At 37.3% G+C, this 60,948-nt stretch overlaps 4 protein-coding genes across 7 annotated transcripts in view; all 4 read left to right on the top strand.

The window, feature by feature from the left end:
- The first annotated feature begins 272 nt into the window (after positions 1 to 272).
- Positions 273 to 22,541, top strand: pdcd4a (programmed cell death 4a). Its single transcript, XM_082165672.1, has 12 exons — positions 273 to 507; positions 673 to 746; positions 4,405 to 4,704; positions 5,055 to 5,152; positions 9,897 to 10,010; positions 12,544 to 12,765; positions 12,939 to 13,036; positions 13,864 to 13,978; positions 17,227 to 17,334; positions 19,701 to 19,811; positions 21,031 to 21,170; positions 21,310 to 22,541. The coding sequence occupies exons 2-12, from the start codon at positions 701 to 703 to the stop codon at positions 21,359 to 21,361; spliced, it is 1,404 nt and encodes a 467-aa protein (XP_082021798.1). The 5' UTR covers positions 273 to 507; positions 673 to 700; the 3' UTR covers positions 21,362 to 22,541.
- A 5,573-nt stretch (positions 22,542 to 28,114) lies between these two features.
- On the top strand, positions 28,115 to 39,202 carry gpank1 (G patch domain and ankyrin repeats 1). Of its 3 annotated transcripts, none has more exons than XM_082165681.1 (5): positions 28,115 to 28,213; positions 28,656 to 28,910; positions 34,561 to 34,835; positions 36,074 to 36,189; positions 38,712 to 39,202. In XM_082165681.1, the coding sequence occupies exons 2-5, from the start codon at positions 28,718 to 28,720 to the stop codon at positions 39,160 to 39,162; spliced, it is 1,035 nt and encodes a 344-aa protein (XP_082021807.1). In that variant the 5' UTR covers positions 28,115 to 28,213; positions 28,656 to 28,717; the 3' UTR covers positions 39,163 to 39,202. The 3 variants fall into 3 exon arrangements, with proteins under 3 accessions (XP_082021807.1, XP_082021808.1, XP_082021806.1); XM_082165682.1 differs by having other exon boundaries at positions 28,158 to 28,219; XM_082165680.1 differs by having other exon boundaries at positions 28,166 to 28,307.
- Positions 39,203 to 39,352: 150 nt separating this feature from the next.
- LOC309495815 (ecto-ADP-ribosyltransferase 5) lies at positions 39,353 to 44,701 on the top strand. The gene is made up of 5 exons (XM_082165689.1): positions 39,353 to 39,704; positions 41,892 to 41,956; positions 42,155 to 42,233; positions 42,352 to 43,076; positions 44,098 to 44,701. The coding sequence occupies exons 3-5, from the start codon at positions 42,186 to 42,188 to the stop codon at positions 44,219 to 44,221; spliced, it is 897 nt and encodes a 298-aa protein (XP_082021815.1). The 5' UTR covers positions 39,353 to 39,704; positions 41,892 to 41,956; positions 42,155 to 42,185; the 3' UTR covers positions 44,222 to 44,701.
- An 11,934-nt stretch (positions 44,702 to 56,635) lies between these two features.
- Positions 56,636 to 60,948, top strand: part of kcnip4b (potassium voltage-gated channel interacting protein 4b) — a 17,920-nt gene continuing 13,607 nt past the window's right edge. For both annotated transcript variants that reach the window (XM_082164974.1, XM_082164973.1), the window contains exon 1: positions 56,636 to 56,843. In XM_082164974.1, coding sequence (XP_082021100.1) covers positions 56,756 to 56,843 — 88 coding nt within the window. In that variant the 5' untranslated portion in view covers positions 56,636 to 56,755. The remainder of the gene's footprint in view (positions 56,844 to 60,948) is intronic.

The following is a 60,948-nucleotide window of genomic DNA, read 5'->3' as shown; positions in this document are numbered from 1 at the left end:
ATGAGATTGGACAAAACGGTTTAATTCCAGCCCCTCCATTCACTCCCCATTACAAATCCAACACTACGGCGAAATTGCTTCTCTCATGAATATAAATTTAGTGATGCTGACGTTGCTTAGTAGGCTTCCTGGAGTGTTGGACCAGTCGGACCAGTCACGTAACATATTTAATATTCATGAGTCACAAGTCACGTTCATTCGTCCACTTTAGAACAGTCGTAGACGAAAGACACGTTGCGTAATTAATATGCATGAGGCTCACGCTACTCATGTGACGTGCTCTGAGCTGTCTGAAGTTGAAAACACTGTCCATGTTATTGCTTCCTCTCTGCAACAACGTGCACTTCTAATGCAAAGATATATATTTTTGTAGACATTTTTGACTTGAATTTATTATTATTAAACAAGATATTTTTGCCGAATCTTCTAATTTTCTTCAAGGACTGTTTACTCTACCAGCTAACGTTACTGCTAGATTTTAAGTGATAAGCGAGCCTTCAGTTTAAGGTGAGGTTAAGCTTAATGCATTTACGACTGAAATGTAAATTACACCGGTCAGATCATTCGCTATGGTCAGACACTATATATCTTTTTGTTATTGTTATTTATGTCATCACGAGATTTTGCACGTTTGATACTGATGTGGTTACTACTTGTTTCCGTGATCTGCAGGCTTAGGAGGACGGTAAACAAGCGTATAATGGCGACTGAGATTGAAGCCTGGACTACTGCCACCCAAAACGATGGTACGAACATTTAAACCTCTGATTGCCTTAACAACTGCTCATTTATGTATTCAGCCTGCATCTGGCTAATCAATGCATATGGTAGTTGGTCTTTTACGGTGTCGTTTTTGCAGACGACATGGGCTTTAGTTGCACTCATGTTCCACCATGTGCTCTGGCAGAAAGGCTTGTATCGCATGAGTGGTACAAACTTCTAGAAAAATAATCGGTGCATTATTGCATTAATACCAAGATTTCACTGTTTGTTATTGTGAACACATATAAGCAAGATGACTATTTCATGCAAAACTTTTTGTGGATAAGCATTTTATTTTTTAATAATTTCTCTGAAATAAAGTTGTCAAATACAAGCAACATTATTTCCCCATATTTTACACAAATTAACTATCGTTCATAATATGAACTCTACAACTTGGTACCAAAACAGTTAACCGCAAAGCGAGCTAGCAAGATTGTAATGTTTATTGCTGCAAATTTGGCTTATGAACAAACCAATATGGAATGACCAATTGTGTCATTAAATATGTTTCTTTTCTAATTACATCTATTTATATTTGATCTTGTAGCCTATGCGATACAATCATTAAGCTTCTTTGTTAGGGGAAATGTGCTACAATATAAACAAACATACGCCCCCTTGCTGAGATACCCGGATGTTTTTCTTTTTCTTGCCACATGAGTTTGAATATGAATATTTCATGATTTGTTTTCGCGATTTTCATAAAAACAGCGTCCAGATCAATGCTTTAAAAGTACTGTTATTATAAGTACGTGCCGTGGTCTTTGTTTTTGATTGCGCATAGATTGGCTTCCATGCATTTCTCTTATCTGATAACATTAGCATATATGAAGCATATATAACCGACCACATGTGTGTTTATATTTGTATTGTTATATTGTGCGTAAACTAAATTTAAATTAAATTAAAATGTAAAAAGTTTTGGAAATCTTTGACACGCACATACACACACAAACTACAGAATCATACAGATGTGCTGATTCTGATTATTATATATAGTATAAATCTATAATAAATATTCTAATATGACACAATATGATACATTTGTAATATACATATATTTTGTCCCTATGACACTGTTATTATTTAGCTGTTTTTTCCTTTCATATTTTCAGCAGACAGTAAAACGTGAAACGTTACCTCTCAAACATTTATGAAAGTATATCACGTGTCACCATGTGCAGTTCTGGAGGAAAACAAGCTGATTATAGCTTAGACAATAAATGCACATAAACCAATGATAAATTAGTAATATATTTTTTTGTATACCTACCCATCTAACTTTTATAAATTTTAATTTGATTAAAAAATGTCTGATACATCAGAGCATCTCTATTGGAAAGACACATGTATTATAAAACAAAACAAATTTATGTTGATTGTGTGTCTTTGTTCAGCTCGCAACAAACAAATGAGATATTTTTGACCCCATACTATGAATACCAGCCAATTTTTGGATCCCTATAATTGTTTAACAATCATACTGCATAATATGTAATGCACAGACTAGAAAGGCAAATGTGAATTACTGACTGTATTTGTTGTTGTAAAGTGGGTCTAATGTACACCCCCAGAAGATGTCAGAGGTGAATAAGCCGTAGTTGTCAAAATAGATAAGACATTTTCCTTTTATCATGTCACATTTTCCTTATTGACAGTTAAACTGCTGGTTAAACACACCCACCACACCTGTTCTCCTGCTTGCTTAATACTTAATACCAAAATGAATCAACATTGTTAATATTGAGCAATTATTTTTATTTTTTTTATTTTTTTTGACCTCTAGATTTAGACCTCTGGTGGCCTAGTCAAAAACTTTTACAGAACATAGCTACAACATTTTGAAGTAACACTTTTGATTTGGCCCTGCTGTACCCATTTTGTGTTGCTGTTCCTGGCACTTTTAACAGGTTTAAACACTGTAACTGCAGTGTGGTTTCTCGTCTGATCAGAGCTAGTATTTTAGGACGGTAGTATTTATTACCATGAAGGCCACTCCTACTCCTCCTTCTAACCCCCCCCATGCAGACTGTACACTGCCATATGTAGTCAGGCTTGGCAAGAGCACCAGAGAGGCATCAGAAAAAGCAAAGTCAGCTTTTCTGCCTCCTTGTGCTGCTGCTGCCCTCTTTATCTCTTCATTTGCTTGTCCTTTTATGTAGTCCAGTGAAAGCAGAAAAAACACTTTTACACTCTAATGTTGTTTCAAACCTGTATGCATTTTTATTTTGAGTCTATCCCTTTAAAACAGAGTAGCATATGGTTTGTCAAGACATCTGTTTTTGGATGAACCTCAGCTCATATTTATTGCAGCTCTGAGATTAGCTTTGAGACTTTGACTTGAAAGTGGACTCACTTTTTACATTGTGTTCTGGAATAATTTTTTACATTATGAGAAGTACTGCATTTCATGCATGTTTTCACTACAAGTATTGGGATATAATATCACGTTATTAAATTGCACCTTTATAACACATGCTCTATTTGTTGCATGCCACCTTATCTCAGTGTAAACAACATGTCAGTTTATATGCACCCAAAGTCATGATTGATTGTAATAACCAAAACAATGAACGGGACAAAACAAAGTTCAATAGCATTTACAATAGTTTTTGCTATAGTACCGATATAGGTACAGCGAACCTTGAAAGTATGACCAGGTGAAGATTCTTCATATTCCTTTTTGGTGTAAAAAAAAGGCAATTTATTTTTGAGTGAATTATTCCTTGAATGTCAGGTACCTTCTCCTTCCATATTGGTGACACAAGAAGCAGTGCATTGTTTAAAATCTGCTGCTCAGTAAATGACAATAATGTGTATAGTTTTTCCCCCCACATTATTTTAAACGCCAAGATTGTGCAAGAATTTTGGCTGACAGTTCCAGAGCCTGAAATTCAGCAAATGAATTAAGATGTTTGCATGCTTTTAGGGCTGATAACTAGAACGTTTTTTTTTTAAGGTTTATCGGAGGTGAATATGAGACATGACCAGGTGTGCAGGAAAGATAAACATTTCTGCATGATAAAATTAAAGCTAAAGAAATTAAAGCGGATTGAGGATTAAAATGCTTAGGGTGGTACATATATAATGTCACTTGAAAATGTCAATATTCTTACTTTTTTTTATTGATTTTTTTATGTTTAGTTCTCTTATCCCCGGTTTCACATACAAGGCTTAAGCCTAGTCCCAGACTAAGATGCACGTTTGAGCTGTTTTAACTGAAACCAACTTGCACTGACATATCTTAAAAGGTCAAGGGCCATTGTTCTGTCTCAAAATGCATACCAGTAATGTTTTTGCTAAGGCATATTTATAAAAGCTACTTAAATGCCCTAATTGAACTAAGGCCTAATTCCTGGCTTTATCTAAGCCCTGACTGTAAAAACCAGGCCTTAAAGTGGTATGCCTGATTGATGTTTAAAACAGTTTTTGATGCATTTAAATGACAAATTGTGAATTTTCTTTTGGGCTTGTATTTTTCAGGAGCCTTAATTGTATATTTACATTTAAAGTAGTTTATAAAAAATGAAAACCAACAATATTCATAGTACACAATGCCAAGTTTTGAAGTATAAGCTAGATTAGTGCACAAGCTAGGAGTATCTTAATAGTTGTCGATTCTGTCTGTGTCTGGTACAGGTGTGTTCTCACTTGAGAAAGAGCAGGATGGGGTGGATGGGATTTATGGCAGTGAGGATCTGAATGAGTTGGAGGTGAATGGGAACTGGACCCCTCAGGAAAAGGCCCTGCATGAGGCCAGACTGAAAGCTAAGGCTAAACGGCGCCTGCGTAAATCATCCTCCCGGGATTCCACTCGGGAATCACTTTCTGAATCGGTTTCTGGAGAGCTTTCTACCGATCCACACAGCCCCAAGGGTAAAAATGCTGTAAATGATCGAAAGTCACGGACTGGTAAAGGTCGAGGACTGCCCAAAAAAGGTGAGATTGTGAAATATGAATTGTTCTCTAATTATTTGTTTTTCCAATATATCAGTTAATTAAAGATAGATGGATACCAAATGTAGATGTTAATATAAACCACAAACCACCATTTAGTAACTTTGGTTATTTGTGTGGTATGACCAAAATCTTACATCACTGTTACAGTATTTATCATCATGATTTATTTAATGGATCCAAACCAAAAAATATGGTAACAGGTATAAAAGTCGCCTCTTATGTTCTAGTTTATATTGGATAAATGTCTTATATTTCAAATTCCTTCCTCCCTACCTTTTGCGTTTTTGGCTATCTTATAGCTGTTTTATTCTTATTGCCCCTATGAATAGGTGGAGCTGGTGGTAAAGGTGTGTGGGGAGCAGCAGGTATGGTATATGAGGTGGAGGAACCTGACGCAAAGGACCCCAACTATGATGAATCTGCACAGGTAAGAGTACATCTACTATTTACCTTTGCAGCCTATACATGAAGAATACTAGTACACTTTCGTGCCAGTCAACACATGCACCTGCACCCAGATATCCCTGTTTATTTGTCAGCAAATGTTTGCCAAATGCAAGTAGTTTTTCCAAATTTATAATACCATATAACAGTAGGCAAAAAGTACTTGGATTATCTACTACTTCCAACAAGGTTCTGAAGTGTGTATCCACTGGACACTTTACTATCTATACTTTGCTTTTTTTTTGAAGGGGTCCTATTATGCTTTTTCAACTTAAGTTAGTGTGTAATATTGCTGTTTGAGCATACAAAAGATCTGCAAGGTTACAAAGCTCAAAATTAACTTCCAAAGGGAGATATTTTATTTAACAGAATCCACTTTCCAAGAATTACAATGAACCGTTTTGACTAGGGATGCACCGATACCGAGCTCAATGTACTCGTACTCGTAAAAATGCTCCGATACCAACAACCGATACCAGGCCGCGTGTAAACAGTGTTTGTGTCCAGAAAAAGAAACACTGACAACAGAGGGGATAAAAAAAGAAGCCTGTCTATGAAATAAATGTATCTTACTAGTGGAATATTAAACAAAATATAGCAGAGGTGGAAGTAACGAATTACAACTACTCACGTTACTGTAATTAAGTCGTTTTTTTGGGTACTTGTACTTTTTTGAGTATATTTTTAAATCTGTAATTTTACTTGTACTCAAGTACATATTAAGCTAAGTAATCTACTTCGCTACTTGTAAAATCACATTTCGTTACTGAGTACAATTTGAATTGATATTCAAATCTTTGAATGGCATTTCGGTAGCCAATAAAAATATTCGATCGTAAACGGACCAATAAAACCCCTGATATTTGGATTGAATGAAAGCCGCCGCAGTCGCAGCAGGTTTTGAAGAGCTGATCATGAAGGAGGCGAGGAGCTCAGAGTGATTAATGGCTGGACTGAAAGTTTGGAACAACAAACTACATAGTAGTACTGTCAAAATATCTATATTTTGATACATATCAATACTGAAATATCTGTCAATACTCATTTTGGCCTAATATACACCAATACGATACCAGCTGCGTGTTCTCATTCTCTCATCTCAACGACAGCGAGTTTGACACACCCGCCTCCCCTCAGCGCGGGATTGCAGGTAGGCCTATTACGCATAATTTTATTAATACCTGCAAGTTTCTATGGCATATTTTAATGGCAAATGTCACGAACAATATTATAACGCGAGGGCACATTCATGTAATCGCAGAAAACTGGACGCGAGCTCTCAAATGTAGGCTACGAATGAACTGGACTCGGATATTGAGTGTGCGCTCTCGGACTGTGTGTCATATCATGTGTAATCGCGAATCTCTCCAAGTGGTTCTCACTGCAGACTCAAATGACGTCCAGCTCCAATCTCTCCATGCTCTTGAATTAAACGCTGTCAAAAGTTATGAAAAATCTAGTCTTTTTGCAAATTAAATTCAGTTTGAATTGAAATCAAGCTTCCTCGTGCTGTGTGTGAGCTATTGCAACAGTTCACGTTACCCTATTGTAAAGACAAATACACTGAGTGAGTAAATATTAGATTATTGTAATGGTTATTGATCAATGTTTAAATATGTAAACAAAAGCCTGAATTAAAATCTCTCCTTATAAAGTGGACGTGTCTCTTCAGAAGACTTGAATTAAAGTTTTCCATTCAAATAGATTACTGTTACAATGAGTGTTGTGCTTTTCAATGCTTGAAAATAATGATTGCCTTGACAAAATGGATGGACAAAAATGTAGATATTAAAATATTTAGTATGTAGTAGTTTTCCCGATGGTATTAAAAATTATAGGCTAGGCCTACTGAATATTGACATATTTCAAGGTGTCATATTGAAGTTAGAAATTCCAGTATCCACTAATTAATGTCCTTCGACAATAAGGTAAAAATGTGTTAAAAGTAGCTATTTTCTACATAAATCTATGATTTGGTTGTATATTTTTATTGGTAATGCATTAACTATCGCCAGCTAAAAAGTAATTAGTAACTAGTACTCCGAGTAGTTTTTGAGAAGAGTAATTTGTACTTTTACTTAATTACTTTTTTGACACCAGTACTTTTACTTGTAATTGAGTATTATTTCAGCAATGTAACGGTACTTGTACTTGAGTACAAATTTTCAGTACTCTTTCCACCTCTGAAATATAGTAATACATTGCTTTGGTGCGCAAGCTAAAAAACGCGCAGTGGATTGAGCGCGCAGCGGGATAGACGCACGAGCTGGTCGAGCGCATCCCTTAAACCAGACGTCATTGGAAAGTTTGTAGTTCAGTCAGATGTAAATCGCAAAGAAAGTCAAACAAGACATTATGTAGCTTATCAACGTTAACTGATGAGAGAGAGAGAGAGAGAGACTTCTATTGAATGCTCTTGATTGCTGATCGTTCACTCAGCACGTGTTATTTGGATACGCAAACATCCAAAGCGCGCGTCTCAGACAGCGCCCGTCTTGGCTAGTATCCCAGTAAACAAAGTCGGTTATATCTCGAGTAAACGTAGACGCGTTCGGTCTTAAAGGGGCAGAAGTTTAATACTTTTTTAATCAAACAATGAACAAATAAATTACTCACTGCTCTTGACTAAATAGGCTACCCTTTTCAACTTTACAAAAATATACATCTATATTAAATGTATACAGTTAAGAATATGCAATTGTTTTTTTCTTACCCAATCCTCAGCACTAAACCCTTTCTGGAGCTGCTCGAAACATGTTCTGTAGTATTAAATGAAAGATAAAATATGATAGAGCAATAGAATGAACAGTGAAAGTAACAGAAGCTCATACAATGCATTTTAGCAGGCTTAATTAAGCATGAAAATAACTGAATGTATATATATATTTATGTATAAATATATATTTGATTAACAAAGTAAGCCAACTAATATGATTCTTTTGGCTTATCTCTAATATATTTAAAAATTAGAAATGCAGTGAAAATACAGGCATCGGTTTTCGGTATCGGTATCGGCGAGTACAAAAATGGGAGTATCGGTATCGGACTGGAAAAAGTGGTATCGGTCCATCCCTAGTTTTGACTACAACGCGTTTTTTCTGGATCTTGTGAAATCATAATGTTACTCATTTAAATAATCTCCTCCCATGGAATGTGCCAAAAAAGGTGCCTGGTTGAGCTGCATTAGAGAAGACAGTGTTGTCGCTATGTCAAAGAGACACTGTTTTTTCCACCCGTTTCCAAAACTCATTTGTTTGACCTTCCTAAAGCTGACGAACTTAGAGTGGTTAAAATTAATTTTAAACACTGTTCCTGAACATTATAACCCCAACGTTTATCTGTGTGCTGCACATTTTATGGAGAACAGCTTCCAGAAACTAAGAGAGTACAATGCAGGTCACGCACAAAAGCTTCTCCTGAAATGGAGCAGTTCTCACTTTGTTGGGACAATCTGTTGTTTTTGGATAACAACTTGCAAGTATGTCTTATTATTTCTAGTTGCGTTTTCTACCAACAGTTCCAATTATAAGTGTTATGTTGTTGCTACAATGTAAACAAAGGGCAAAGCTCTTTAGCTCCGCTCGCCTGCTAGCCAAAATTAGTGTTTATTTATTGTTTACTGTAGCATTTGTAAGCTCTCGCTTTTGTAAGGTTGTTCACCGCCCCTTAGGAATATTAACCATGGTTTTGTGATCGATTACTCTTTGTATTGCCATAGTTTTCTGACAAGTATCATGATTAAACAATGTAGACGAAATACTCCAAGGCACTCACATGGTAAAGTAAATGGCCTTTAATAAACTGGGCTAAATCATTAAAACCAGTTGAATGTAGATCTACGCGTTTCAGCAACACAGCCTTCTTCAGGACTGTCCTGAAGAAGCTGTGTTGCCGAAAAGTGTATATCTTTTTTAGATCTACTCCTTAATATTTACATTTGAGTCGAGCAGTTCAGTAAGGGGCGTGGCATTTCCTGAACACGCGCTTAGCGGTGCCAATCACAACACTGGGCCAGCCAACCAATCACAACACATTTCATATTTAAGAAGGAGGGGCTTCATTGAAACATATGCGTGTTCAGGCCAGACTGGGGAAAGAGGTGCTGTAATAATGTAAAATATGTGAAAAATACTGAAGCATGAAAGCATATTCTAGTACACCTCAAAAACAAAATCAAGACTTTGTAAAAGGGTGTAGTAGGACCCCTTTAATGGTCATGAAGTACATTTCAAACCAAATGTAGCACTTGCTATACAGTATGCGATTTCAGACACAGCTCATGTATATAGAGCCCAAATCAAATATGGTGATGTCAATAATATCATTCCTGCGTCATGACATGACCACCAATGAGGTTTGATGTTTTGAATGGCATGAGGGCAAGTAAATAATGACAGCATTTAAATTTTTGTTCTATCCAACCAATCCTTTAAGAATCAGAGTCAGTGTTTCTCTTGTTCAGTTGAGTGGGATGTGAGCTAAAAGTGGTTCTGGCAGCCCTGCTGATATTCATGCTGTTTGTATACTGCTGTTATGCTAATCAGTGCACTGTATCACCCAAGTGTTTAACAAACACAGATGGGCTGCAGCAATGACAGTTTACTGGAGAGATCTACTAGGGAAAATAAAAGATGACTTTTTAATGATTTAGTATTTGTTTAATTGATTTGTTACCTCTTTATGTTAAAGGTGTTTTTTCTAGTGTCAGACTCTTGTTTGTTTATCAGGGAGACACGGTATATGCTACAGTAGTACCGGAGCTGGACGAGAGAGAACTCGAGAAGACCATCAACCCCATTGTGCAGGAGTACTTTGAGCATGGAGACACCAAAGAGGTGGAGGTGAGCTATAGCTTAACACAAAGCCAGATGCCAAATAACAGAAACTTTGTTTCAGTAGTATTAGTAGCTAAACATACCATTCCCATTCATTGAATACCATTAGAGCAATGCTTCTCATCCAGGAAGCTGGGGCCCACTAGGGGAAATTAAACCAAGCCTTAAAAAAGAGGAAAAAAATCTAAATCATAATATTACTTATTTATAATTCATCCCCTGTTCACACTGATGATGTAAATCAAAAATGTTTTGTCTTTGTATTTGGATTTTTTGTATAAGACATTTTCTACGATAATGTGTGCAAGCTCCTCTCCTGGTTGAACTTTGATATGTTTTTGAGCTTACACACTGAATTAATTTGTTTATCTGTTAATTCAGGGGTGCAAAACACAGTCAGGTCCACATAGCAGCAAAATAGACTTAAAATACTCATTTATGGTCATACAGACTTAAGAAATATGAAAAATTAAACTGTAAAATGTCTACTTTTTTTTTCGTGTCCACCTACAATTGAAAAAAACATTGTGCTTTTGTGAAGTAAAGAAAATAAACAGGGTGTGCTTTCTGCCTCTTTGTGAACTTTTTTTCTGGAGCACGTCTCTAAACTTAAAACTCAGCGAATACTATTCACCCAGGCATGAGCTATATATCTTTATAATCATTTAAGTGTCTACTTCAAGATCTAATTCAAAACGAAAACAAATATTCTCTGTTTATGTAAACTGTATGAAAAGGAAGAGATGTCAGTCGTTCTCATTACAGCTCATTACAACTCATTATCTGCTGATGTGAACACGCCCACGGAGAGCACACGCTATTCAAACGCAAATGATCTGAGGCAATCAATGCAAACCTATCAACGCCCACATCAGCTGGATAAAACACATCAAGTTTAAATAAGAATCATGTACTTTACGTCATCTTGCGATGCTGTGAGGAATAATAATAGCATTATAGTAATATAATCCTGGAAAAATGTACCTCAGAAGTGCTGGTTTAGTTTCATTTCGAGGAGCGGGCATCAGTGCAGCGGGCATCTGTGCAGTTCATTCACACTCGCACTTACATTAGTAAACATGTTATTTTTACATAAACACATCTACTAGTTTAGCTTTTACCAAACTATATTGCTATACTGAGATGAGTAAAAATCTACTAAAATATGTTCAAATAAAATGTCTTTGTATAAGCAATGTATTAAACTGCAAATTAACATTTATATGCTCTAAAATATCATAAAAACGATATTTTACAGACAAAATATGAAAGACAACATTTCGCTGACTAGTTTTGGATAGATTTAAAGTTTTTACAGTAAAATAGACTACTGCCACATCAAATAAGCGTTTGTTCGCCAATTTCTGCTCATATGTTAAATATAAAGTATGTTTTGTCAAAAATAAAGTCAACTAAGATGCTATTATAGTGTTTGTTCCAATGTAGGCTATATTCAAACTAATGAATCCTTAACTTTGAAATACGTATGATAAAATGTATACTTTTTAAAAAGAAAGATTACACTTGAAATATTGTTATGATTTACATGTGAAAACTTTATAATAAAATAGCAAAAAAATATATTTACAAGGTAGATGTAAACAAAACCTTAATAGGTCAATATAAGCCTTCTCATTAAATGATTTATTATTGTGTTTTATTAGTGACAAACTCTAACAGTCTCTAACTCTAACTTTGAACCAATTCTGTAAAATGGCCCATATAGCCTATTTGAACAGGATTTGTTTCCAGGTATGACTATATACTAAAAATGTGCTTTTGACTTTCATTTATATTTGGATTTTATATATATATATATATATATATATATATATATATATATATATATATATATATATATATATATATATATATATATATATATATATAAATAAATATATATATATATTTTTTTTTTTTTTTGTCATCGCATTCTTTCTTGTGGTACCCTCTCAGTGACATACCTGACTGAAAGGCTTATTATGCAGCTCATTATGCTGGTCATTGTCTTCTCAGATGTGAATCAGAGCATTTTTCATGATCATTCACGCTCCCACGCATATTGCCTTTCCAAACAAAAAGTGTCTTACAAAATTTAAATCAATGTATTGTTTTATGTGAATGATTAGGCAGGATTCTTTTCAGATCATTTTGAAGCAAAAAACTCTAGGCGACAACATCCATTAGTCAAAAGTCTTGTGGACACATATTTAGTATGTGTTTTGTGGCCTTATTTCAGAAACTTTCATTTTAATTTTTTTCAATAACCATGCATAAACATTCTCTCAAAAATACAAACATGTTGCTCACATATTACGGTAGCCCTGTTTGTGCTGAATAGAGTGTAATGACACCTTTGTCATTAATATGTTTATAAGCAACTGAAAAAAGCACAAATGTCAGGGCATGCCAAAACATCTCAAGGACCCCAAAAACACCCTAAGAACCCAGAGGGTTAATTCACCTCCCAGCAATTTTCCACAGTCTTTGTTGGTTGTTGATCTAAACCTTTATTTCTGCTTCCTTCTTTGTCTGGTAGATGCTTCTCAAAGAGCTGAACTTGGGCCATCACAGATATGAGTTCTCCTCTCTGGCTGTTTCTCTGTCTCTGGAAGGCAAGGCCAGCCAAAGAGAGCTTACATCACGTCTTCTCTCAGATTTATCTGGAAAGGTGCTCTCTGAAAGGGACATGTCACGTGCGTTTGACAAAATACTTAAAGAACTGCCAGACCTCATCCTGGACACACCGGAGGCCCCACAGGTAAGGGAATGTCACATGACAATGAAAAATTCCATAAAAAGGGTAATATTATTAAAAGAGTTTAATCAAGTTCACTTTTTATTTCACTCATTTATTTATTTATTCATCCTCATGTCATTCCAAGCCTGTATGAGCACATTCTCTAGAATACCTGATTCCTTTCTTTTCTTCAGATGCTTGGTCAATTTATTGCACGAGCCATTGCTGACCACGCTTTACCCATGAGTTTCCTTGACTGTTACAAAGGCAAGGTGGATTGTGACCATGCCAGGTGAGCTTGATGTGACAGTCTTGGTTATTTGGGTAATTTGCTTGGATATTCACCAGGCAGTCTTGTGTCCAGATTATGAATAAGTATTCTGTTACTCAGTACATAAACCTAACTTTTATGCAGAACCTTCATTGCATCACAAACCAAATTGTAATTGACGTGAAAAGTGTTGAATGCAGCCCTTAGAATTGCTAGGTGCTTTAAGGTTTCAAGGTTTTGACGACCATTTTTAGTTAAATTCAGGGAGTCACGATGATAATGGGATTTTGGGTCAGAGTGGGATTTGGGGTGGGAATTTACCATCTGCCACCAGCCAAATGTGATTACAGTGGCAGAAAGATTTGCCTTGTCACTACGTAATGGTGGTGACTGCCTCTGATTGGCCCTTGATGAAACATGCTTTTGCTTTGTAACAATGAAGCACGTTTGTAGTAGCATTTTATTATCTTGTAGCACAGATGGAAAGAAGCACATCACAATAAGAGTGAACCCACAAGCAGCCTAATCGACTAGGGCTACTAGTCGACTAGTCACTCATGCAGTTTGCACATTCCTAATAGGGATTTATGAATGGTGTGCATTCAAATTAAAAAGTTAAAATGGCTACTTTTAGAACTAAAGTGGTAAATTGCGCTTTTACCAGTCATTGTGGCTTGTGGGCAATGAAGGTAATTTCCCACCCTACATGCCTTGGGGCCCTAGATTGAATATGCAGTTTTATCTAATGTGTGAAATCATTATTTTTGTTCTATTTTCTGTATTATCTGCTTCTGACCCAATGATATGCTGTTCCCATGTTTGTGTGTTCATGCCTTTATTACTGTTAGAGCTGCACTGGACAGAGCATCAGTTCTGCTCTCCATGAAGAGGGAAATCATGCGGCTTGATAATGTGTGGGGAGTTGGTGGCGGACAGAGGCCTGTCAAACATCTCATCAAAGAGGTAAAGTGAGGCCGGATTTCAAATCCCTCCATCATTACCGAGGATGGTACTAATGTAGGCTTATCCAATGATCAGCCAATAATTAATTCAAGTTCTTTTAAACAATTCAAGCGCAATAGGGCTTTATCACACTTCCGCATTCGAAAAGTGAAAAGCTATTTTATGGGGATTCAATTAAAGGTTGGGGAAAACTTATTGTATTAAACCATAATGTTCACATTTTTTCATGCACTTACTTTATGATGCTTTCTTCAAATTGAAGTAGTTTAAATAAAGAAATTTTCCAGCCCATAGATGATTACGTAAACGTATCATCCGTGTTTGAGTGCAGTGGTACTGTAGACAATAATGGGTGGTAATATAATGCAAAACTAAATAACAATAAAAATAAAAATGAAATCATTCCTCTGGCAGTAACTTGAGCTGCGCACTGCTCGTTAATCTTGGCAGCGCTGACAGTCGCGTCTCTCATATCATGTTACACATTAGAATGAAAGATGACATGCATGGTGGGGTATCATGTAAGTCTAAATAAACATTGAACATTGACTTTTTTTGTTAAGTGAAACTAAATGAGTATAATTTTCTTCTCAAAACTGCCGTCCATCCATTGACAATAATGCAAGTGGAAAATCCTTTACGCTACTAATCGGAGCAGGATGTGACGACACGCGGACTGTGATAAAGGCTTTTTTAATGACGCAAAAGAGAACTAAATTCAGTACTGGCGTGCTGTCTATGAAATTTGTGCACAGAATGCCACTTCTTACAGTGCCCTCCACAATTATTGAACCCCCTGGTAAATATGATCAAAATTGGCTGTAAAAAATAAATCTGCATCGATTATCCTTGTGATCTTTCATTCAAAAAATGTGCAAAATTAACCTTTCATTGAAGTAAAAGAATTGAAAGTGGGGGGAAATCACATTATGAAATAAATGTTTTTCTCCAAAACATGTTGGCCACAATTATTGAAACCCCTAGAATTTTTTACGAGTAAAATATCTCTGAAGTATATTCCCATTAATATTTACCTTTTTTAGTACACCAGGGTGACTAGGAACATGAAACTGTCCAGCTATGACTTCGTGTTTCACAGAAGTTTAAATATGAGGAAACACAAAGGCCAAATCCCCTTAATCATCCATCACAATGAGTAAAACCACAGAATATAGTTCTGATGCGTAGCAAAAGATTGTTGAGCATCACAAACTAGAAAGTGGCTGTAAGACAATAGCTAAAGAATTGAAAATCCCCATTTTGACCATCAGGGCAATAATTAAGAAGTTATAACCAACTAAAGATGTTATGAATCTGCCAGGAAAAGGACGTGTGTCTATACTGTCTTAATGCACGGCGAGTATGAAAGTTTGAGTGGCCAAAGACTCTCCAAGGATCACAGATGGAGAATTGCAGAGATTAGTTGAGTCTTAGGGTCAGAAAGCCTAAAAAAAAAAATTATCAAACAACCCCTACATCCCCACATGTTGTTTGGGAGGGTTTAAAAAAAACCCTCCTCGCTCATCCAAAAACAAATTCCAGCAAATTTAATTGTCAGACACGACTGGATCTTCAAACAACACAGGGTTCTGTGGTCAGATGAGACTAAAACAGAGCTTTTTGGCAGCAAACACACTAGATGGGTTTGGTGAACACAAGGATAAAAAGTACCCCATGTGTACAATTTAATATACCATTGGATCTTTAATGTTGTGGGCATATTTTTCTGCTGGAGGTCCTGGACTTCTTGTTCAGATACATGGCATTGTGGATTCTATCAAATATCAACAGATAAAAAATCTAAACCTGACGCTTTCTGCTAGAAATCTTATAATATGCCGTGGTTGGATCTTCCATCAGGACAACGATCCAAAACAAACATCAAAATCAAAACAAAAATTTGTTGTGGAGCACAAAATGAAGCTTCTGCCATGACCGTCTCAGTCCCCTGACCTGATGAGTGGGCTGAACTGAAGAGGAGAAGCACCAACATGGATCTGGGAATCTGAAGGATCTGGAGAGATTCTGTATGGAGGAATGGTCTCTGATCTCTTGTCAGTTATTCTCCAAACTCATCAGGCATTATAGAAGAAGACTCAGAGCTGTTATCTTGGCAAAAGGAGATTGCAAAAAGTATTTAATAAAAGGGTTTCAATAATTGTGGCCAACGTGTTTTGGAGAAAAACATTTATTTCATAATGTGATTTCCCCCCACTTTCAATTCTTTTACTTCAATGAAAGGTTAGAATTTTTCACATTTTTTGAATGAAAGATCACAAGGATAATCGATGCAGATTTATTTTTTACAGCCAATTTTGATCATATTTACCAGGGGGTTCAATAATTGTGGAGGGCACTGTAGATAGCCTGCCAGTACTGATTTGAGTTGTCTTTTGTGTCTTATCTCATTTGAATGAACAAAAACAAAAAATGATGTCAAAATGCCAATCAGGAGACATTTAAGATGAGAATAAACAGGCACAAAAAAATATTTTGCCAAAAATTTGTGCAGTGCTGAGCCAAAAGAATACATGTAAAAGAAGAACAGAATACAATGTACTTAGCATATCACAATAAATTTGAACATTGCAACATGCTAGAGTCAGAACCTTCAGTTCGGGAGCTTGCTGCTTATTGTGCTTGTTTGCCACATTGAAGACACATTTGTCTCGGTGCAAAGGAGAGCTTCCAAGATGAGAATTTACATACAAAAGCATTAGTAATGCTAACTGATTAGTATGCTTGCTAAACTAGAGTATTAACCATTAACAAAGTTTACTGTTAGTTTGATAGCTGAAGAGCCACATTAGAAAGAATGACTAATGGTTAGCATAGTAAACCAACATGGTATAAGACAACAAATACAGATTTTGGAATGTTGTTTTACTGTAACAGTAGCGATAATCAAACATCTATTTGGTCCTTTCTGTGTGGCTCAGTCCAAAGATCATCTGAGCCGATTTTGGACAAGATTTGTAATAGGAGTTGACGACAAAACTTTAAAATGACAGATAAGCAAAATTACAGAGAATTATAAATAGAATATTGTTGGAATCAGCATAACCCATGGAATATAGTGAGACAAAGAAAACAAAAAAGTTTGGGTAAAACCACTATCTCTTGAAGGCTAGGTGACGCTATCTTCAAAGTTCTTGGGCACAAAACATGTAAATGAAGAAACTCATATTTTGTTCAACATCCTACACCTTATTTGCTGTTTATATATTCTGTTGCTGTTTGTTTTACAGATGAACCTGCTGCTAAAGGAGTACCTGGTGTCAGGTGTGCTCTCTGAGGCTGAGCACTGTCTGCGAGATCTAGAAGTGCCACACTTTCATCATGAACTGGTCTATGAGGTATGGATGAACATTTCACATACTAAAATAGTCAATACTGTATATTGAATGCACATAAATTGTCATCATTGTCATATATGACAATATATAAAAATGACTATATACAGTTGTGCTCAAAAGTTTACATACCCCTTACTGAATCTTCAAAATGTTAATAAAAAAAAAAGAGAGATCATACAAAATGCATTTTATTTTTTATTTAGTACTGTCCTAAATAAGATATTTTACATAAAATGTTTACATAAGTCCACAAGACAAAACAATTGCTGAATTTATAAAAATGACCCTTTTCAAAAGTTTAAGTGCCCTTGATTCTTAATACTGTGTGCCATTATCTGGATGATCCACAACTTTTTAACTTTTTAGTTAAACTGCCCAATGTTCTTCAGAAAAATCCCTCAGGTCCTGCAAATTCTTCAGTTTCAGTACCTTTTGCATATTTGAACACTTTCCAGCAGTGACTGTATGATTTTGAGATCTTTTCACATTGAGGACAATTGAGGGACTCAAACACAACTTTTAAAAAATGTTCAAACATTCACTGATGCTCCAGAAGGAAACATGATGCATTAAAGCCACACTAAGTAGAAATTGTGTTTTTGTCAAACAGCGACCCCTAGAGTCGCTGTGGAATACTTGCACTGTCGTAAATATATTAGCCTATATTATAACGTTTTTACATGATTGCAGCTAAATCACAAGTAAATAGTCTATAGTCTAGGCCTACTGTATAATTTAATTTGTGTTGTTTTTATTGGAATGTAAACATTACAAAATGCCAGATAACATAAATTAAGTTAAATGTACGTCGCATTATTTCATAACATTGGCCGTTATGATGTCATTAGACATGATTATTGCAATTGATCATAATAGTTTGCAAATTGTGCTCGTTTACACTATTTAAAACCTCTACGTTAGGCTTATTTATGTCCTGATAATTATGTGAGATATTGAAAGCTGTTCTCATGATAATCGCAGGAATCAACGTCAACAGCGTCGTCTGATATCCCTCAGGACTACGTGATAAATACACCTCACAACACCTGAGTTCAGCTGGCAAACTAATTCGTGAGGCATAGCTATCTGATTTATCAAAACGATTCCATGTACACCTGGTCACATAAATGTATTTTTGCGAAACGGATTTAAATTCTATCTTCAATTCTCGCGCTATATGCAGATTTAATGGAGTGCAAGTCACCGAAAGCAACAGATATGAGCTGCATTTTATAGATCATCAGCTAAAATTTCAAAATCAAAGACCGCAATAAGAGAGAGCAGTAAGCCTGGTTAGATAATTTCGTTTCTTTACTTTTAATGATGAAGATTGTGTGTTAAGCGTCTGCGACTTACTTTCACTTTGATTTGCTAGTTTGCACGTTGGCTTGATGCATTTGCTCAACTGCGGTGATGCGTGTTCCAGCGCGTCGTCATATCTGGTTATAACATATAGCCTATAACACGCTCTCACACGTTTTTTTTTTTTTTTAGCATTTTTGGGAGGAGTACAATTTACATATGTGGTTTCAACAACCATATGCATTTACACTTGTCCAGTTTCGTCTGGAATGCGTCTCAGATCTCCTCCTGAAGTGGTTTGAGCGGTCGGATTCAAATCCGTCTCAAATGCGTTTCGGAGGGCATTTAAACCTGGACTTTTCACGATCGGATAGCTATCCGATCTGAGAAAACCATTAAGTGGCCAGGTGTAAACAGCCCCCATGACAAAAACATACGCACGAAAGCCGAAAACAAACGCTGGTTGGCTTCTCACGTCCAAATTTGACGAAGTGGTGGGGGAAGTGACGTATGCCGTAAAGCAGTCGAATTTTGTAGTTCTTTTTGTGCTCTGGTTACTACCCGAACCCCGAAGTTACATAGTGCCAGTAAAAGCGATACATACCCTGTCAGGCTATGGCAGACGTGTCATTCAACCTACTGTAAGTTGATGTACCATCACAAGGATCTTGGAAATATATTATGAAGGTTGAAAAGTTACATAGTGTTGCTTTAAAGGCCAGGGATGAAAACTTTTGCATTTGAAGATCAAGGTAGATTGTAATATAATTGTACAAATTTACAATTAATTTAAATACTAATTAATTTGTCGTCCGTGAAAAATATAAGTATCTTCTGTTGCTTCCGAAGGGCAGTGCTAAAATATATTTTTTATATATTTAAACAAAATAAGAACAATTTGGACATCTTCAACCTGGTCAAAAGTTTTAATTTCCTGGCTCTAAATGCATTGTGTTTCCTTCTGTAAAATGTCAGTACTAAATAAAAAATAACATGCATTTTGTATGATTCCTCTCATTCCTCTTCATTCTGATTTCTCTCACCTGTTTTTCTGTTTGATATAGGCTGTGATTATGGTACTAGAGTCTACAGGTGACACAGCCATACAGATGATGGTCAAACTCCTCAAGGTGTTGTGGCAAACTGGCCTAATCACTCTGGACCAGATGAACAGGGTTTGTACAAACTTGACTTTTTTTTTTTTTTTTTTTTTTTGCTATTATTTTGCAGCTGGGTGATATACTGTTACCAATTAGCTAAAACTGTCTAAACATTCTACCATTATTCTTCTAGTAATTTCAGATCCTAATGATTGCTCACAATTATTGTTATTTTAATTATTAGCCAACAGATTGTACTGTTTATAATGGCGTAAAACCATTGACATTACAGGGAAACACGTCTTCTGTGATTCTAGATCTATTCTGAAAATTAGTTTTTTCCACATATGTGCGATGGCACTTGTATGTGCTAGAGACAGCTGTGTTCTGCTTGCTGCCAGTTACACACGCACACACACAAAACCGTCGAACGAGTATATAAACTTGCATAAGGTTTCATGGTCCAAACCAAACTAAACGGCAATCGTGGACTTCATTGCACAGGATATGTGCGGTTTCACCTGCTGGTATTCCAAATTCTCTAACAAGGCATCATTTATGCCATTTGAAATTTACAAATTACTTTGTATTTACTTTGTGTTTTAAAGCTATGTTTAATAATGAACTTAACATACAATTGTTTTGATTTGAGTATGTGTATGGTGTTTTAAATAAAATGCATTAAAAAAAACTAATTTATCGATCGAAAAAAAGTACCGTTTTAGAATTGAATTGTGATTCCTAGAATTGGAATCATAATCGGATAGTGAGGTGCCCAAAATTTCCCACGATTCACTACGATAGTGGATGGTGATTTATTCCACGTTTTTTCCAGTCATCACTAAATTTGGGTCTGTTAATCTTTGGATCATGGTTGTATTCTAATGGTTTGCTTTTGTAACGTCAGCAGAAGTTTCTCAGCGAAGCTTGTTGTATTGATATCCAATTTGACCTGGTCATTTGAAGGTTGCAGGTTCAAACCATGCAGAGGAATGTCTGAGAGCCATTATTATTGTGCTTGTGAGGAAGGGACATAAACCCACATAGTAGTCACAAAGTAGTCTTTATTTATTCATTTTCCATATTTTTAATAATCTGGCATTAAACTTGTTACAGTTGTAATATTTTAACTTTATCTGCTCATAAAAATGACTTTAAAGTCAATAATTGAATTCCACATAATTCAATAATTTGGATCTGACCAGGTTAAATATGGAATTGCTCCAACATGGTTGGCAACATTTTCCATTTAGTTGTTTGTGAGAGAATTAATGGGTTTGCGTGTTATACACAGGGCTTCGAGCGTGTATATGATGAGCTGCCAGAGATTAACCTGGATGTGCCTCATGCACACTCCATTATGGAAACCTTTGTGGACCTTTGTTACCAGGAGTCAGTCATCACTAAGCAGCTGAGGGATTTCTGTCCAACCAGGTCAGAGACTTGCATCTTCCCTGTTTATCGATGTTCTTTAGAGAATACGTTCTTTTAATTTGTTACTGTCTGATACTTGATGGTAATTCTCTTCCTGTGAACACTAGCATTATAACAAATGTATTCCTGTGGCCAACAGAGGGCGTAAGCGCTTTGTGAGTGAGGGCGACGGAGGGATCGTGAAAAGCTAGAAGAATCAGGAGAGCTCCGCAGGACCCTGATGCTGAGCAGGCTGGGATCTCCTGCACTTCCATGGGAGTCTGTCCTCACTGTCTTGCTCATCTTCCGAGTACACAGAAATATTCAGCCTCAGAAATGATATCATGTAGAAGAGTAACAACTGAGAAATGCTGTTCTCTCCTCTATTGCAGGCTTTGTTTCATTTGTTTGTGAATTTATGTGCGTTTGTATGCAGCATAAATGCTGCAGTGAAAAAAAGAAGTGAGGGGAAATCAGCAGTTTCAGATGGCCATGAAATACAGTTTGGGTTGAGGGATTAATTTTGCTTTATCTTTTTTAGCTTAAGTTGTTTTTCTGTTTTTGCTCACAAGTGTTCACTTGTTAGTGTTCACAGTGATCTCCCAATTTTTGCAATGTAATGCATAAAATATGAAGTATTTAGAATAAGGTATTAAAAGAATTTGTGCTATTCAACGGAAGTGCTTAATCTAACTGTTGGGCCAAAATACAATATTTTATGAAATGATTGGGGTCACTTCTAATTGTTTTCATTTGATTGCATGTTTATCTTCAAATTAGTCTTATTGCATAAAGAAACCATACGTTTACAGATTCACAAGGATCTGGGAGATTTTTGGTTAGCTGCATACAGACTTTTTTTTCCTTCTTTTTTTCTCAATGCTTATTCATGGTTTATGCCAAATGCATGTCAAGAAATTCTAATGTTTCTGGCTAGTTTTGACATCTTTGGATGTTTTAGCTGCCAAGGAATGGAGGAGAGAGAGAGAGCATCATCACCTATCAGTCAGGCTGATGCCTGTGAGACTTTTGTCTCCCATCTTCATAGCAGCCTAAAGTTTTGTACCCCTGTTTGATGAAGTTCAGAACATCCATTTTCATATTTAGTCCTTGTATTTATTTGGACAAAGAGAAGCCAGCTGAGACAATTAATGAAAATATCTATCATTTTTGAAGTGGTAAACTTTTCAGCAATCAATACTTAGTGTCAGTTATACAATTTTTTTTTTTTTTTTTTTTTTGCTTTTGTCATGCGATCAGTCTTTGTGTCTGCTTGTTCATGGGACACTTTTTCAAAGCAAAAACATTATTTTTGTCAACCAGCAGTTCCAGAGTTCCAGCATTGAATACATTTTGACACTAATTATTTCAATAAAATTCATAATGCTCAAATTCCTGTTTCTTTGTGATAGTTTTACCCCCCCCCCAACATTTTTTTTTTTAAATGTTATTTGATTGAAAGAAGTCTCTTATGCTCACTAAGACTACATTTGTTTGATTCAGAATACGGTAATAGCAGTAATATTGTGAAATACTACAATTTAAAATAACCATTGTAAAATGCTGATGTAAAGCTGAATATTCAGCAACCATTACACTTCAGCAGTGCTGAGTAGATTACTTACAAATTAATCCATTACTGAATACAAATTACATGATGAAAATCGTGATTAGTAACGTAATCTATTACATTACACATTTTAGGTAGGCCTAAAATAATCTGATTACTTTTGACCTAACTCATTTATCACACTGATTTGTATAGAATAATCTTGTAGCATATTGATATAAAAATGCAAAGAGAAAGAAAATGTATTCCACTCTGTTAACGTGAAGTGCATTAAACATATGTCAGGCTTTTTCAAACGGGGTTTTGTAACTAGGGGGTTCGTAAATAAATGAAAAGCTAATAATTAAATCTTAAAAATGTTACATTTAAAGAGTTGTTTTTAAATAAAAATAAAACACTAACTAAAAAAAATATTTTACTAGTTTATGCTGAGTGGCCTCACAAGCCGTTCTTGTGTGTGTAATTCCACAAAACTCGAAGACTTTCTGAATGTATAGGCTTGAGCAATATAGCTTTTTTTTTTAGAAAGGAAAATTTAAAAGATAAAATTAGGAGAATTAGGAAGATTCTTTAAATTATGAATCATCTACTGCCGTTTTGTGAAGTGACCATGTAATCAATAAAAAAATAATAACTGTAGGCTTAAGTTTATAACGAGTATTTTAAAATCGAATTACAAGTAGGACTTGTAACCTATTTCATTTTAGGAATCTGATTACATAATTCAGATATAATTACTACCCACCAGCACCCTTCAGAAGTCATTCTGCTGTCTAATGTGTTGCAAGAAACATTTCTTATTAATAATGCATATGGCATCATGGTTTAAACCGTTCATTATTCAAACAGGGCATCGACAAAAATGAACATGTTGTGGAGTGTGGACACACCATTTAATCCTTAAAACCTACTAGTATCTATTTTCATTAAGTACAAGTGCTTATTCTTTAGGTACTAGTGCCTATTCTTTAGATACTAGTACCTTTTTAAAAGATACTAGTAGTTACTCATTAGTTATTTTTTTAGAGACTGGCAGCCTACTCATTCATTAGATCCTAGTAGGCCTATACCTATTAAATAGACACTACTTATTAATTAGATTCTAGTGCCTATTAAATTGGTACTATAGCCTACTTATTTATTAGATACTAGTACTTATTCATTAGTTACTAGACCTTATTATTAGATACTAGTATGTATTCATTATATACTATGCTTATTTAAATAGTGACTATAGTAACTCTTTTTTAGTTCTTACTGTATTCCAATTGTGACTAGTATGTATTTATTAGATACTAGTAGTTATTCATTAGGTATAGCACTTATTTTTTAGATACCAGTACCTATTACTAGATATTAGTTCTTGTTCAATAGATACTAGTACTTAGTCATTAGATACTAGGACCTATTAAATAGATTCTAGTTCCTATTAAATAGATACTAGTTCTTATTAATTAGCTACTAGTACTTATTCAATAGATACTACTCATTATTAGACACTATCTTTTGTAATTGTTACTAGTAACTATTATTATTTTACTTGTCACAACTGTTTTTTTACTCGTCTATGTTATGTTATGACTAGTCAGAACGGCCACTAGAGGTCAATTAAAAATTTTACTAGTAACATTTGGAATAAATACTAGTATCTAATAAATAGGTACTAGTATCTATTGAATAAGTACTAGTATGAATAAGTACTATTATCTAATTAATAGGTAGTATCTAATGAATAAGTACTCATCCAAGTGGATGCTGCACATTGGTGGTGGTTGAGGAGATTCCCCACTTCTATGTAAAGCGCTTTGAGGTCTCAGAAAAAGCGCTATATAAATGTAACAAATAATAATAAATAGTATCTAATGAATAAGTACTAGTATTTATTGAATAAATAGTACTACACAAAGAATAACAGCTAGTATCTAATAAATATGTACTAGTCACAAATGGAATACATACTAGTCAGAACTGAATAGTTGATATCTGAATGACAGATCCCCAGAAGTCAATGGCAAAAAATAAAAAATAATAATTTGTTACTATAGTAACAAAAGAATAGTTACTACTAGTCACTATTGAAATAAGCAATAGTATCTTATGAATAAGTACTAGTATCTAATAAACAAGTACTAGTACCTAGGCCCTAGAATGTAATGAATAACTACTAGTATCTTTTAAAAAGGTACTAGTATCTAAAAAATAGGCACTAGTACCTAAAGTATCTAATGACTTATAACTAGTATTTATTGAATAAATACTAGTATCTAGTAATAGGTACTGGTATCTAAAAAATAAGTACTAGTATCAAATATATACAGTATGTACTAGTCACAACTGGAATACATACTAGTCAGAACTGAATAGTTGATATTTGAATGACAGATCCCCATAGAAGTCAATGGCAAAATAATAATAATTTGTTACTAGTAACAAAAGAATAGTTACTAGTCACTACTGAAATAAGTACTAGTATCTAATGAATAAGTACTGATTCTTGAGAGTCGGGACAAAACATGTCCCACATAGAAAAGTCTAATTTACAGCAAAAATTAAGAAATTTAGAATTTGTTTAAATGTATGGTCTGCGGTTAGAAGGTCCATGTTTTTGCACTTGTCCTCAGCAAGAGGTCACAATATTAACCATCCCAAAAAACTTAAAAAAAGCTCTACAATTGTGAAAACATATATATCAAATAAAAAATAAGGGGTATAAATATAAAAAACAATGCATGAAGTGAACATCAAACAATATTTTCCATAAAAATCTGCCTATTAAAGTTGTGTCCTCAGTTTCTGTCAACTCCGTCAGATTTTTTCATAAAGCTCTTTAAATCAGGAAATAGCATGGTCAGCTATATCCCTGAGGACCCCTTTTCATCTCCCTGTCTGTGGTGAATGCAGCACTACCACACATGCTCTGGTACATTTTACATTTTTTTTTTATATTTTAGACAAACAATGTCAATATTCCTAAGGTCACAGCTGTACCATGTCAATACCATCTTTCTGTTAAGATACTTTTTTTTAAACCATAGTGGATTGAATTTAAGCATTTTAGTGAGGTTATTGGGACAGCTAGCAAATGAGGAAAAACTACCTAGCTGCAGTGTACAATACATGTTTTGGCGGGAAAATACATGCCCTTACGTCAACTCCGTCAGGTTCTATGTCTGACGGAGTTGACCTGTAAGCTGACGGAGTTGACAAATTCACCAATAACCTCTTAATGTGCGAATATAATATTATTTGTGAATATAGTGAAGGGTTAAACTGTTATTTCAGGGTTTTATTTACACATAAATGCTCATACATAGCATGCATTACATTATTTAACCATACACATCTGACTTGTAGAGAACGGGCAGGCAGTGGTCTGCTTATTATTATGTAACATGTAACTTTGCCAGCACTTTAATATATATTTATATATGTAGAGACAGAGATAGAGAAATGAGAAGCCAGTGTAGGGCTGGGCGATATGGCCAAAACAAATGATCACGATAATTTTTTTTATATCAGTCGATATCGATAATTATCACGATAAATGTCAAATCTTTATTTCTTTAGAGTTTAAAGGCAGATTTTTGCTCCCAAGTGAAAGTTGTAGAAAACAGAGTGTTAATTGTGGTTTTAAACTACTCTTTATTGTCAGAACATATCATGACAAACAGGTGAACATTTCACCAAACTGAGGTAAAATATTCGAACATTTTTTGTCAACACCGTCAGATCTTCGTCAACAGCGTTGGATGTATGTATGTTTTTTTGGGGGAAAAAATATTCTTCCTTCAGTTTATGTTGTTTTTGTAATAAAGGACCATCTGATCTACATGTTTTATTTATTTAAGGAATTTGTTTGTACAATATTGAAATTAAAATCAAAGTTTGAAAATGCAATAGAAATCTGAGTTTTCAGAATAGTGTGAAATCACAACTTAAGTTTATATATTGGATTTTTTTTACATATCAGAGTAACTAAACACTATTACAATATACTTCAGAACTTTAGATTCTTGTTGGATTTGAAGAATTAAAATTGTATACTTTTTAGTGTGTCTGACGGAGTTGACACAAATCCAGTTCTGAAGGGAAACATGTTTATTTGTTAAAAATGTGTTTTTATTTAGAACCTGTTCCTTTACATGGTTAAATAGCTAAGACCTTTCTCTGCAGAAACATATAACTCTAATTGATATAGTGTGTGTTTTAAAAAAAAGTTTTTTAAAACGTGTTTTGTCCCGACTCTCAAGAATCAGTAATAGGTACTAGTATCTAATTAATAATTACTAGTATGATATCTAATAATAAGTATAGCCTAATGAATAAGTACTGGTGGTATATAATAAATACGTACTAGTACCAATTTAATAGGCACTAGAATCTAATGAATAAGTACTAGTAGCCTACTTAATGGAATAGATACTAGTATCTAAAAAATAAGTAGGCTACTAGTAGTAGCATGAAAATAGAGACTAGTAGGTTTTAAGGATTAAATGTTAAAACGGCTTGCCATACACCCAGAGGCTGTTAGCATGTGATCATTGCATGCCATGCATAATGCATATCTCAAAATAACTATTATTCACAATTTAAATAGTGATGGGCGTTTTCGAAACACTGCTTAGTGAAGCTTCGGAACCTTTGTGAATCTTTTCGAACCAGTGATTCGGAGCTCGTATCAAAATGCAAGAGTCATGTGATTTCAGTAAACGAGGCTTCATGACGTCATAACTGTTTAGAAATTTCAATGGTTCAATTAACCAAACCAGTTTATGGTTTTTACATTTTTACAAAATTGATCTCTGATCGGTTTTATACATTTGTGGATACACACATTTGTATAATACAAAGGAATAATTGTTGTCTCTTATTGGCCCTGATTAGCCAAGCTCTCCATAAAAAAAAAACAAGAACAATTTAGTAACAACAATTTAATAAAAATAACACATTTATACCGACATTTCATATTTAATGGTATTAGATTATTTTGTTAATTGCATTTAATAGATTACACTTTCAATAAAACATTTGCAATGTATTTACTGCAGTTTTCGATGCATTTACACCATTCTGACCAGAAGGCGTCACCAGCGTGTTTGGCGTTCAGAGAGCTTCAAAACAGTGAATCGTTTCCATAGACCCATCAGCGGCGAGAAGATTTTTGGACATTGTGGACATATCAGGAGAAGAACTAGATAATACGCTGAGGAAAGAATTTATACCATCTCAGACCATAGAGTATGACATATAGAACGGGCAGTGAACTTTAGGGTGGTCACTGTAAATATACTGCACTGGGAAAACTATTTAATTCAGTAGGTGGCGGTAATGCAACACTTTGGATGCCAACTGCCATAAAACCCAAAAAGAAGAAGAAGAAGAAGATAGACCCATCAGTTTAAACACTTGATACTCCAGACCAGTTGGTGGCAATAGTGCGCTTTGGTCGCCAATAAACATCACAACAAGAAGAGGAGCACAGTGTTTGTTTACCGTACGTGTAGGTTTTTTTTAATCGTTAGTTTCATTTTTCTGGATGTGCTCACGCAGAGTGGGAATTATAGTCCTAAATTCACGCGCAATTAAAAGTATATTGTTATTTATTTCCTTTGATTTATTTTTAATTATACAGATTGTGGCTGTGTAACTATTGTACATCTCTCTGATTTGTGGAATGCTAAATGGCACAGTGACTATAATAACACTATCGGTATCTAAGGATGTAAATCCATTTATTTAGAAAATAAGAACTCTGTGTTTACCCATTACTGATTTGATCTAGTCTTGATCAGGCTTCTTTGATTTAATCATTTGCTGTTAATGAATTTATTTCAGAGATAATGTTTAGCTGCCCATATAAAGCAAGACATTTAACTGACCTAAGAATGAGAAGGCATTTAATATTTTAAAGCTTTTATTCTTTCTCTTGGTTTTAGTCTCAAAGACATGAGCAGCAGCCCCATCAGATATTTCCTCTTTAGCAGATATTGTGTTAAAGATGAACAAACCAGTCTACTTTACCAGAGCTAAAGAGGAGGAACATCTCTGGATAGAAAGAAAGAGAGAAGACAAGCAAACACTTTCTGGGGAGGAGGCCAGAGACTTCTACCAAACCCTGCTACAAGAGAGAGATGGAGAAAGGCCAAAAGAGGGAGAAGCAGCAACCATAAGGAGAGTGAGAAGAAGAGCAGGTAGAGATGGAGATAATACGTAGATTGAGAATTATGATCACAGCATCTAAAAAATATTGTTTGATTTTGATTTTATTTCCTTCCCAGTTCTCCTGGTCACAACTCAGCTGAAGTTGGAATCCTTTTTTGCATGATTTAAAAGTATTTAAAGTGGTCAAATGAAAAATGTAGTTATCAGCTGGCACATTGTTACATTGATACAACTGATGATTGAAAGTAAAAATAATAGTGGTGTTATGAAAATATTCTGTAACACTTTTTTGCAAAAAAGCTGATAAATACATGACCACCAATATTTACACATTTATTATTTATAAAAACTGATAAGAGTCAGCTAACCATATATTATTCCCTAAATATGTTAGCACCTGCGGCAACCAGTTACGCTTTAAAGACACAGTACCAACTAAAAGCAGGAAATGGTCATGAAAAACTAAACTTTGACAGACCTAGTTTCTATAATTTATTCTGAATGTCTTTGCATTTTGGCAGGGTGGGAAAATGAAAGAAGGAAATAAAATCATAGGCCTAAACCATGGTATTGCTGTAATTGCTCTTATTACTTCATAACTGTTAGAACATTCAAACTGAAATTTTCCATTTGAGCTTTGACTACAAGCATATATGTTTAAATTATATCTTAAAGTATGATTCCATAAATAGATGGCACATTTTTTTAAGTTGCATTGATATTTGTCACAAATGTATTTATATAATTATTGGCACAGTGTGGCTTCTACTAAACTGCCTTTTTCATAAAACTATAATCTATAGACCTTATGTAGCCCTGCCCCTTTTCAGCGCTGCGCTCTTTGTTTTCTGTCTTCCGGTTTGTATTTGCACAGCATAAAGGTAAGATCTTACAGATCTTATAAATTAACCGCTTGATTTAAAATCTTCCCGGTCAACTGACATTTTTTAAGACATCCGCTTCAAACGTTATAATGCTCATGATAACTTTTGTAAACTCTATAATAAGTAAATCCACTTCACCCGCTAATTACTCTTCTATTTCATTGTTCCAGACCGCCAGAGATGGTCAGTACATGGTGGAAGGAGTCGTGTCTCATGCATCACATCAAGAATCTCGTATTAATTCAGTTACACGTGACTTTGACTTAATGGAAGCTATTTCAGTTCTGACTACGTCACGGTCGGTCTCTTTGTCATTCTTGCAAAGAGATCTTGCTCGAGTGTACACAGCTCTTTGGTTGGCATTTGTTCCCTGTTATAGCTGTGTCTCGAGAAAGCAAAACAACATTGGATTCGTCGTTGGTTTCGTTATTGGATTTATATTGGATTTTAAATTGTTTTGGACCCATTAGTTATCCAGGGTCTTCACTTAACGCGTGTTCCTGTCAGAAAAATTGAGGTGAGTGTTTGTATTAGAACTCATTGGCCGTAGATGCACTCATTGGTAAACCAGGGCGTCAGTCATTGTGTATGGTTACCGTGACAACCAGTTATTGCACCTATCATTGCAGTACCATATTCAGCTCTGTTAATTAACCCATTGGTTTACCAGGGTTTATTTTCTCAACGTGTAGGTGATATGGCTGCCTCATGTACCACATGTTCAGGTCCTGTCTGTCTAGGCATCAAGCATCTCAGGGAGGCCTTTGTTGATCCTTTCCCAGAATGTAATTTGATGCCTTTTGAGGTTAGGCAACAGACTGGCCTGAAGTTCAAAATTCATCAGCACCAGCCAGAGCAAAGGTTCAGAATGGTAGTAAGCGTTCAGCTAGCAAAACTGAAGGGCCTCCAAGGAAGAAACAGACCACATCTACGACACTATCCCACCAGGTGGCTGAACTATAATGCTGTGCAGGGCATTCAAGCTCTATTGACAATGTAATTTCCTTCTGCCACTCTGAACGTAAATGAGGAAATGGGGGGGATCTGTATCTACAGTACCTCCTCATTGCCCAGGTTCAAACCAGCAGCTGAATGTTCCAGGGAGGAGCTGGACACCTTGTCTTTTAGCAGCATTGGATTCATTAATTGCTCATGAGCAGGAGTGTTTTACACCCTTAGAGGAGACTTCATCTTTACATTCTCAGTCTCAACACTCTCCCACCTCTTGGACAGCTGTAACACTCTGTTCACTTGGACCAACATCTTCCTGTGTTGGATCCTTCAAACCTATTGGGTCTTCCGGTTGCATGGCCGGAGGACTTCCAGATACCTTGTTGTCCTGACTTTAATGATGTGGTCTTCTCTGCGTTTCGCTCAGCTCCGTCATCCAGGCTGGATTGAGTAGCGCGCACTCTAGCAGCAATGGCCGAAGCCCAGGAGAAAGGACTCAGTAGTATGCCTCCTTTAGAACCATGTATTTCTTCCTTGAAATCTTTAATCTTCCATTGGTATCTCCAGATGAAGCCCTGAATCCGCTCCCCCAAACCGCGCAGGCGTACTGATGACTTATTGGAGCGTATTTATAACACTGTCTCAGGGTTGAGTCGTGTGGGGAATTCAATGGCTCATCTGTTGCTGGTGACGCTTCTCAGCAGGCCTTTGGATCGATTGCCTTCTCCAGTGGAAAGTCTCTTTGGCCTATTACGCAGGCCAGGTGGCAAGTGTGCTTTGCTCAGTCCAAGCTTTCAGCGGCATGCCGTAACAACCTTCGTCAGTTACCTCTAGCAGCAGAATCCCGATCTCAGCATATTGGGCGCAGTGTGAACCATCCTGCACTGACTGGACTGGACTGGGCTATTGTCTTCAGTTCCGTCACAGACCCCTAGTGAGCACCCAGGTCCATTCTACAGTGGTCCAGGACCCTTGTCAGTGCCCTTGCCCGATGGAGGTCCAAAACATTTTGAAGGATCCGATAGAGCCAGTAGACCCTCACATCCACCCCGGGGGATTCCACTCAAAATATTTTCTTGTCCTTAAGAAAGATGGGACCTTTATGCCCATCCTGGACCTCAAGAGCCTCGACCGTCTTCCTTTCTGCATGTTACAGATTGTAGATGCCTGGGAAGGACTTTGATATATGGGGCAGTTGGGACCCTCAGTTGGGGGCACCTCACATCAAACTCCTGGAGCTGTGGGCAGTACTCTTTACCCTAAGACATTTCAGGCAGGAACTCTCAGGGAGACACATTCTGGTAAGGACGGACAATACCACAGTGGTATTTTTAAACAACCACCAGGAAGGCACGAGGTCCCTACCCTGTCTCCAGTTGACGAGAGTGTTTCCATTGTGGGCAAACAAATACTTCCTGTCAGTCAGAGCAGCACACATTCCGGTTGCTGCAACAGTGTGGCAGACTCACTTTCCCGTTCAAGGCCGAAACCAGTGGAGTAGTGTCTGCACAAGGAGGTTGTCCGGTCAATCTGGATAATTTATGGAACAGCAGCCGTGGACCTCTTGCCAGCAAGGCAATGACACATTGCCTGTTATGGTTTTCAATTGATTGCCTTATCAGTATAGTCTTGGACTTTCTGCAGTACTTATTTGACACTCTCCAGCCACTCTTAAGGTGTTTGTGGCAGCCCTGTCAGCCCATCGAGATCCTATGGGGCAGGTGTCAATCAGTGTAAATAGGCTAGTGGTGGCTTTTCTTAAAGGAGCTATGCGGCTTAAGCTTAGTGTGGGATTTGCAAGGGATTGCTGGACAGTTGGAGAGTCCGCAGTGTCTCAGGTGGGGGCCAGAGAGCAATCAAGTTACACTTTGGCCAAACCCAGCTTTCCAGCCCAAGGTATTGTCATCTCAGTTCACAAATCAGCCTATTCAACTGGAGGCATTTAGAAAGGAGGACAAAGCTGTGGCTACTTCTTGGGCAGCATTACGTGGCGTGCCCCTCTCAGAGATATGTGTGACAGCCACATAGGAATCATCTTGCACGTTCACAAGGTTTTATATGCTTAATGTGGCTCCTATGCCTTTGATTGTCTTCCCTGTGTTGCCAGATAACGTTTAAGTTATTTTATCCTCGTGACTTGGCTGTATTCATCTTCCTTCATGTACTGATCGTCTGAAACAGTGAAATAGAATGCTGGTTACTTGCGTAACCGTTGTTCTATGAATGGTGGAAGACTGCCGGAGTCTCTAGTCACTCTGATTGAGAATGACTAAGAGACCGATCGTAACGTAGTCAGAACTGATATAGCATCCGACCTGTCATCGGTCATAGTCACGTGTGACTGAATTAATACAAGATTCTCGCTGTTATGTATGAGATGCGACTCCTTCCACCATGTACTGACCATCTCTGGTGGTCTTCCACCATTCATAGAACCATGGTTACGCAAGTAACCAGCGTTCCAGAGCAATCCCATAGTAATATATAGAGCTACTGCAAAATTGGAAGTTTAAACACAAAATTTTAAAGATGGCTGTGGGCGCATAAAGTCTAGGCTATACAGTAATTGTGACCTTCAAAATCCTATACAGTATGAGTAGTCTTCATTAAGAAATGTAATCTTTGCATTCCTTCAGAGTTTAAAGGGGACATAACACACAGTTTCTGCCAATCTCATGTTAATCATAAGTACCTAATAGATTAGTATTGCATCCTTCATATCTCCAAAGAGTCTTTAGTTTGATCAGATTTATAAAAAACAGATACAGCTGTACTGCTTCTTTCCGAAAACAGTTGAGCTCTTGGACGCATGCCGTGCAGCACTGCAGACGACTTCCGTAACTGAAATGAAGCACATTGATGGGCGTGCTCTTAAGCCTGGAACACACCAAGCCGACGGTCGGCTGTCGGGCAGTTTTTGTGCGTCGGCTGACTAAATTTTCTCAGTGTGTTACGCACGGTTCCGCGCCGTCTGCAAAATTGGGTCCTCGTCTGCTTTTTTCCGGGCGATTCGACATGTTGAATCGGCATCGAGCCGTCGGTGAAAGAGGGAACTCTGATTGGCTGTTCAGCTTAGTGATCGAGTCAGTGCACGAGAATAATAGCAAAACAGTGAGCAAAGAAGTCAAAACGGTACAGATAGAAGGCTGTTCTAATGTTACATCATCTTACTTGAGTGTTCCTTGGTGAATGTTTCAATATTAACACGAGCGGAGTTGAATAAAGAAAGTTTTTAGCAGGATTGATATTCAAAACGGTAAGCATACACTGTTTTGTTTATGGTTTGTGTATCTGCAGCCTGCGGCATCGGTTTCCCTTTTTGAATGACGAATATAGATGAATATATCTGCAGAAATAGACAGTTGTCTCATTTACACGCAGGCGCAGAACGCGCATTCTAGCTGACAGTCGGCTGTAGTTCTCTCGGTGTGTTCAAGTGCAGCTTTTTACCCCAACATGAGGCAGCAACACAGTCGGCTTTCATCAGCGCTAGTTCGTCGGCGTTGGCTTGGTGTGTTCCAGGCTTTACTCTCACTCTGGTTGATGTGTGCGTGCGCTTTTCCAGGAAAAGTGCCCATACAAGGAATTCCGCCCTTCATACAGGGCTATACTCAGGAAACTTATACGAACCCTGATGGAGTGTATTTTGGCACAGAATAATGTTCAACTCGTATTTAAAAATTTTGGCCATGTTTAGCAGGAGAATCCAACTCTTTAACAGTGTAAATAAGTCAGTATGCATGAAATAGCATTAGACACCCCTTTTAATTTATAATAGTTGTAGCTGTTTAAGACATATTATTCTACAGTTTTATCATGATAACCCATTATCTTTTGACATGAGGACCCAGTCGAAGAAGAAGAGAAGCACCAAGACAAGAAGCTTCTTATGTCCAACCGGTCAGGACCTCAGAGCGTGATGGACACAAACTTCTCCGATATGCCCAGGAGGGCAACATTCGGGCCTTGAAAGACCTCTTGCGGTGTGGCTGCGATATCAACTTCCGTGATGATTTTTACTGGACGGGTGTGATGTGTGCAAGTAAGGCAGGAAAAACAGAGGCTGTTCGGTTGCTTCTTCAACACGGCGCTGCTTGGGTGGGAGTAGTGGACAAACAGGTGCATAACATTCAATTATGAAAAAATCTCTCTGCCTCTTCCTTTTTGAAAAATTAAAGTGGTGGAGATAAGGATTTACTTTTTACTTTTTTTTCCCATTGGCTTCTACTTATTTGTTAACAATTTGTGAATATGGTCAGTTGATTAATAGTGGAGTGATGATATAGATCAGATTGTACTGTTGGCCATTCTAACTACTAAAGTACTTTGATGATTATTTGATCTGATTGTAATTATTATGCACTTGAAATATCAGTCACACAATAACGCCCCTGGAACAAGACTTGTGTGCATTATTACTTATAAGTATAGTAATACTAATATTATTATTAATTTTAAGATGTTCTCTTTGGGAGATTTTTAATTAGCTGTAGTTAAATGGATGGTTTAGATGTTTAAAAAAACTAAAATGTGACTTCATTAAAGGAAAAAAACGAATCAAATTTGCGTATCACAGACTTTTATAACACTACCAGTACTTTTAAGGCCAATTCAAGGACAATAATACTTGCGATAACTAAGTATAATTGCGGTAACTATTCAAATTCTATGACAAAAGAACTTTTCAGAACTTTTTTTTTCGTCTAATGAACTATAAAAGCATTGACAGCTAATCAGAATCATTAAATAGCTTGATCATTTAAAGCAGCAGATGACATAACCTTTACTATCATTTATATACTAATGTAATTTTTATTATTATTTTCAATTACCTGTTGTTTTTATATTTTATATTTTAAGATTTAATTTTAGTTCACTTTTTAGTAATTGTATTAGCTTTTGTCATTATTATTATTATTATTATTATTTATTTACAATTAGTAATTTTAGTGCTTATTTTAGTTTGTTTTTCATCTAGTATTTATATTTTATTTTATTTCATCTTTATTTCAGTTTAAAATATTTGAAATAGTTTTAGTTTTATTTAATGATATTGACACTGAATACGTCAAAAAAGAGAAAATGTGAACATTTAACACAAGGGCAGTGAAACATTTACACAATACATTGTTATTCATAAAATTTCTTTAAAAATAGTTATATGTCTGTAAGCTAAACTAATTAAGTTAACCTATATGATCCCTAATGGAAGTAGTACTGCTACTTCAAACACAAAATCCTGAAACACTATTGATGTAATATTTTGCAAATTATTTCCTAAACATTATCTCTGGTTATGTGTTGTTTTGTCTCATTCCTTTTAGTTTTATCTCCTTCCTTTTTTCTTTCTCTCTCAGGGCAGAGATGCTCGGGATCTGGCCCAGCAGGCAGGTCATCAGGATGTAGTGAGAGACCTGGAGCAGTTTAGCATGTCAGAGACTACAAACAGACCTACTACAAACAATGCAAACAGGTTAGATGGTTTACAGTTATAACTTAGTGTCCAGATGTCTAAACACAACAGAAATTCACACTTAAATATAGCAGTTAACATTATCATTAACATGCATGTTCTTAACCCGATTTTGTGTAAAGGTACACTTTTTTTTTTTCTTCTTCAAAATTAACAAAATTAAAATGAGTCAATACATCATCATTCCTTCTTCCATAAAATGTTTTTGTCTTAGTCTGATTAACTATGGTAAGCCTATTATAAGTGTTTATATTTTAGACCTAGCGGGTATTTGCATACATGCGTCACTCGCCTGTAAGTGTCTCTTCATATCTGTAAATAGTAAAAAGCTGCTCTGGCTACTTTGACACGTGTGTATGAGTGGTATAGGTTACTTGTCACAACAAGCGACAAGTTTGCTAGTTTGATGGAGCATGCTAAACGCTAAATCTCGAACCTCCGGGGAATCACCCGTTTAAAAAAAAAGAAAACGAACAGAGGAGAGTCTGCTGACAAAAAGAGAACGCAACTGAGCTCGCAATAAGAGAATCAACATTGGCTTGGCTTTTATCCATTAATGAGTATATAGGCACTGTAACGTCTTCAGTTAGTCAGCTTGGATCCTTTCCACCTAAGCTGGTTTTTATCTCTTAAGCCTAGTAGTGAATGTTTTAAGAGCAGTAGGATAACCATATTCATCCGCACAATCAAGAACAGCCGAAGCACAACCAAAACAATGTTCTTTGTTTGTCAAAATTTAAATAGTGTATAAGCCGACAATGCATGTGGTCATATTGTGACATAGTTAACCTTGCCCCGCTGTCGGTCAGAAACCTTGTATGACCAAAACTACTACTTTTCAGGAAATTGAAAAACACTATTCTTTAAATAATTAAACACTGTGTTGTCAAAGCTGATATTGTGGCTTTTTATATGATTATATACTTGCATTTGACCAAAATCAAGCTCAAATTAAGTTACGAAGTTTTTGACCAGCGAATATCATGTTTTTGTCCGTCATTAGAACGGCCGCATCTGAGGCAATAAGTGCATCGCATTATGTTTTCATCAAGTTGCAGGTTATAAAGTTTACTGTTGCTATGTGTGCGCAGAGTCATTTGGCCAAAGTCTCATGTTATAAAAGATGAAGTGCTATGCACAGGCTATTTAAAACAGTATTGGCTATGACTCTACTGCAAATGCTAGACTATGACACTCTTCTTTGCTCCTCAAATACATTAGCCATATATATATATATATATATATATATTTTGTTTCTTGAGTAAAGAAAATGTTGTACTTATTTAAACGACAACCAGTTATTTATTTATTCTTGCACTGCAAAGAACCAGAGACGGCGCAAACTGCATGCAGCACTTCTTTGATGATAGAGGAAAGGTGTTAGCCTGGTAATACCAGACTCTGCTACTTCACTTTGCTTCGTATACAGAGTCTGGAAGGGCATAATAGAGAAGTGTTTTCTCTCTCGCGGGGGGCGCTTGTCTGAAGTTTAAAATCATTGGTTACCCGTAAGCCAATCACATAACGTTTGGTTATGGCGTGTGTTATGCGCATGCTCAGCCGCATCTAACTTCCACTGTAAACGCATGTGTGATGCAAAAACTAAACCATCGAGCGAAATACCGGAGTGAACATGGCTGTGAATGACTTTTGGAGATTATGTGAAGTAAATCTACGCATCCACGGTACAATCAGCGTCTACGTCACGGCTCTCAGCCTGCCCTCTGTTCGTTGATTGGCCCGGCTGTTTTCAGGCCGGTGGAAAACTGAAAGATAGGCTGCTATCTCAGACTGACTACAGGAGCGAAATGAAATTAGCGGAAGTAGGAAGTCTGACGTAGTCAGGCTAGAAAGGTGTACCGTAAGTTTGAAAAGCAAATGGAGTTACAAGGTTTAGTCACAAGCTCTTTTTAATACTTTTCATTTGTTAAAAATGTGCAAACCCCATAGATAGATGTAAAGGGTGACCAATAGTAATACATTTATGAAAAAAAAAGACGAAATATGGTGATACAGGGTTTCTGCCCAACATTGATGATATTTAAAATTGTATTAATGTATAAAGTAATTGACTTACAGAGTTTTAACATTAGAGTGAAATAATTATTAATAATAAAAAATATCTTCTCGTTGTAATAATACAAAATATTGCTTATTTATTTAACATAAAACCTTACATAACAATTGGAATACTCAGTCACTTCCAGGGAATAAGTCTTGTAAACAGTTTACTTGCATTGGCGTTTATTGGTTTGCATGTAAACCAGGACAATGGTTTAATAAAATAAAATAAACAGATTTTTAGGAGCTATCAGCATATCAATGTGATTGTACAGTAAACTTGCTCAATGCTGTGCTTTTTTCTTTTCTTTTGTATTTTCCCCCATGTATAACACATGTATTTGACATGATGTTCCATTATGTTTATTAAAAGTTTTCACTAAAATGCTGTTACATTTAATAAGTCTAAGTTTTTTTATATACCTATTTATACTTATGTGTGTGTGTGTCTGTTTCCACAGTGTTCATTCTCAGTGGTGCAATGTGTGTGCTGTTGATTACACAGACAACACTGAAGCACACAACAGGTCCACAATGCATCAGTTCAGTGAGCTCCGCCCCCCAGCCACCCCTCAATACTGTCTGCCCTCTTCCAGCACTAGCTATAAAATGATGCTTCGCTTGGGGTGGGACCCCTCCTCTGGTCTTGGACCTGTCCACTCTGGCCGCAAAAATCCAGTAAGCACAGTACTAAAGAGAGATCAGGCGGGACTGGGATATGGTGTGACCCCACAGCCTAAAGTCACTCACTTCAAGGCCAAAGATCCTCAGGCAGTGCAACACAAACATAAAGAAAAAAGACTGAGACAGGAGAGAGAAACAACCCTCAGTGCCAAACAACTTGACAGGAAAGAAGAGAGAGAAAAGAGATGGGAGAGAAACTACCGTTCTTCATTTAACTTTGACTTCTGAACTACCATGGCTCTTGTGCGGAATTTCGTAACACAAACATTTTTATTTTTCAGTGAAATTCAGTGGTCTTTTTACTTTTCTGCTATAACTGAAACTTGATCTGTTGAACAAACTGCAGCTTTGGCAGTAACAAATTGTATTCAGCCTACATGGAACACTGTAAACATTTCTACTCTTTTTCCATTTCTAGAGGACAAAGTGGTTGTCTGACAATAAACAGGAACTGGATGATACTTTATGAAAAAAAAATGTTTGTCAACAAATTATAATTACATAATTATATTAGAGCATTTTAAAGCTTTTTTTTGTGTGTGTGTATTTAATGCAATCAATCTCAAATTTTTAATTGTCATCTTTTGAATTCAGTTTTAATGCATTCATAATGTATATATGTATATAAAAGTATAGTTTCAAATCCAGATGTATGTACTTGCTCATGACACTCCTCACACATTAGTTTCCTAACTTCTCTTTTTTCATTATAGTAAAACTAGGTGATGATATGCAGTGGTGGACGAAGTACACATACCATGTACTTGAAGGTAAAATATTACTCAAGTAAAAGTAGAAGTGCTGCCTTTAAACATTCACTTGAGTAAAAGTACAAAAGTATTTGCCTTCAAATATACTCAAGTATCCAAGTACAATGATTTTTTTTTTTTAAATGTTATGGCTATAATGTCCTATTATCATTTTTGTCACAAGACTCTTGCTTAACTCAGTCTACATAAAGACTCTAATGTCACTATTGGCACACCAATCTATTAATAAAATGACATTAATTAGTCAGACAGACACTGATGTCTATAAAAAATTTCATGAGCCCAAAAATTTCCTTTAGAACTAAATGAAATAACAGGACTTGAGAGCAGGCAGTTTCAGTTTAACATTTATTTGTAACAGTAATCCAAGTTTTTATTTAAACTTAAACTTGCAAAACACAGGTTCACATGAGTTTTCCTTTAGGCTACTATATCACATCTGAATGTCTCTGTGTATATGTGTCTTCGCGCTTAAGGAGAGAAAATCTGATTAATGGCCTTTTTGCGCGACTTAAATAGGCTGACTTAAATTTCACCCTCTTTGGCGGGCTAAAAAGCCATTTGTCTGGGCAAGTGCATAGACATTAACCAATCAGGCTCCAGTATTCGGAGAAAATTTTGTTTCCCCATATGCGTCAGAGACTGACGCAATGCGAGTGAACCGTATCGAAAGGGAATGCATTATTAGCACTGTAGTAACTAGGCCTAGCCTACTATTAACTAGCAAGAAACTCGGATTAACGAATTAGTAAGTAATAGCACTTGAATGAGGTAGTTCACTATTAGCTAGTCAAAAACTGCTATTTTTTTCATACCTCCCTGTGAACTCAGAACTACTAGGTTATATAGGCCTACAGGTTTATAATTAATATGAATAATACATTATTTTTTACTTATAAGTCAAAAGTTTACAATGACTTTTGTCAATATTAGAGAGTTATCATGCTTTTCACAGTAGAATACTGATCCAAATAATTAGTAATTCCTTCTGAAGGATTTGGTAATACTTGAGTAACTACTAGTGAATTACCATGATCTTTACTTTAGAATTAATTATACATTATGCATTATTCATGTTAATTATTATGAACCTGTGTATAGTAGTTCTTAGTAGTCCTCTGGAGGTATGAAAAAACAAATAGTAGTTACAGATGATAATAGTGAACTACCACATTTAACTGAGCGCTATTACTTACTATCATTTGTTAATAAGAGTTTCTTGTTAATAGTTACCATAATTTTAATAGTGAGTTAATAGTGAGTTACTCATTTGTTCCTGTGTAGTTATATTGACTGAACAGTATTCCAAAGTGTTACAGAATTTTTGATAAGCTTAGTAGAAAAGGTAGAATCTATTCTATTCGGTAAGTTTTTACTTTCACTCCCACTTCGGTAAGTTTTTACCTTCGCTCACAATAAATGTTGTGGGAGTCTGTAATTATTTACAAGTATTTTGTCATCAAAGCGCAGTACATCTGGGTTTTCCAAAAGTCTCCAACATCAAACATCACTGCTCTTCACCTTTTAAAATGAGTAGGCTAAATGTAACGCCATTCTTAAACTAAGCTATTGTAATGTTATTTTTACTGTTGGCTTTCAAAAAGGTTTTAAGTCAGGACACCAGAGTTATCCTAAAGTTAAGTTTTAAGGGTTTTTTGTTGCGATAGGTTTCTTCTGTAATCATCTTTTCTTATCTGATAATATTCAACTTGTTGGTCAATTATATAAAGAAGGACAGTTTCTCTCATATAAAGAATTTCTCTTGTTTTAAAATACCAGTTTCTCAAAAAGAGTTTTCTATTGTTATTGGTTTGATTCCATTGGGTATACTCGTATGTTATTTAAGGGTGCATTTGAATACTTTTTCTATGAGTTGACCTCATTTGATGTTTTTGAAACCTTTGTTGGCAAATTTTGTTTTTCATTAACCTCCAAAAGTATTAATAGAGTAATTCGCACTCTTTTTTAAAAAGTTGTTACTACACAATGGCCCGGTTTCACAGACAAGTACCACCACACAACCCTGTACAAAAGTTTACCTTTTTTTTTTTTTTTAATGACTGTGATTCTTACATTATTATGCTGTCTGGCTTTGCTCATTGCTGATCACCATAGTGATTAAATGACAGGAAGGAAAAGGCAGAGTACAGCCCTGATAAGCTTTCCTGTATATATTTTTACCCCCAGTTTGTGGACACCCTGCAGTTTTGTCATGTTTAACCAACCTTAAAAATACCAGGCATCTTGAGACGGTGAGTGCTGCCTTTCTCAGTTTCTCTTTGTTTTTTTTTCAATTTGTGCTTCTTGTTAATTTTTCGCTTCTTATTTTTTTTAAGGGTTTGTGCTTTTGTTCTGTCTGTGCTGAAAATAATTGTATTTGATATATATTTGGCAAGCATATATTTACCAACTTTATTTTTTAGTTTGTTCATGTTATTGTCCTTTCCCAGACTTTCCCGTGCACATACGCCAACTGATACAATGGGTAGTTTGCGGTTTCCTGCATTTCTCCTGGTGCTCTTGTACACTGTAAGGTCTCCATTGAACATATCCTCACTACTTTAAACTGTTTAACTTGGAGAACTCATCAAACTTTGTGAGGCATAATCTTTGATTTTATTTCTCTCTAAATTTCTTGTGCTTTCAGACTGTGGTGCAGATAACTGAAGAGCTGATTCACGTGAGCATGTTTCCTGAAGCTGCAGATTACTCATTCTACAGTTGTCGGAAAGAGATGCTGCAAATGGTCACAAAAGCTGGAGGTTTGCTGCAGACAGAGCTTAACAAAAATAAAAAATTTAAGAATATGTGGAAAGGTAACACAACATGTGAGAAGGCCATTCCAGAGGCTACACCGGAGCACATGACTGCACTGAAGAGCTATGTTGAAGCTAAACCGGCATTTCGTAAAAAATTTAAGGAGTTGCTTCACACCAAAAGCGGGAGCAATTCAACTTACCAAGATATGTTTCCTTTCAAATCTCTTTTCTTCCTGCTGACAGATGTCATGCAACTCTTGAAAAGCAATTGTAATACAGTGTACTCTTACACAGAGGAGCAATATAACTTCGAAATTGGGGACAAAGTACGTTTTGAGAGTTTTTTTCCAGCATATACGGAATATACTGATGCAACCGAAGATGCAGCAAATTATGACACCATTGGGACTGTTTTCACTATCTTTTCCTGTTCTGAGATCAACCTTGATAAAGTGTGTATATCAGATGATACAGATCTGCTAATACCACCCACTGAAGTTTTCACAGTTAGGGATATCAAGAAGACTGTTGTTGATGATAATGAACAGTATATAGAGATCAACTTAATGCATTCACACATGCACAGCTCATCCAACTGCAGTAGCCTTGTCAGGTAAGAGAGAGAGCGAGAGAGAGCAGTTAAAGGATTAGTTCACTTCAGAATTCAAATTTCCCGATAATTTTCTCACCCCCACGTCATCCAAGATGTTCATGTCTTTCTCTCTTCAGTCGAAAAGAAATTAGGGTTTTTGAGGAAAACATTACAGGATTTTTCTCCATGGACTTAAATGGGTTACAATGGTTTCAATGCAGCTTTAAAGGGCTCTACACGATCCCAGCTGAGGAATAAGGGTCTTATCTAGCGAAACAATATGTCATTTTAAACAACAAAAAAATATATAGATATATATTTTTTAACCACAAATGCTCGTCTTGCACTAACTCTGCGATGCGCCAAGCATTACGTAATCACGTTGAAAGGTCATACGTGTTTCGGTTCAAAAAAGTAGGGTAGGGCGAAAAACGCCATCTAATTTTCTCCTCCAACTTCAAAATCGTCCCACATAGTTGTTTTACCTTTAATTTATTTATTTATTTTTGTAAATGGCGTTTGAGTTAGTCTTTGCACGTTTGCTTTGTAAACACTAGGTCCATACTTCTGCCTATGTCACGGGTGACCTTTCAACGTGATTACGTAATGCGTGGCACATCGCAGAGTTAGTGCAGGATAAAAAGTATAGAAATGTTTATTTTCTTTATAAAATGACCGATCATTTTGCTAGATAAGACCCCTAGTCCTCGGCTGGGATCGTGTAGAGCCCTTTGAAACTGCCCTGAAACTGCAATTTGGACCTTCAAACCGTTGTACCCCATTGAAGTCCACTATTTGGAGAAAAATCCTGGAATGTTTTCCTCAAAAACCTTAATTTCTTTTTGACTGAAGAAAGAAAGACATGAATATCTTGGATGACATGAGGGTGAGTAAATTATCCGGAAATTTTAATTCCGAAGTGAACTGATCCTTTAAGATTTATTTGATTGAATAAAACTCATGTTGAAATACTCATTTCTAATAAACTGAGCATAAGCATAAAATAAACCTACTGACTTGAATTTTCTCTTTCTGTCTAAAGCATGTCTGAAGAATCTAAAGAATCTAAAGAATCTGAAGAATCATCTTCAAGTTTCCTGAGTTCCAGTTCACTGAGTCTGATGGCTTCATTACTCATTATGTACTTCCACATGCCGACTCTGTAAAATACCTTGTATGTTCTCAAAAATGCACAAACTCATGTGGAAAAGTAAAAGCGGCATTCCTTTTTTTAATGAATTTTATAAACACATTCACTGTTCTTGACTTATAAGGAAGAATGTATCACAATAATAGATTGCATTGTTTCAATGCATATTATCTGTTCTAATCCTTATGCCTATAATTTACACCCATCTAAATTTATATAATAGGCCTATAATCTTTTTAGTAAACCTATTATGTGCTTTAGTGTTTTTGACATTTCTTTGAAAGTCTTTATTCCATAAATATGTTTTACATGCATAAAAAGTATTGCAGAGTTTCTCAAAATTTGCTTTCAAGTGTCATATATGCTGTTCTTCATATTTAGGCCACCATTGCAATTGACCTCACATGACTTGACAGGTGAACTTGTATGTATTCATGGGGTACAATTCTAGACTAGAACTTCGAGACGAAAATATTAAATGTTTCTTGTCTTCGTATGTTGTGTTCTGTGTTCTGTCAATGTCATAAGTTTTACAATTACCAGACTTAATAGTTTTAGGGTTGGTGGAAATCATCAAGTCATCATCAGGAGTCTTTTGTTAATCATTCAGACTTTACTTCAGAAAGTGACTTGTTCAAGTTGCGGTGGGCAGTTTTCCTGGAGCACAGTGTCACAGCAAACAAAAATATGTTCTTAGAATGTTTTGCTAACATTCCCATTAAGTTATGAAAACATTCTTTCTGAATGTTTTTTAAATGTTCAAAACTTCCATTTTAATATATTAAGAACTTTCATCCAGGACTTGAACCGTGGACCTTCTTGCTGTGAGGTGACAGTGCTCTGAGCCACTGTCCTGCCCTGTTTATATTTATGTTTATATGAATTCAAGTGATAAAAATAGATCAGATGTAAGCAATACATTTCTTACAGCCAGAGTGTTTACATTTTTCCAAAGTATATAAGATTCTAAGTGCATTCAATATTTGAATAACAAAAATAACAGATATGACTTTACTTTAAGATTCACATTTTACTGTAGTAGTACACTAAAAGTCTCTGGGAAGTGCACAGTCCAAAACATAAATCATAAAGAGCAAAGCTTATATTTTCTAAACCAAAAACACAACCCCACCAAGTTAATCAAGGGAAAAAAGAACACAAACTCAAACAGCAGACTTTTCAAATCTATCAAAACACGTGGAAAACAAGAAAAAGAAAACACCCAAAAATTGTGTCCTGTGTATATGAACTATTCCATTTGGAGTTTTTAACATTGTCATTTTACAAAATGCTACATGATGCTTCAGGCTGTAGAGAGACCTTAGAGTGTGACGCTTGTCTGCAGAGTGTGGATGTTTAAAAATGGAGTTGAATGGGGCTCATGTACAGAGTTGTGAGTAATGAGGAAAGACATAGAGCGAATTTAGTTCAGAATCAGTTGAAATGCTGTTACAGAATGGGAAGTTCAAATGCCTGATTGCTTAGAGTATAATGCATAGGTTCAATCCCAGCTAAAAAGGAAAGTTCCAATAACAGTTCCCATAACTTTCACTAATGTTCTTTAAAAGTTATGTAAATGTTAGGACAAATCATTCTTAAAAAAGAAGAATCATAACATTTTCAAAATGATAGAAAAGGATGTTCCTCTAATGTTCACATAAACCAAGAAAAAACATGGTAACACTTTATTTTACAGTGTCCTTGTTACAAATGTTACATGTAATTACCATAGTAATAAAATAAATTATGCATAATTACATGCAACTAACCCTCAACCAAATCCTAATCCTACCATAACCCTAAGTACATAGTTGCTTAATATTACTTAGTACTTAAATATATAATTACACTGTAACAATGACACCTTAAAATAAAGTAACCAAAAACGTTTGTTGCAACTCATAATGTAATAAAGCATAATGTAATTATAGCATAATGTAAAAAGCATTACATTATTATTGTAATAAAATGTTCATAATGAAATCATTTTCTCAAAATGTAATAAAATCGTGAGTTAATTTTGTAATAACAATTTTTACATTATGAGAAATGTATTACATTATAAACATTGTCATATTGTCATAATTGTAATAGCTTTTAAAACTTACAGCCTATGCAATGCCATAATTGTAATTGCAATGCCAACGCATAATTGTTTAACTTATGTGCTGGTATTGTCTGAACTGTGATTACATTTTAAGTTGCTACAGTGTGTTCATAATGTAATACATTTCTCATACAATAACCTATTACATTATGTAAAAAAATTGTTACTACATTAAAAAAATCACTATTACATCACAAGCTCAAGATTTTATGAAATCTATGAAATTATTTCATTATAAACATTTTTATTACATTAATAATGTAATACCTAATACATTATACTTTGTTGTAACATTACGCTTTGTTATTACAATTATGAGTTGCTTTTAATACATTCAAAAACTGGACGCTTTGAATGTTTAAAAAAAAAACATTCAGAAATAACGTTTTCAACTTAAAGGGGACATATCATGAAAATCTGACTGTGTCTCTTAATATGGCTGCACTCCACTACTGGTTATTTCTGAGATTTTGGATGAGAGGGATTATTTGCATGTTTTGTTATTGTATCCGAAGCTTGTGTAAAGGATCGGTAGTCTTTTGAACAGAGGCGGGGAACAGCAGCTCATTTGCATTTAAAGGGACACAAAAACTGCATTTTTGCCATTTTATATCGCCTATTCTGGAAGCGATGCACATCTCCAAGTCTGAGGTGCGTGTCTTGGATTAAGGCGATCGACGCTCGGTGGCGTTGTAAAAATTCTAAAACCCTGGTACGTTTAATCGGAGAATTGAGGCCTCTCACATTCCAGCTAATGATGTTAATGTCGCCCATAAAGTAAATAAATATAAATCAAAATAATTCGTGACGCTACAGCCAGCATTGTAAACATGTCCCATGAACTTTGTTCTCACGCTTTCTCTCTAAGAGAACATTCAGCAAGTACAAATGACATCATAAGGATGTTCCATGAGCTTTGTACTCAGGATTTTTTTTTTGATTAACTTTTTATTGAAAGTTAACAGACATAAACATAGATAAAACAGCACTCAAACACTGACCGTCACCACAATAATAATAATAAATAAAAATAAATTAATTAATTAAAAAAAAGTCAAAACCAAGGGAAACATATGTACACACTTAATACCAGTAACATAAAAGACAAAAGAGAAGATGGGCCCATAAAATTAAAAAAGAAAACAAATAAACACATGTTATAGTCCTCTAAGGAGCATATTCAGTTCAACAACCAAATATCCCCAGTCCGACACAGTTTGGGCCCGGTTAAATCTGGCTGTTGAGTATTCTAAATTAGCCATTGATTGCACATTCAACAACCAGTGTTTCAATAAATTTATCTCTGAATTAAACCAATATTCTAGAATTGTTTTTTTCGCTGCTGTAAAACCACAAAATAGCATTCTCCTATATGTTACTTTAAAATTCAAAATGGTGTCATCATTTAACAAACATAAACAAGGATCTGGAACTATGGTAGTCCAGAGTATTTTACCCATAATGTCACACACATAAGTCCATAACGTGTTCACTTTCGCACATTCCCAAAACATATGCAAAACTGTCCCAACAGAATAACTCGGACATAAAGTGCAATTGGGAGTTGATAGTAAACCCATTCTATAACGTTTGTAAGGAGTGGCATATGATCTATGAATTACTTTAAAGTTGATCAATTGATGACTTAAATTTCGAGATGTGTTATTTATATTTGACCAAATCCTGTGCCAGTCTGGTTGAGTACCTGTTTTATTGAGCTCCCTGTCCCAAATCCCCTCAATGGGTAATATTTTACTATGTGAATTTATGAGTGCATTGTATATCTTGGTAACCCATCCCCGAGCGCACTGGCTGTTGTTAAACCAATCTGATAGAAAATGAGAGTCTATTTGAGCATCACGCTTAACACCACAAGCCATCAATGATGAACGTAATCTTAAATAAAGGAAAAATGAAGAACCTGGGATGTCAAACCTCTGCTGTAATTGCTGGAAGGAGAGAAGGCCATTATCATAATATATATTCCCTAAAGTGTTAATCCCCCTTGACGCCCAAGGAATAAATATAAAGGGTTTTCCTGCAGTTAAAATGAGTGGGTTGTTCCAAAGCGGAGATAATGTATGATATTGTGGCACATCACCAAGAAGTTTCTCTACTTTACTCCAAACTAAAAGGGAGTATGATATTATGTTTCCAAATCTTTCATTTAATTTCCGATGCTTATGTTTAATATATAAAAGATCCTGCAATCTGTGGGGTACTGCTAGTGCTTCCTCTATTACCCTCCAGGGCACCATGGAGTTCTCATCCGCCCAGCTACGTAATGCTCGAACTTGAAAAGCCCAATGATCAAATTTTAAGTTTGGGAGTGCCAGTCCACCTTCTAACTTAAGGCGTTGTAATGTGGTTGATTTAATTCTGGCCCTTTTGCCATTCCACAGAAACTTTGAAATCATGGATTGGGCTTGATCCAAAAAATTTGAAGGGGGAGAGGCTGGGATCATGAAGAATAAAAAGTTGAACCGGGGCAATATATTCATTTTAACAATGGAAATCCTCCCTTGTAACGAAACAGGTAGAATACTCCATCGCTGCATATCCCCTTTAACCTTCTGGAGCATGTTTGTATAGTTATTATTCACAGTTTGGGACAGAGTTGTGTATATGTCCACACCAAGGTATAAAAAGGCATGCTGTTGTTAATGGGAATACCTGAGGGAAGTGTAAAATTTTGAGCTGCAGAGTTCATTGGAAGCAACGTAGATTTTGACCAATTTATTTTATAGCCAGCTAAGTTCTTAAATTCCTCAAACAAGGATAGCACAGAGGGGAGTGAGGTTTCAATATCTGAGAGAAAGAGCAAAATGTCGTCCGCATAGAGAGAGATGAAGTGTTTTGAGCCAAGTACGGTGATGGGGGAAATGTGTTTATGTTGCTTGAGCAAGAGGTTCCACTGAGAGTGCAAATAAAAGTGGGGAAAGAGGGCAACCTTGTCTTGTCCCTCTATGCAAGGTAAAAGGTGCGGATTGAAGACTACCCATGATTAGAGATGCTAGAGGAGTGTTATAGAGTGTTTGAATCCATCCATCTTCCTCCGCTTATCCGGGGCCGGGTCGCGGGGGCAGCAGTCTAAGCAGAGATGCCCAGACTTCCCTCTCCCCGGACACTTCCTCCAGCTCTTCCGGGGGGACACCGAGGCGTTCCCAGGCCAGCCGGGAGACATAGTCTCTCCAGCGTGACCTAGGTCTTCCCCGGGGTCTCCTCCCAGTGGGACGTGCCCGGAACACCTTCCCGGGAAGGCGTCCAGGAGGCATCCGAAACAGATGCCCGAGCCACCTCAGCTGACCCCTCTCGATGCGGAGGAGCAGCGGCTCTACTCTGAGCTCCTCCCGAGTGACCGAGCTTCTCACCCTATCTCTAAGGGATCGCCCAGCCACCCTGCGGAGAAAGCTCATTTCGGCCGCCTGTATCCGGGATCTTGTCCTTTCGGTCATGACCCAAAGCTCATGACCATAGGTGAGAGTAGGAACGTAGATTGACCGGTAAATCGAGAGCTTCACCTTGCGGCTCAGCTCTTTCTTCACCACGACAGACCGGTACATCGACCGCATTACTGCAGAAGCTGCACCGATCCGTCTGTCAATCTCCCGTTCCATCCTTCCCTCACTCGTGAACAAAACCCCAAGATACTTAAACTCCTCCACTTGAGGCAGGAACTCTCCACCAACCTGAAGTGAGCAAGCCACCCTTTTCCGACTGAGGACCATGGCCTCGGATTTGGAGGTGCTGATTCTCATCCCAGCCGCTTCACACTCAGCTGCAAACCGTCCCAGTGCATGCTGAAGGTCCTGATTTGATGAGGCCAACACGACAACATCATCCGCAAAGAGCAGAGATGAAATCGTGTTGTCACCAAACCTGACACCCTCCGGCCCCTGGCTGCGCCTAGAAATTCTGTCCATAAAAATTATGAACAGAACCGGCGACAAAGGGCAGCCCTGCCGGAGTCCAACATGCACCGGGAAGAAGTCTGACTTACTGCCGGCAATGCGAACCAAGCTCCTGCTTCGGTCGTACAGGGACCGGACAGCCCTTAGCAAAGGACCCCGGACCCCATACTCCCGGAGCACCCTCCACAGGCCGCCGCGAGGGACACAGTCGAATGCCTTCTCCAAATCCACAAAGCACATGTGGACTGGTTGGGCAACCTCCCATGAACCCTCCAGCACCCTGTAGAGGGTATAGAGCTGGTCCAGTGTTCCACGGCCCGGACGAAAACCACACTGTTCCTCCTGAATCCGAGGTTCTACTATCGGCCGTATTCTCCTCTCCAGTACCCTGGCATGTGTTTGAGTGTTTGAATCATGGAAATAAATTTAGGCCCAAATCCAAACCGTCTAAGAACCGCCCACAAGAATGGCCATTGCACCCTGTCGAAGGCCTTCTCAGCGTCTAATGACAGAGCTGCACAATCAACTGGAAGGGTTTGTGCTATATCAACAATGTGCAAGAGCCTGCGAATGTTGTCAGCAGCAATCCTTCCCCTCATGAAGCCAGTTTGGTCAAAATTAATTAGCTTATTAATTACTTCATCAACCCGTCTAGCTAACACTTTGGCATACATTTTAACATCACCACAAATTAATGAAATAGGTCTATAACTTGAACATTCAAGTGGATCTTTCCCACTTTTTAACAAAAGCGTAATTATAGCAGTCTTCTGATCTCTATGAAATGTGCTATTTTTTATTGCAAATTGTATTGACTCTAGAGCCAACTGTCCTACTGTATCCCATAAAGCTAGGTATAATTCTGGTGGTAATCCGTCAAACCAGGAGATTTGTCTTTTTGGAGAGATTCTGCAGCTCTTTTCAGCTCGTCCAAAGTGACAGGCCTCTCTAGAAAATCCGAGTCATGAGGCTCCAGCTTAGGTAAAGAAATAGCGTTGAGGAACTTTACACACTTCTGTTGATTAAAAGTTATATCTGATGAGTAAATGTCTTTATAAAAAGAACTGAATACCTCATTCACCCCCTCAGGATCTGTTATCACTCTACCATGTTTATCTCGAATGACATTTAATGACGATCTAGCTTCATTCTGCTTCAGCTTCCAGGCAAGAAGCTGGCTAGGCCTATTGGAAATAATATTTCTGTTTAGTCCTATGCAGAATAAATTCAGATTTCTGGAGAGATAAAGCACTATATTCTCCCTTAAATGCAGAGAGCGCATTGGCCCTATCTTCTGTGAACAAATCTTCCTGTTGTCTCTCCAATAATTCTATCTCATGTTCAAGTTCATTAAATCTTTTACTCTTTATTCTCTTCTGAAATGATGAAAAAGATATACAGAACCCTCTTATGACACATTTACATGCCTCCTATAATACTTGTGGATTGTCACATACATTATTATGCTCCAGAAAATCATCAAGGTGTTGTTTTAATTTTTCCAGAAAATCTGAATTTGTTAAGAGAATAGTGTTAAAACGCCATCTGTTTAGTTTTGGCATTGGGCAGGACGGAAGAAAATTGCAAATTATAGGAGAGTGGTCAGATAAAAGGATGGGAAGCATTTTAATAAATGGAATATTACTGATCAATGATGGAGAAACACATATGTAGTCAATCCTGGAGTAAGTCTGATGGCGTGCTGGGTAGAAAGAGAATTCTTTGGCCCCGTCATTATTAATTTGCCAGATGTCTGCTAGGTTTAAGTCTTTGATGAAAGTATTTAATGCGTTCGAAGAAGCTAGACCAGAGATATTCCCTGTTGAACGATCTACAGCAGGATTTATTACTGAGTTGAAATCACCACCTACTATAAGTTCAGTGTCAGGAAATTTTAGTAAGCTACTTTGAATTGATGACAGAAACCTCGGGTCAAAATCATTAGGGGCATAGATGGAAGCCAGCAGTAACCGCGTGTTATTAACAGTGCCAACCACTAGAACATATCTACCACCGTCGTCTTCTGCATAGTCTACTGTCATTTGTAAGTGTCTATCGGCCAAAATCAAAACACCTTTTGTTTTAGTATTTGCGCATGAGTGCGCAATCACTTTATATCGCCTATTCTGGAAGCGATGCACATCTCCAAGTCTGAGGTGCGTCTCTTGGATTAAGGCGATCGACGCTCGGTGGCGTTGTAAAAATTCTAAAACCCTGGTACGTTTAATCGGAGAATTGAGGCCTCTCACATTCCAGCTAATGATGTTAATGTCACCCATAAAGTAAATAAATATAAATCAAAATAATTCGTGACGCTACAGCCAGCATTTCTATTGATTGGGTTTAAAGCAGTATAAACAAGGTTCCCTCAGCAAAACAGGTCCGAAAATAAACTGTTGAAAAACGAGATAACGGCAAAAACCATAACAACTATGTACAAAAAAGAGTCAAGCCGCCAGGACGTAAGGCACTGCCTAAGCCCCAAGGCTAGAAGAAAAGTAAACTTTCTATGAGTCGTGACTCTTGAAACAGCATGCAAACCCGCCCCCAAACCCAACTCTGTGATTTCAATTATCAGACCTATTCTACAGTATTCTTACCACTGTGTCAGAACCGTTATGTAACCTGTCAACATCCTTGTAATAGAAGTTCAAAAAGTCAGTTGTCCGACGTTGGCATGATGAATTCTCAGTCCTGGGGTTGGGATGTATCCATCTCTGATCCAGGGTTCCGATGGGTGCCAGGGTCAGTGGTCGCTGCATTAGTCGGGGAAGCCGGGAGTGAAGACGCTGATGAAGATGCCATGGATGTTTGGATGGTGCTGAGGAAGCGTTCTGCTTCTTCTGGAGACTTGACGTTGTAGTTGTTGCGTCGGAAGGTCACTTTGAGTTCCGCTGGGTATATAAGAAATGGATTCAGGCCTATGGAGGTCATTTCTTTTTCACATCGTTGAACCCCATGCGTTTCTTGACCGTGGCAGTGCTGTAATCAGGGAAAAAGGATAAAGTTTGCTGGTCGTGAGTGATAGGAAAGGCCTCTCTGGCCCCCTTCAAGATGGCTTGACGGTCGGCATAGTCCAGCAGTTTGAAGATAAGTGTGCGCGAACGATTCCTCTCTTTCTCATTGTTGTTGTACAGCCGATGTGCTCTCTCGATTTTTATTTCACGTCCAGCCAGGGAGGGGATCCATCGAGGCAAGTGCGTTTTTATAAAGCCTATGGCATCTGAGCCCTCCAGGGATTCTGCTAAGCCCACCAGCCTCAGGTTGTTTCTCCGACTCCTATCCTCCATTTCGGTGAGTTTATTGGTGAGAGATATGATTTGCTCATCATGACCATGTATGTCTCGTTTGTTAGCCCGCACTGTTGCTTGGAGAGAGTCGAGTCGAGACTGGTCTGTATGTACGATTTTGCCCAGATGTTCTATGTCCACAATCATGCGTTATGCACAGCTTCATTTGCTTGTTTAATTTGAACTTGTAGATCAGCCAGTTGAGGTACTACCACACTATCCATCGCTGCTTTTACAGCTGCCAAGATGGAAGCATCAAACTTTTCTTGTTGTTCTGCTAATGCTAACCGAACAGCTTTCAGTATAGCACAATCCTTCACATCACAGTCTCCTTCGATTTTTTCTTTTCTGGCGAGTTTACCAACTCCCGTTTGCGTACAACTCTATCGGACGACATTTGATACTCAAATTGTAGCGAAATTGTCGCGGTCTTAGTTGAAATATATAGTTTTAAGAGGGTTTTGAGGAAGAGCTCGAGAGACTAGGTCTGCATCGCTGGGAAAGGTCACGTGACTCCAGAGAATTGTATTCTAAGAATGTTTTCTCTCGACATTACATGAACGTATATTAACTAATGTATTAACCACATTATAAACAAATTCCATAAACATTATTTTAAGAACGATTTGTCCTAACATTTACTAAACTTTTAAAGAACGTTAGTGAAAGATATAGGCCTATGGGAAAGTTCCCTGGTAGCTGGGGAAGAACAGTACTGAGTAAAATAACCCTCAGTTGTTGACTCATTCCTTAAGTGTTACGTCAGAAACGAGGACACAATATGCAAGTAAAAAAGCTCTTTATTAATAGTCAATGTTGATGATGATGATGATGATGATGATGATGAATAATCCAGGTGATGCAGGCAGTGGCACAGGGACTTTGATGGTCAGACACGGAGTGATGGATGAAGTGCAGCGTGCTCTGATGAGTGATGACGTGATCCAGACATGAAACGTAATCCAACAAGACGCAAAACCGAAAAATGTCAGCCTTTCACCGCCAGGCCTTCCTTTCATGGTCTCTTATTTTCAAACACAACTTTTCACCCAACAAATATTACATATGGAACAACAAAGACATATTGTTTAAACACAAATCTTTATTTATTGATTACTGGTTTAATAATAACATTATTTTTGTTGACCAATTATTTAACAGGGATGGTTGTCTTTACTCTTATAAGGAGTTTCTAGAAGAATACAAAATTCCTGTGTCTCCTGGAGATTATGCCAAAGTCTTTGGAGCAATTTCTTCTGGTGTCTGCGTGTTATATAGAGCTCAACCAAGATTGGACACACAACAACTAACTTTGTTATCGCTGACTGACACTTCAGTTGGTAAGATTTGTTTTTCTTGTAACAATGGTAAGAACAATAAATTAATTAGATCCCTGTTCAAAACAGATATTATCACAGTCCCATATGTGGTTCCATACTGGAATAAATTTGTGCAAAACATTGACTGGAAGAAGGTCTGGCTCTTACCCAACCGATATTTGATGACCAACAAAATTAGAGAAATATAATTTAAAATAATTCATAAGTTTTACCCGTCTAATGATTATATTGTTAAAAAATTTTAAAAAGACATTGATGTAATGTGCACTTTCTGCTCTATGAGTATTGAAACTGTTACCCATTTGTTTTGGCACTGCCCTTTTGTCCAAAGTTTCTGGTTTGACATTTGTAAATTTATTGCTAAAAAAATTGAGAAAGATTTCAAGTAGTTTTGGAAGGATGTTCTTTTTGGCCTTTATGACCTCAACAGAACTAAGACTAGGCCTAATGAAACTTTCATTATTAATCTCATTATTCTCTTGGCAAAATTTTACATTCATAAATGTAAGTTTGCGCGTTCCAAAACATCTTTTATTGCTTTTAACATTGAGGTCAAGCAATATGTCAACACGATTAAGTATTCTCTTAATCAAAAGGCAACAAAAACTGTGAATGTGTGTAAACAATTTGATATTTTTTTGTAAATCCGTACTTCCCCTGGCAAAATGTGATGATGTGAGTTTTTTGTTTGTTTTGTTTATGTTAAAACACCTGCAATGTTGGAAACTGCACAATATGTTATTTTTATAATGGAGATGAACGTTCCTGTAAACTGTGCAATTGTTGAATAAAGTGTCAAAAAAGAAAAAAGAAAAAAAAAGACCTTATGCACTAGAGAAACAACAAAAAAATTAAAAACAAGCTGCAGCTGGATACTGATCAACCGTAACGATCCGGACACACCCACTCACACACTCACACACATGTAAACAACAAGGCACGAGACTAGAGAGAGACATTGGATCTATGAACCGTGACATTAAGCTTTTGCATGAGTTGTGCAGCTTAATTTTATATCTATAAAAATAAAGTTCCAGCTTTGACCACAGCCAAAGTTATTGTAAAATACTAAAATGGTTATTCAATATAACAGTTGAATCAGCACATAAGTTTCACATCAGAATTCTTTATTAATGTGGCAAGTCTCAAACCAGCTTTTGTAAAGTTTTAAGATATGCAAAATATATGTAGCTTCACTACCGCTTTAACAACCAACATGTTGTCACACGACCCACTCTATGTACTATATTTTGTATATAGCAAATTAATGTAACACAACCTTTTTTTTCTAATGATGTATTTTGCATAACTGAAGAGGCAGAATAATGCCTTGGTGATCACATTACATGAGCTTGTCCACCAGAGGGAGTACTTTGCCAGAGGATACTCAAATTCAGAACGGCCTCCTTGATGCTTCTAGAGGTACTACAGTAACTCCTTTAAAATTAAGTTTTCTCACTTACTGAGAAAATACATGATTTTCATTGGAACAACATAGGCAGAAAGCAAAGGTTTTGTAGACTATTTATTATTTGTATTGACATTTGTATAAAAAAAAAAAAAAAAACCTTAAGTAGGCTATTACAAATGGTCTGATGTAGAGAGACAGTACAAATAATGGTGATCTGTCATGAAATGAAGAAAACCTATGTGTGTGTGCGTGCGTGTGTTTGTGTGTGTGTGTGAGTGAGAGAGAGAGAGAGAGAGAGAGAGAGAGAGAGAGAGAGAAAGAGAGAAAGAGAGAGAGGGGGGGGGGGGGGGGGGGGGGGGGGTATTCGCTCTCAGCGTCACTGTCCATCCATTTAGCCTGCCTGATAGGAAACTGAAACCAGTGAAATCCAACCTGATAGCACATTGGAATAAATCGGAGAACTCGCTTTTGCTTCCATTCTTTCTCTGAAAATGAGCAGCCGACGGCGACGATGCAAGCGTCAGTTGATCAAGTTTACCCAGCATATTGCTCGCTTAATCACAGGAACTCTGAACTCAGGTAACCAGTTTGTAACAGTATTTTTCTGGATATAATTTACTGCATTGCACCGAGACTAAAAAAGTTTGCATCATTCTTTGTTGATCTGAACTTCATTTAGCCTATATCAGCTTTTGTTCCAAAATTGTTAAAATTAACTGCTAAATATTTGCTTTACCAGAGTTAAATTATTTCATAGGCCTACATTAGAAATCGGGTACTTGACTACATTAAAATAAATTTAATTAATAGATTAATTACAGATCAGTAGTTCATGAATATTCTAATATGACTACTGTGTGTGGAAATGTATAATTAACGTTCATGACTTTTCTATTTAAATGTACTTTAACAAATTATCTGTTATGCATTACATAATGTAGCTACACAAATGTAAACATTAAAAAGTAACAAACATTTTGTAAAAGAACAAAGACATAAGACATATTTTGACATAGGTCTACAATGAAAATACTTTTTTGTTGAAACACTTTTGACTCAGAAATCTTTATTAAATTTCACAAACACACATATGGCAACACTGAATTAAAAATGAAATCTTGTAGTAGAAAAACGTATCAGTTACGTATGAACGGGAGACGTTACGTCGACGTGACGACATAATTGGGATCGCCTTGAGAGACCAATCTACTTCGAGTGTATTAAAACGAGCCAATGCACATTCGCATGCGATAATTGCATCAGCTGCTCTGCTTGCATCGCGAGCATATAACGAGCTGCAGGTGCGTCGCATATTTGTTTTATGCTGAGGAGCCGAGGCATGTTCGGCCGTACAGCGATAGTCAGCAACCGTGGCAACGTGACGTAACGTCTCCCGTTCCCTCCTTCAGGGAACGAGGGTTACATACGTAACCGAGACGTTCCCTTTCAGTCGCTCACGTTCAACGTTATGTCGAAGTAATTGGGATCCCTATGGAAAACACCACGGTTGCTGCCACATCCAGCGCCCTATGCAAGACTCTCAGACCCCCAACTAACTGGGGAGGAAGGCCTGCATAGAGGGAGTTCGAACTGCTGTTTCTTTATAACCCACACAGTGGAACTCTTGGATAACACGGGAAAGCGTGCTTTCCAGAGAAGAGGGACACTGCGGAAGCAACATCCTGACCGAAGGGAGGTAACATGTGGAGAATACACTGTAATGACTGAGACAAATCTGACACAATTATTTGTTATATTTAACAAATAATCTTTAAAATTCACTCTGGGATCTATGGTCCCATCCCCCCAACAAGGGCAAGAAGGGTCTTGGTTACCATGACTACGATCTGATAAGTTGGTTTAATTGCTGTTAAAAATATGGTCATGTGGAAAAAGCAGAGGCCATAGGAAAGACCCAGAGCCCTTAAAAAAGACTTTCCTGCTTTAATTTATAGACGAACTGATCTGTAAATGAACATGCACCCAGGACACTGTGTGAATGATTTACTGTCTTGTGTAGTGTCTTTTGATACTATTATGTCTTTGATACTTTGTATTTTATGATAAAACCAACAGTCAATGTAACCCCACCTGTATCGTGTCTCCTATCTAATTAATCCTCATTTAATGGCTCACACTTTAGTGTACATCACCTTCTCATAGAATGCAGTGTGTGTTTGTTATATATGTTCGCATAGTCTCGGTATGTTCGCATAGTCTTCATTCAATGCAGAAGAAGTCAATCGCAACTCCAACCATCAACTCTTCCGACTTCCTCCCTTCTCCTGTTTGCTCTGTGTGTCCTCTCCGGGCCCAGGGCAATCTGCACTCCAACCATGGGAACAGAGTCAAACCAACCATGCAAGTTCATCACCAATTCTTCACCAAGTCAATGCCGAAGAAATCGATTGAGACTCATGGGACCATCAAAATCCTTCTTCAGGAACTTCACGAAATGTTTCACTGCAAAGGCCATGGAAGTATACATTTAATGAGGTGCTCTGAAAATGATAAGCTGATGGATCTTTTCCATAGTTCCATTTCCTGCTTCCAGTTTCATTCTGTCACTCACCATTTTACCTATGCATGTATGTATGTGTGTTTAGTTTAGTAATGTTTGTGATTTAGTTAATAAAACTTGTGCACAATACGTATTTGGTTCTGATACTCTGCTTGCAACACAGTTTATTTTACGATTTAGATTTTGACTACAGGCTCTTAATAGTACTGTACAGTAAGAAAGACATTTCCCTCCCTCAGAAATGAACATTTCTTAGAATTAATAAACAATAAACAATTAGTGTTCACAGGACGAACAGGTGGATTGATTGTAATATACATTTTACTACATTAAGTTAATTATATTAACTGATCCAAATATTCAAATAACAAGTTATGATTGATTATTAATATTTCTTTAGAGCTAATTTGCTATAACACATTTGGACTGGCCGGTTAGGGGCAGTACAACATATGGAGTGTCACTGGGGTGGCTTCAGCCTGAGAAGGGGGAGACTACACAGGACATTGATGGCAGAGCGGACTCTGCCAAGGGAAAGACACAGGATCTGATCGTGGAAGAATACACGTGGTCACCTAGAACCTCCATGTCCCGTCCGGGGACCAAACATGGAGTTTCTAGAGGTCTGGACGCGGGTTCCACAGGGTGCCCCGTCTCTAAGAGAGCAGGTACTCTCACAGAGGAATGGGCCAGGGAGGGGCTGTCGCGACGAGCACTACTTCGGGGAACCAGGTCCGGTTGGGCCAATGCGGCGCAACTAACAAGACCTGCTCCTCGTCCTCCCTGACTTTGCACAGTGTCTGTGTGAGAAGGCTCACTGGGGGAAACGCATACTTGTGTAGGCCCCGGGGCCAGCTGTGTGCCAGAGCATCAATGCCAAGGGTGCCCTCGGTCAAGGAGAAGAACAGCTGCCAGTGGGATGTGTCCAGGGCGGCAAACAGATCTACCTGTGCGGTCCCGAAGCACCTCCAAATCAGCTGGACCACCTGGGGATGGAGTCTCCATTCCCCCAGTAGCACCTGCTGCCGTGAGAGCTTGTCGGCTGCATGGTTGAGTAGGCCCGGAATATGAATGGTACGAAGCGACCTCAGATGCTTCTGACTCCAAAGGAGGAGATGGAGAGCGAGTTGTGACATGGGGCGGGAGCGTAGACCACCCTGGTGGTTGATGTACACAACGGCCACAGTGCTGTCCGTACGGACTAGTACATGCTTGCCTAGTAGCACTGTTTTGAAGTGGCCCAGCGAAAGGTGTACTGCTAACAACTCAAAGCGGTTGATGTGCCAAAGCAGTTACGGCCCCGTCCACAGAACTGAAGCTGCATGCCCGTTGTACGTGTCCCCCCAGCCGGTGGCAGCGGCATCCGTGGTGACCACAACATGCCTGGACACTTGTTCGAGAGGTGAAACGAAGGGTACGACCACGGGCTGAGAGTTTGGCGACAGTGTGGGGTGATAGAAACCCGGCACAAGCTGCGCTGCCACGCCCATCTCGACCGTGGAGCCTGTGTTGAAGCGGCCTCATATGAAGCAATCCGATCGGTGTCACCGTGGCTGCAGATACCATATGCCCCAGGAGCCTCTGAAATAGTTTCAGTGGTGCCGCTGTCCTGCTGAGCGAGCTCACGCAGTCCAACACTGCGGGCCTCCGTAAGGTGCGCTGTCATGTTGAACGAGTCCAGTTCCATACCGAGAAAAGAGATCCTCTGCCTGGGGGTGAGTTTGCTCTTTTATCTGTTGACCTGAAGCCCTAGGTGGCTGAGGTGACTGAGCACCATGTCCCTGTGTGCACACAACTGCTCTCTCGACTGCACTAGAATGAGCCAATCGTCGAGGTAGTTCACAATGCGAACACCACGCTCGCACATGGGAGCAATGGCCGCCTCCGCGGCTTTCGTGAAGGCACGAGGTGACAGGGCCAGCCCGAAGGGTAAGACCTTGTACTGATATGCCCGCTCCTCGAACGCAAATCGAAAAAAAAACGACTGTGTCAAGGGAGAATCGAGACATGAGAGTACGTGTCCTAGAGTTCTCAACGGGTCGGGTCGGCCCGACAAACCCGACGGGACCCGCGGGTTCGGGTCGAAAATATAAGCAAATGACTCGGGTCGGGTCGGACCTCGGGCTTAATCTTTTCCGCTAAGTAAAAAAACAAAAACATTTA

This window comes from Leuciscus leuciscus (genome assembly GCF_965113295.1).
Source record: "Leuciscus leuciscus genome assembly, chromosome: 3".
Classification (NCBI taxonomy): Eukaryota; Metazoa; Chordata; class Actinopteri; order Cypriniformes; family Leuciscidae; genus Leuciscus; species Leuciscus leuciscus.
This window is presented reverse-complemented; position numbering and strand designations above follow the sequence as displayed.

Coding starts and splice junctions, on each gene's coding strand:
- pdcd4a (XM_082165672.1), top strand. CDS start 701: ATGGCGACTGAGATTGAAGCCTGGACTACTGCCACCCAAAACGATG. Junction 12,766..12,938: donor ACACACCGGAGGCCCCACAG/GTAAGGGAATGT, acceptor TCTTTTCTTCAG/ATGCTTGGTCAATTTATTGC. Junction 13,037..13,863: donor GTGGATTGTGACCATGCCAG/GTGAGCTTGATG, acceptor TATTACTGTTAG/AGCTGCACTGGACAGAGCAT.
- gpank1 (XM_082165681.1), top strand. CDS start 28,718: ATGAACAAACCAGTCTACTTTACCAGAGCTAAAGAGGAGGAACATCTC. Junction 28,911..34,560: donor GAGAGTGAGAAGAAGAGCAG/GTAGAGATGGAG, acceptor TTTTGACATGAG/GACCCAGTCGAAGAAGAAGA. Junction 34,836..36,073: donor TGGGAGTAGTGGACAAACAG/GTGCATAACATT, acceptor TTTCTCTCTCAG/GGCAGAGATGCTCGGGATCT.
- LOC309495815 (XM_082165689.1), top strand. CDS start 42,186: ATGGGTAGTTTGCGGTTTCCTGCATTTCTCCTGGTGCTCTTGTACACT. Junction 42,234..42,351: donor TCCTGGTGCTCTTGTACACT/GTAAGGTCTCCA, acceptor TTGTGCTTTCAG/ACTGTGGTGCAGATAACTGA. Junction 43,077..44,097: donor AACTGCAGTAGCCTTGTCAG/GTAAGAGAGAGA, acceptor TTCTGTCTAAAG/CATGTCTGAAGAATCTAAAG.